Source organism: Aegilops tauschii, chromosome 1, assembly GCF_002575655.3.
Source record: "Aegilops tauschii subsp. strangulata cultivar AL8/78 chromosome 1, Aet v6.0, whole genome shotgun sequence".
Classification (NCBI taxonomy): Eukaryota; Viridiplantae; Streptophyta; class Magnoliopsida; order Poales; family Poaceae; genus Aegilops; species Aegilops tauschii.
In genome coordinates, this window is record NC_053035.3 from 214,592,024 (window position 1) to 214,663,260 (window position 71,237).

General features: G+C 44.1%; 4 protein-coding genes across 7 annotated transcripts; 1 reads left to right on the plus strand and 3 right to left on the minus strand.

Moving 5' to 3' along the window:
* Window positions 1-5,361: 5,361 nt before the first annotated feature.
* Window positions 5,362-25,438, minus strand: LOC120975016 (uncharacterized). The gene is made up of 3 exons (XM_073505826.1): window positions 24,903-25,438; window positions 19,914-23,195; window positions 5,362-5,468 (listed from the first exon to the last, which is right to left on the minus strand). Exons 2-3 carry the CDS (start codon window positions 22,075-22,077, stop codon window positions 5,362-5,364), a joined length of 2,271 nt encoding a protein of 756 aa, XP_073361927.1. The 5' UTR covers window positions 22,078-23,195; window positions 24,903-25,438.
* An 892-nt stretch (window positions 25,439-26,330) lies between these two features.
* Window positions 26,331-30,585, plus strand: LOC109759686 (cyanate hydratase). The gene is made up of 4 exons (XM_020318517.4): window positions 26,331-26,769; window positions 29,714-29,785; window positions 29,898-30,006; window positions 30,361-30,585. Exons 1-4 carry the CDS (start codon window positions 26,492-26,494, stop codon window positions 30,403-30,405), a joined length of 504 nt encoding a protein of 167 aa, XP_020174106.3. The 5' UTR covers window positions 26,331-26,491; the 3' UTR covers window positions 30,406-30,585.
* A 6,186-nt stretch (window positions 30,586-36,771) lies between these two features.
* On the minus strand, window positions 36,772-50,593 carry LOC109759696 (DExH-box ATP-dependent RNA helicase DExH1). 3 transcript variants are annotated; one of them, XM_040401800.3, is made up of 16 exons: window positions 50,214-50,593; window positions 49,530-49,675; window positions 49,152-49,255; window positions 48,870-49,073; window positions 48,674-48,769; window positions 46,361-46,636; window positions 44,525-44,728; window positions 44,295-44,447; window positions 43,951-44,043; window positions 41,179-41,393; window positions 40,431-40,590; window positions 40,068-40,341; window positions 39,781-39,973; window positions 38,205-38,391; window positions 37,685-38,053; window positions 36,772-37,377 (listed from the first exon to the last, which is right to left on the minus strand). In XM_040401800.3, exons 2-16 carry the CDS (start codon window positions 49,576-49,578, stop codon window positions 37,246-37,248), a joined length of 2,709 nt encoding a protein of 902 aa, XP_040257734.1. In that variant the 5' UTR covers window positions 49,579-49,675; window positions 50,214-50,593; the 3' UTR covers window positions 36,772-37,245. The 3 variants fall into 3 exon arrangements, with proteins under 3 accessions (XP_040257734.1, XP_020174123.1, XP_040257736.1); XM_020318534.4 differs by having other exon boundaries at window positions 49,152-49,251; window positions 50,214-50,539; XM_040401802.3 differs by lacking the exon at window positions 36,772-37,377 and having other exon boundaries at window positions 37,784-38,053; window positions 38,171-38,391; window positions 49,152-49,251; window positions 50,214-50,539.
* Window positions 50,594-54,089: 3,496 nt separating this feature from the next.
* Window positions 54,090-59,288, minus strand: LOC109759716 (protein NPGR2). 2 transcript variants are annotated; one of them, XM_020318557.4, is made up of 6 exons: window positions 58,960-59,288; window positions 58,045-58,334; window positions 57,037-57,286; window positions 55,654-56,867; window positions 54,963-55,113; window positions 54,090-54,585 (listed from the first exon to the last, which is right to left on the minus strand). In XM_020318557.4, exons 2-6 carry the CDS (start codon window positions 58,291-58,293, stop codon window positions 54,269-54,271), a joined length of 2,181 nt encoding a protein of 726 aa, XP_020174146.1. In that variant the 5' UTR covers window positions 58,294-58,334; window positions 58,960-59,288; the 3' UTR covers window positions 54,090-54,268. The 2 variants fall into 2 exon arrangements, with proteins under 2 accessions (XP_020174146.1, XP_045089832.1); XM_045233897.2 differs by lacking the exon at window positions 58,960-59,288 and adding an exon at window positions 58,555-58,906.
* Between the last annotated feature and the right edge of the window lie 11,949 nt (window positions 59,289-71,237).

Genomic DNA, 71,237 nt, shown 5'->3' on the forward strand with positions numbered 1-71,237 from the left:
GACGAAAGCAACTTTCTTCCAACGAGTGAAATTCATAGTTGGTAATGGTAATACTACTCGATTTTGGGAGGACACATAGCTAGGGGAGACGCCTTTGGCTTTGCAATATCCATCCCTATATAATTTTGTGCAACGTAAGGAGAATTATGTTGCCACAGTATTAAATCGATACCGCTTAATATCCAATTTAGGAGATCCCTAGTAGGGGAACGTTGGAATGTTTGGTTGCACCTCGTTCATAGGTTGATGGAGGTTCACCTATCTGATCAAGCGGATACAATTAGCTGGAAGTTAACCACGAATGGAATCTTCTCAGTGAAATCCATGTCTTCGACCTAATTGACTCCAGGCCATTGTCGAGGTCGTTGCATATTTGAAAGATTAAAGTTCCACTTCGTATTAAAATATTTTTGTGGTTTGTCCATAAAGAGGTTATTCTAACCAAGGATAACTTGACAAAAAGGAATTGGGTTGGTAACTCTAGGTGATGTATTTGTGATCAAAATGAAATGATTAAACACCTCTTTCTCGAATGTCCTCTTGCACAATTATTATGGCAATTAATTCATATAGCCTTTAACGTTCAAACCCCAAGGAGCATAAACACGTTATTTGGGACGTGGCTTAATGGAGTGGACATACACTTAACTAAACATATTTGGATAGGAGTATGTGCATTATTTTGGGCTATATGGAACACTAGAAATGATATGATTTTTAATAGGACACAATTCACCAATTTTTTGCAGGTTATCTAAAGAGCTACAGCTTGGATCCGTATGTGATCCTATCTCACTCATGCGGACTTCAGGGAGCCTTTGGTTATTGGGTGCAACCGTTGGGAGACTGTAGCATGGGCTATTTTTAGCCGATTTGGGTGGCGAGCTAATAATAGGCTAGGTGTGTAGGCATCGTAGCTTCTTTTTATATCGCCGGAATTGGCACTTTTTCGGTCTTTTATCGCTGGGTGTGGCACTTTCTAGATTTATTTACTTTCGACTACTACTCAGTTTATGAGCATCTTTGGACCTGATGACCTTGTTACGTTTTTATTTAATAATATGGCTGCATGCATCGATTGATGCACAGGCTGGGGTTTTTCTCCTTTTCAAAAAAATACATGCCCTAAATGCACTCGCCGCGAATTTTCTCCATCCCAAGATATTACTATAAATTATATTTTATTCTTTTTATTTTGAAGAAACACTTTGTAAACTTTGACTAAGTATGAAGTGGCGGTGGCCAAGTCCACGCTGAGACATGGACGATGGCCGTGTCGGTAGTCTAAGGTGGGAAGTCGTCTCACCAATCTGCTAGCATCTTTTTGGCCTGGAATGGAGGATTGAGAGATACAACTTTCGAACAACCATCATCAAGATGATGTGTGCAACACCGCTTCATGTTTAGGGTAAAAACTCTTGTCCTGTCTCTTATTGGCTGGGCTCAATAGCTACGAACTTGCGTTGCTGCTTTCTTGAAGGCGTTGTCTACTTGATGTTGTGATGATCTTCACTAGTTGGTCTCGGCAAATAGGATGAAAATCTCTGTCTTAGCAATATTCAGCTGGACGTGGTGACGCCAGCATAAGGAAGTGTATCTTTTTAAAGGCGTTGACGCGGAAGAAGTCGATTTAGTCAATGTTATTTCTTTCGTATCTTGTAACTGTTTGAATGTGATTGATATTTGTTATGTGCTCTACTAATAATTGATAAGAATGCTTATGTTATAATGCAGAGGCCGGGGCTTCGAACCTCATTTTCAAAAAAAAAGGAAAAAATGTTCATATGATATACTCCCTCTGTAAAAGAAATTTTAGTGATCTAAACGCTCTTATATTTCTTTACAGGGGAAGTACATATGATATGATATGTACATTTTCTTTATAACTTGATCAAGGTTAGATAAGTTTGCCTTTTGCAAAAATTGATGAACACTTATGTATGGTATAGATGGTGCGCATTAGCTTGTCTGATAGGCATATCATTATTACTAAAGAAATTGTGTATGCATCTCCCATTAATTCTATGGATTGAAGCCTGGTGGTTAGGCTGCATGACCGCAGGCCTAATCACTGAGCTAAGTCTCTCTTTGTATCATTATCACTAATTAAAAGGTTGACATGGATCACAAATTAAGAGGCTGACACCAGCGCAACTACCGCGCCTCCGTTTCTTTTGGCAGAGCATATGTGATTTAGCAAACAAGTCAATAATCAATAATTATTATTTAATATATTGCTTATAAGATATAAAATCACAGTCGAAAGTAATTTTGAATAGAAATTTAATACTAATATCATACTTATATTGTACCAATTAAATATTAGTAACATAATTATTATCAAAATCTTGTTTGAACATAATATATTTTTAAGACTTCTGGTCGTGGAGAGTATCATAAGATAGTATTATGCAGATAACGCTAGTTTATGATTTCAACTTGTCTTTCTTTGCGGGGTTATGATATCAACTCGTCAATCATAATATTGCAGGCTGGTATCATATATTGCCACTTTATTTTTTTCGTTTACAGAAGCTCAATACTATTTTTTAACAGAAACCAGAAATTGCTGGCTTTTTCGTTATGATAGATAGAAAGCGATATTTACAATTGGCCAGTCAAGTGGCAACAAGGATGAAATATCAGAGAAAATAGGGAAAAAACAGGGTCTATCAAGGGAAAATCTCTCAAGGGGGGTCCCTAAAGGGGGTCAACAGATACTTGGCTCTTGTTAATCTCTATGGCTCCATTGCCCGCCCGATGGCTTGAATAGTGGTAGTCGGGGCAGCAAACATTTTGTTGAACACCCTGTTGTTTCTCTCTAGCCAAATTTACCATGAGACAAGGATCAGCATGGATTTCACTCCCTTTTTGTCTTCATCCAAAGTTGTGGAGACTATAGCTAACAAGTAATCCTTCAAGGTATCTGCGCGAGTCTATGTTGCAGGGTCAAACGCCGCACAACCAGTCCAAGTAGCAGTCATCTGCCAAATCTTCCGAGCCTCAGGGCATTCCCAGAGGATGTGCAATGATGTCTCAAGGTTGCTGACGCATAATGGGCAAAAGTAACCGTTTGGCCATCCCCGACGCTGCAGCCGATGGGCACACCACACCCTATCTAACATGAGCAACCACACGAAGAATTTGCAACGGTGGAGGGGGGAGGGGGGGCAGGCTTGCCAGAGCATATTGGGGAAACGAGAGTCGATCCTACCAGCAAATTGAAGCTTGTATGCAGCTCAATACTTTTGTGCCTGAGAGTTTATTTGTAATAACTTTGCTCTTTTGATGCCATGATGTATCATAATATGATACTAAAACCGTCTCTCGTGTCATTAATTACAATACAAGACCATATTTCTACTTACTTCTAGTTGACTTACACTAAAAAACAACAATCTAACTGCTTTTAGTGGCATCTATTAATGGCCAACTGATCCACGTTCGGGATCGTCCAAAACATTTAACACTGAGTGAGCTCACGCTTAGTGTTCACACATCTAGAAACGATGTGGACGGTCAACGAATATCATGTACTAGTATTTTTTTTTATTCGTAAACACTGTACTTAATTAAATGGGAACATCATTGGTGCTAACCCAATTAATATCGCTTTGCTTTTAAGATCTAAATTTCTGATTTGATCTACACACCTACTTCGGATGTTTCCAACAATGATCTCGGCATGATTGACCACTATTTTATTTTACATTTTGCAAATGGAGAGAAAGATTTGCCTCATTTCATTGATTAAGAATAACTTTTAATATGTGCAATAGAAGCGCTCTTAGTGGTAATCCATAGCTGATCACGAACACATATGCTCTCGTGTGAATAGTAAAACCGAAAGCAATACTCCCATGGCGATTTGACATCGAAGCTTGGCCCCAAAATAAAATTTTACATATCGAAGATGAATAGGTTTTCTAAGGGCGTGCAAAATCTCATGGCGATTTAACATCGGACCAGCTTTGGATAGAAAAAAGGAAATCATTGCTGCAAAATAAATAAAAACTTTTTGTCCGCTGCTCCTTTGATGCTCGACCGCCACGGAATTTTTCACACCCTTAGAGAACTTGTTTAACTTTGATGCCAAAAAATGTTCAGATTTTTTTAATTTGCTATCTTATCATCTCTTTTGATTTTACTGTGCATCATAGGGAGCAGATGCTCCCACGTGAAGCTAGATAAAAAGAAATACTCTGGCGGCATGATTGAGCTCAAATGTTTTGCCATGCTTCAACTGGTAGCCTCTTCCTTTATCTTTGTTAAGATTGTTGTTATAGATTAAACATTCTGTTTTTGTCTAGTGTACGACAACCTGCGCTATAGGGCCATCGTACACACCCCCGCCTACTCGTCACTAACCAGATTGCTATGGGTACCCCCTATCAAAAATTGATTCTTGAACAACAACATTGGTGACAACCATGGAGAATCCTTGTTATGCGAAAAGTCATTAACCCATGAGGCTAGATGGCCCCGCCTAAAGCAAGTTCCGGTCAAAGCCAAAGGTAAGGCATGCCGACGTCGAAAGGTGAATGATCCTCGACTACACTCATAGACACAATGTAGCCAAAACCATTGGCTACGTCAAGTGCATGAGTGCAGTCAAACGGTTTGGCACGACTACAAGTCGACTTTCTAAAGTGGTTTGGAGTCACTCGAAATCGTTTGGAGCTACTCACACAGTTATAGTGTACAAGTATAGTCCTACGGTGTGCAGAAATTCAATTTGGTGCCCGGGCTCATCTACACCCAGTGAACAGTAAAAAAATAGAAAATTAAAAAAATCCTAATTCTCTAGGGTGCAAGATGCTCAAATGCGTGGTGTTCGTGCAAAATTTCAGCTTGTTTGCATATTCAAGGAGCTCGTGCAAAATTTGGTAAAATCAAGTATGAACAGTGTTATTTTCAAAAGTTTCTCAGACATGCAAATTTGTCTTTTTGGCCGTGAGCTTCTCAAACATCGAAACAAGCTGCAATTTTTGGTAAAATCAAGTATGAACAGTGTCTTTTTTATTTTTCTGCTCTTTGTTTTGACTTCTCATGCGGGTGTAGATGAGTCCGGATGCAGAATAGCTGGCTATATACTATGGGCCAGATTTAAAAATAAGTTTATCGAGGGGTCAATGAAGAGATTAATTTTCAGAAAGGCCATTTAGTAAAACGAATATTACCGAGATGATATGGTCGGTGCCTCATGCCTGACTCCATCATTTGGAAGCTCACCAAGGATGGTCACTATTCTACAGCAACGACTTATAGTGCGCAGTTTCTCGGTTTAGTCGACTCGGACTTGCCTCAAATTGTTTGGACAACTCCCCCCCCCCCCCCCCCAAATGCAAGTTTTTCGCTTGGCTAGTCATCAACAATAGAATCTGGACGGCAGACCGGCTTCAGAAGCGAGGGTGGCCTAATTGCAACATGTACCCCCTGTGCAAGCAAGTCCAGAATCGGCGGCTCATCTGCTTTTCAAATGCCGCTACACGGTTAGAGTATGGAACATGATTAAAGTGTGGCTTGGCCTTCATGACATTTACCCGCAGAACTGGGCCATGGTTGACACGGTGAAGAATTGGTGGAGCGCCAACGCTTCCAACACGACGCAATCTCGACGACCGCTTACCTGCCTTATGCTGCTTGTCTCATGGGAAATCTGGAAAGAGCGGAATGCTATGGTATTTCGTAATGTCGCAGTGCCTGTTGGGGTTTTAGTATCTAGAATCAAAGACGAGGCGACGCTATGGTGTCTGGCCGGTGCGAAACATTTGTGTAATATCAATGCCGCGAAAGTGGTACGTTGTATTTAGCCTTTGGCCAAGACCCCTAATACTCCTTCTTATTCAATGAAAATGGCAAATCTTTTACCTTGTTTAAAAAAAAGACATGGTCGGCGCCTGCACCTGACGGACAAGTACTAGGCACATGCATGCCTTGTGGTGACTAACGCATTGTTGTAACACACCACAAAAAAGTCATTTTTCAAAGAGAAAAAGAACAGCCGAGCATCGACAAAATTAAGCGCTACTGTTGGAGCAGCTGAACTGTGGGATAAGAAAAGATTGCTGGTGCAGGGACAAACAGAGGCTGATGAATAAATCAAAGACGACATCCCTAACTGCGAGCCGACCTATCAGTTATTCGGTCGAGTCGGGCAGGGAAGGGTCTCTGGTCTCTGCCTCCCTCTCTGGTGCCGCGGCGATCGATGTTTCCGCGAACGCGTACGTACGATCGACCACAGATGCATGCAGAAGCAGTTGGCGAGCCCGATCGACGCGAGCACGCAACGCAGCGACCACAGCCACAGGTGACAGGTGTTGCGTGGCGTGGCTCGCGATCCGGCAAGGACCGGCTGCTTTCTGATGACGACACTGTAGATCCACGAGGGGCCACCGGGCTAACGGCACGTAGCCGGCCGATCATTGCACGGCTGCCGGGACTTGATTTCTCAGCGCGCGCATTGAGTAGCCGGCCGGCCGGTGAGGACGACGTACGTCTCATCGTCTCCGATCTCGACCGGTATATACTTTACAGTGCTGTACCCGTTGTTCGGGGCTTCGAATTCACTATGGTCTTGAGTGAGTAGCTAGTTCTTCATTATGGTTGTAAATGCCTGTGTGAAGGTCTGCCGAATATTCTTTCACTGTCGGCTGTCGCTGTGCCTAAACTCAATAAGGTGGTCAGTAATGAAACGAGCTGATATCTAATATCTCTCCAACCGATGATCGATGTCTCGTCCTGGAGTTGACTGAAAGAACTTAAGAGTGTGAGTAAAATGCCCGATCGATGTATGGTATGCACGCACAAAATGTTAAACGAAAAATGCAAATCTCCAATAAGGGCTAATTACCCCCTTTTTTTTCTCTTGACTGCATGTATCGACAAGTCGAATAAAGCATGCCATATTTGAACGATTATGATTCATCCTTGGCCAGTGGGCGGCAAACAATATGAATTGTTACATGCTTTACCGCAGCGTTTCAAAAATCTTGCTTTAGCACCATTCGTACAAAAAAATCACTACAATAAGTTTTAAACAATTTATTATGCGGCCGAATGAGTGGATGACTATATTACTCAGAAGTAAAATAGCATTGAAAGAATAGAAAGACAAGTATTTTAAGAAAAAATGAAGAAAATAAAAATATGTATAAGTTTTAATTAGACTAGCAAAAGGGCATGTGCGTTGCAACGGGAGAAAAAGAACATGCTCTTCAATGGCCATAACCACATTTTGTTGCATCACCGAGATACACAATCACTCTCAATTTCGTGAAATCATGAACAATTTTTAAACTCGTGCACATATTTGAAATCATGAACATTTGTTAAATTCGTTACATTTTTACAATTTTTTGAACATTTTCTAAAATGAATTCATGAACAATTTTCATTCTTTGTAAACAATTTTCTAAAATGTTGAAAAAACTTAAAACTATTTTTCTTCAATCGGAAAACATTTCTAGAATCGACGAACATTTTTTTGGAAATTGGTGGAACCATTTTTGAAATTCACGAATATTTTTGAAATTTAAAAAACATTTTTTTTGGAAATTGGTGGAACCATTTTTGAAATTCATGAATATTTTTTTTAATTTAACAAACATTTTTTAAATGCATGATCATTTTCTGAATCAACGAACATTTTATGAATGAATAAACTATTTTGTAAGTCACGAATAGTTTTTGAATTTCTAGGATACTTTTCCATTCATGAACATATTTTGAATTAGCAAAATTTTGTTCAATTTCATTAACATTTCCTAATAGTTAATACATGAACTTTTTTTTAAATCATGAACTTTTTTTATTTCCCGAACATTTGTTTTCAAAATCACAATTTTTTTAATAAGCAAACATTTTTTTTACAAAATCGCTAATAGTTTTTGAATCCACAAACATTTGATGATTCATTAAACATTTTTTTCAAAATTCTTATTTTTTTAATTTTAGAAACTTTTTTAAAGTACCAAATTAATAAAGTAAAAAAAGAAAAAGAAAAAACGAAATTTATGAAGCAGGCCGCCCGGACATGGGGCTGCCCAAACGGGCGTGCTGCATCTTCTTGTAGTGCACAGAGCGCAGTATAGGAGGGCCCGAACGCATGGGCCGGCCAATGCAAGGATTCCCTTGTGTGAAACGTTTTTTTATTTATAGATGGCATTGGTAGGTAATATTTTGCAACTTTGAGAGCAATTTCGATGACGTACCGCATAAGCAATCGCCCGTTTATTATTACTACGGGAAAAAAATCAGCCCCCCCCCCAGTCCAAAGGTTCAAGGCCACATCATGCTCCATCACTCACATACATTTCAGGAAGCATCGGTGTTATCGACATGAAATAAAAAGTGCATGCATGAAGTAGATTGGAAATGATATCTTGAAAAGCAAGTGGATGGCTAACAACATATGTGAGAATTGCTAAAGGCCCCAAAAACTTGTTTAAACAAAACTGTCATGCAAGCTATACATCTAAATAAACGGGACTTAATATACTTATACTAATCTAGGGGATAAAATGAAGGTATCCTTTCAGTATTGTTTCCAAGCAAAATGCCTTCATAGCTTTACACCAGATTGGTTGAGCTACCTCAAGAAGTCTAAAAAAATTGACACGACCAGAAGACTAACAGTGATAATATGAATGAAGCAGCACAAAGTTTGTGGAGGAGCAATTCCACCTTGCTGCTACAATGTGTACAGCACAAGTGTTGAAGGAACAGCTTCAACGTGCTACGCTAGATATCGCTCTAGAGGCGAATGTAAGTTGATAGAGCAGCAAGAGTTCAATCCAGAACTCTTAGGGCACAAGATCTACTCCAAGATCTTAGATAAGAACAACAAGTTCTATTATAGGTATGGGTACATAGTCTGCCTCCAAAGTAGAGGCGAGGACCTCTATTTATAGGGCTTTGGAAAGCCTTCACATACTTCTACTTATAGCTGGAATACTCTAGAAAACATTATGTAAGTTTCACCATTCTACTCATAGCTACTCACAACTAGAAGACTCTAGAAAACAGTAGATAGGATAGAAAAGAAAAGCAAAGAAATACTACACTAGAGTGGAAGCATCTAGAAGTAGCCAAACAGATCTGGCATGTGTTTTCTTTCTTCTCATCTAGTGTTCCTCATCATTCTCCCCTGGTTGTTTGGAACTCGCCCTCGAGTTATCTTCATAGAGCGCTTCTTCTGGATGGTAGAGAGTCAAGTCCGCAACATTGAAAGTGTTGGAGATACCCATGTCACTTGGAAGATCTATCACATAAGCATTATCATTTATCTTCCTCATAATAGAGAAGGGCCCATACCTTCGCTGCCTAAGTTTCCCTTTAACACCTAAAGGCAGCCTCTCTTTTCGGAGGTAGACCATCACCTTATCACCGACTTGGAATGATTTTGGCCTCTTTTTGCAATCAACAAGTTGTTTATATTTCTAATTTTGTGCTTCCAAAGCGCCGCGAATCTCTTCAAATAACTCGGTGTAATTATCAGCAAAGGACAATGTTGATTTTGAGTTTCCCCTTGATGGCAGCTTCACCAGGTCCACCACATGTGTTGGAACTTTAGTGTAGACAATGGAAAAAGGGCTCCTTCTTGTGGATCTATGCTTGGAGTTATTGTAGGAGAACTCTGCAAGAGATAAAGCCAAATCCCATTGCCCCTTTCTTTCTCCACAAATGCAGCGGATCAGATTGCCCAAAAACTTGTTCACCACTTCCGTTTGTCCATCTGTTTGTGGATGAGCAGTGCTAGAAAATTTCAAGTCAGTGTTGAATTGCTTCCACAAAGTGAGTCAAAATGCAGTAAGAAACTTGCTATCACGGTCTAAGACAATGGACCTTGGAACTCCATGAAGTCTGACCACTTCTCGAAAGAATAGGTTTGCCACATGATGAGCATCCGTTGTCTTGCGGCATTGGATGAAATGAGCCATCTTAGAGAATCTATCCATGACCACAAATACAGCATCACTTCCTCGTCTTGTTCTTGGCAAGCCCAAGACGAAGTCCATAGAAATGTCCTCCCATGGAGCAACAGGAACAGGCAAAGGCATGTATAACCCTGTGTTCTGGACTTGGCCTTTGCAGGTCTGACATACGGGGCACCGTTGAACGAACTTTCCAGCATCTCTCTTTAGTTGTGGCCAAAAATAGCAAGCTTCCAGGTTAGCGATAGTCTTGTCCCGTCCAACATGGCCACTAAGATCACTTGAATGGAGCTCTCTAACCAGCTTGTCACGTAGAGAACTTCTTGGAATGCACAAACGATCATTTTTTAAGAGATATCCATCTTGCATCAAATAGTCATCACCTAATGGTTGGCCCCTTGCGTGCTTTACCCAAACATGGCCAAAGTCTTCGTCACCCTCATACAACTCCTTTATTTGACCCATGCCCGGAAGTTCAACTTCAAAAGAAGTCAAGAGGCATGCACGACGACTCAAAGCATCGGCCACTCTGTTAGTTATTCCAGATTTATGCATGATGAGATAGTTAAACCTCTCAAAATATACTGCCCATCTTGCTAGCATGCGGTCAACATGTTTTTGATTTCTAAAATGCTTCAAGGATTGATGGTTGCTATAAACAATGAACTCTTTAGGCAGCAAATAGACTTCCCAAGTTTTCAATGCTCTGAAAACGGCGTATAATTCTTGTTGATAGGTACTCCATTTATGTCTAGCTTCACTTAACTTCTCACTAAAGAAAGCAATGGGCTTCCTTTCTTGAGATAGGGCAGCTCCAATGCCTACTCCACTTGCATCACACTCCAACTCAAAAGTCTTGTTGAAATCAGGTAGTACCAAGACAGGAGCTTGTGATAGCTTTTGTTTAATCTCATTGAAGCTAGCTTCAGCTGCTTCTGCCCATTGGAACTTTCCTTTCTTCAAACACTCGGTAATTGGTGCCATGATAGTGCTGAAATTCTTAACAAATCGCCTATAAAAAGTTGCAAGGCCATGAAAGCTTCTTACCTCAGAAATGGTCTTAGGAGTTGGCCATTCTCGGATTGCTTCAACCTTAGAATCATCAACACGAATGCCGTCACATGTTATGACGAATCCTAGGAAAAGAAGTTGTGTTTGCAGGAAAACACATTTCTTCAAGTTGACGTAGAGCTCATTTTCCCTTAGTACTTCTAGCACCTTCCTGTTGGAAATATGCCCTAGAGGCAATAATAAATGGTTATTATTATATTTCTTTGTTCATGATAATTGTCTATTGTTCATGCTATAATTGTGTTATCCGGAAATCGTAATACATGTGTGAATACATAGACCACAACGTGTCCCTAGTAAGCCTTTAGTTGACTAGCTCGTTGATCAACAGATAGTCATGGTTTCCTGACTATGGACATTGGATGTCATTGATAACGGGATCACATCATTAGGAGAATGATGTGATGGACAAGACCCAATCCTAAGCATAGCTCAAAGATCGTGTAGTTCGTTTGCTAGAGCTTTTTCAATGTCAAGTATCTTTTCCTTAGACCATGAGATCGTGCAACTCCCGGATACCGTAGGAGTGCTTTGGGTGTGCCAAACGTCACAACGTAACTGGATGACTATAAAGGTACACTACGGGTATCTCCGAAAGTGTCTGTTGGGTTGGCACGGATCGAGACTGGGATTTGTCACTCCGTGTGACGGAGAGGTATCTCTGGGCCCACTCGGTAATGCATCATCATAATGAGCTCAATGTGACTAAGGAGTTAGTCACGGGATCATGCATTGCGGTACGAGTAAAGAGACTTGCCGGTAACGAGATTGAACAAGGTATTGGGATACCGACGATCGAATCTCGGGCAAGTAACATACCGATTGACAAAGGGAATTGTATACGGGATTGATTGAATCCTCGACATCGTGGTTCATCCGATGAGATCATCGTGGAACATGTGGGTACCAACATGGGTATCCAGATCCCGCTGTTGGTTATTGACCAGAGAGGCGTCTCGGTCATGTCTGCATGTCTCCCGAACCCGTAGGGTCTACACACTTAAGGTTCGGTGACGCTAGGGTTGTAGAGATATGAGTATGCGGAAACCCGAAAGTTGTTCGGAGTCCCGGATGAGATCCCGGACGTCACAAGGAGTTCCGGAATGGTACGGAGGTGAAGAATTATATATAGGAAGTCCAGTTTTGGCCACCGGGAAAGTTTCGGGGGTTATCGGTATTGTACCGGGACCACCGGAAGGGTCCCGGGGGTCCACCGGGTGGGGCCACCTATCCCGGAGGGCCCCATGGGCTGAAGTGGGAAGGGAACCAGCCCTTAGTGGGCTGGGGCGCCCCCCATGGGCCTCCCCCCTGCGCCTAGGGTTGGAAACCCTAGGGTGGGGGGGCGCCCCACTTGACTTGGGGGGGGGGACTCCCCCCCCCCTCGGCCGCCGCCCCCCCATAGATGGGTTGTTGGCCGGCGCCCCCCCTCCCAGGGGGCCTATATAAAGGGGGGAGGGAGGGCAGCAATACCACAGCCTTTGGCGCCTCCCTCCTCCCCTGCAACACCTCTCTCTCTCGCAGAAGCTTGGCGAAGCCCTGCCGAGATCCCGCTACATCCACCACCACGCCGTCGTGCTGCTGGATCTCCATCAACCTCTCCTTCCCCCTTGCTGGATCAAGAAGGAGGAGAGGTCGCTGCTCCGTACGTGTGTTGAACGCGGAGGTGCCGTCCGTTCGGCACTCGGTCATCGGTGATTTCGATCACGGCGAGTACGACTCCATCAACCTCGTTCATTGGAACGCTTCCGCTCGCGATCTACAAGGGTATGTAGATGCACTCCTTTCCCCTCGTTGCTAGTATACTCCATAGATGGATCTTGGTGATGCGTAGGAAATTTTAAAATTCTGCTACGATCCCCAACAGTGGCATCATGAGCCAGGCCTATGCGTAGTTACTATGCACGAGTAGAACACAAAGCAGTTGTGGGCGTAGATGTTGCCAATTCTTCTTGCCGCTACTAGTCTTATCTTGTTTCGGCGGTATTGTGGGATGAAGCGGCCCGGACCGACCTTACACGTACGCTTACGTGAGACAGGTTCCACCGACTGACATGCACTAGTTGCATAAGGTGGCTAGCGGGTGTCTGTCTCTCCCACTTTAGTCGGAACGGATTCGATGAAAAGGGTCCTTATGAAGGGTAAATAGAAATTGGCATATCACGTTGTGGTTTTACGTAGGTAAGAAACGTTCTTGCTAGAAACCTATACAAGCCACGTAAAAACTTGCAACAACAATTAGAGGACGTCTAACTTGTTTTTGCAGCATGTGCTATGTGATGTGACATGGCCAGAAGATGTGATGAATGATATATGTGATGTATGAGATTGATCATATTCTTGCAATAGGAATCACGACTTGCATGTCGATGAGTATGACAACCGGCAGGAGCCATAGGAGTTGTCTTTATTATTTTGTATGACCTGCGTGTCATTGAATAGCGCCATGTAAATTACTTTACTTTGTTGCTAAACGAGTTAGCCATAGAAGTAGAAGTAATCGTTGGCGTGACAACTTCATGAGGACACAATGATGGAGATCATGATGATGGAGATCATGGTGTCATGCCGGTGACGAAGATGATCATGGTGCCCCGAAGATGGAGATCAAAGGAGCAAAATGATATTGGCCATATCATGTCACTATTTGATTGCATGTGATGTTTATCATGTTTTGCATCTTATTTGCTTAGAACGACGGTAGTAAGTAAGATGATCCCTTATAATAATTTCAAGAAAGTGTTCTCCCTAACTGTGCACCGTTGCGAAGGTTCGTTGTTTCGAAGCACCACGTGATGATCGGGTGTGATAGATTCTAACGTTCGCATACAACGGGTGTTGACGAGCCTAGCATGTACAGACTTGGCCTCGGAACACGAAGGACCGAAAGGTCGAGCATGAGTCGTATAGAAGATACGATCAACATGGAGATGTTCACCGATCTTGACTAGTCCGTCTCACGTGATGATCGGACACGGCCTAGTTAACTCGGATCATGTTGCACTTAGATGACTAGAGGGATGTCTATCTGAGTGGGAGTTCATTGAGTAATTTGATTAGATGAACTTAATTATCATGAACTTAGTCTAAAATCTTTACAATATGTCTTGTAGATCAAATGGCCCACGTTGTCCTCAACTTCAACGCGTTCCTAGAGAAAACCAAGCTGAAAGATGATGGCAGCAACTATACGGACTTGGTCCGGAACCTGAGGATCATCCTCATAGCTGCCAAGAAAGATTATGTTCTAGAAGCACCGCTAGGTGAAGCACCAATCCCAGAGAACCAAGACGTTATGAACGCTTGGCAATCACGTCCTGATGATTACTCCCTCGTTCAGTGCGGCATGCTTTACAGCTTAGAACCGGGGCTCCAAAAGCGTTTTGAGAAACATGGAGCATATGAGATGTTCGAGGAGCTGAAAATGGTTTTCCAAGCTCATGCCCGGGTCGAGAGATATGATGTCTCCGACAAGTTCTTCAGCTGTAAAATGGAGGAGAATAGTTCTGTTAGTGAGCACATACTCAGAATGTCTGGGTTGCACAACCACTTGACTCAGCTGGGAGTTAATCTCCCGGATGACGGGGTCATTGACAGAATCCTCCAGTCGCTTCCACCAAGCTACAAGAGCTTTGTGATGAACTTCAATATGCAGGGGATGGAAAAGACCATTCTTGAGGTATATTCAATGCTGAAATCAGCGGAGGTGGAGATCAGAAAAGAACATCAAGTGTTGATGGTGAATAAAACCACTAAGTTCAAGAAGGGCAAGGGTAAGAAGAACTTCAAGAAGGACGGCAAGGGAGTTGCCGCGCCCGGTAAGCCAGTTACTGGGAAGAAGTCGAAGAATGGACCCAAGCCTGAGACAGAGTGCTTTTATTGCAAGGGAAGTGGTCACTGGAAGCGGAACTGCCCCAAATACTTAGCGGACAAGAAGGCCGGCAACACCAAAGGTATATGTGATATACATGTAATTGATGTGTACCTTACCAGTACTCGTAGTAGCTCCTGGGTATTTGATACCGGTGCGGTTGCTCATATTTGTAACTCAAAACAGGAACTACGGAATAAACGGAGACTGGCGAAGGACGAGGTGACGATGCGCGTCGGGAATGGTTCCAAGGTCGATGTGATTGCCGTCGGCACGCTACCTCTGCATCTACCTACGGGATTAGTTTTAAACCTTAATAATTGTTATTTAGTGCTAGCTTTGAGCATGAACATTGTATCTGGATCTCGTTTAATTCGAGATGGCTACTCATTTAAATCCGAGAATAATGGTTGTTCTATTTATTTGAGAGATATGTTTTATGGTCACGCCCCGCTGGTCAATGGTTTATTCTTGATGAATCTCGAACGTGATGTTACACATGTTCATAGTGTGAATACCAAAAGATGTAAAGTTGATAACGATAGTCCCACATACTTGTGGCACTGCCGCCTTGGTCACATTGGTGTCAAGCGCATGAAGAAGCTCCATGCAGATGGACTTTTGGAGTCTCTTGATTACGAATCATTTGACACATGCGAACCATGCCTCATGGGTAAGATGACCAAGACTCCGTTCTCCGGAACAATGGAGCGAGCAACCAACTTATTGGAAATCATACATACCGATGTGTGCGGTCCAATGAGTGTTGAGGCTCGCGGAGGATATCGTTATGTTCTCACTCTCACTGATGACTTAAGTAGATATGGGTATGTCTACCTAATGAAACACAAGTCTGAAACCTTTGAAAAGTTCAAGGAATTTCAGAGTGAGGTCGAGAATCAACGTGACAGGAAAATAAAATTCTTACGATCAGATCGTGGTGGAGAATATTTAAGTCACGAGTTTGGTGCACACTTAAGGAAATGTGGAATAGTTTCACAACTCACGCCGCCTGGAACACCTCAGAGAAACGGTGTGTCCGAACGTCGTAATCGCACTCTATTGGATATGGTGCGATCTATGATGTCTCTTACCGATTTACCGCTCTCATTTTGGGGCTATGCTTTAGAGACTGCCGCATTCACTTTAAATAGGGCTCCGTCGAAATCCGTTGAGACGACACCGTATGAATTATGGTTTGGGAAGAAACCTAAGCTGTCGTTTCTAAAAGTTTGGGGATGCGATGCTTATGTCAAGAAACTTCAACCTGAAAAGCTCGAACCCAAGTCAGAAAAATGCGTCTTCATGGGATACCCTAAGGAAACCATTGGGTATACTTTCTACCTCAGATCTGAAGGCAAGATCTTTGTTGCCAAGAACGGGTCCTTTCTGGAGAAAGAGTTTCTCTCGAAAGAATTGAGTGGGAGGAAAGTGGAACTTGATGAGGTGATAGTCACCCCTTCCGAACCGAAAAGTAGCGCAGCGCGGGAAGATGTTCCTGTGGTGCCTACACCGACTGGGGAGGAAGTTAATGATGATGATCATGAAGCTTCGGATCAAGTTACTGCTGAACTTCGTAGGTCCACAAGGACACGTTCCGCACCAGAGTGGTACGGCAACCCTGTCCTGAAAATCATGTTGTTAGACAACGGTGAACCTTCGAACTATGAAGAAGCGATGGCGGGCCCGGATTCCGACAAATGGCTAGAAGCCATGAAATCCGAGATAGGATCCATGTATGAAAACGAAGTATGGACTTGACTGACTTGCCCGATGATCGGCGAGCCATAGAAAATAAATGAATCTTTAAGAAGAAGACAGACGCGGATGGTAATGTGACCATCTATAAGGCTCGACTTGTCGCTAAGGGTTATCGACAAGTTCAAGGGGTTGACTACGATGAGATTTTCTCACCCGTAGCGAAGCTGAAGTCCGTCCGAATCATGTTAGCAATTGCCGCATACTATGATTATGAGATATGGCAGATGGACGTCAAAAGGGCATTCCTTAATGGCTTCCTTAAGGAAGAATTGTATATGATGCAGCCGGAAGGTTTTGTCGATCCTAAGAATGCTGACAAAGTATGCAAGCTCCAGCGCTCAATCTATGGGCTGGTGCATGAGATGATCAAAGCGTTTGGTTTACACAGACTTATGGAGAAGCCTGTGTTTACAAGAAAGTGAGTGGGAGCTCTGTAGCATTTCTCATATTATATGTGGATGACATACTATTGATGGGAAATGATATAGAATTCTTGGAAAGTATAAAGGCCTATTTGAATAAGTGTTTTTCAATGAAGGACCTTGGAGAAGCTGCTTATATACTAGGAATCAAGATCTATAGAGATAGATCAAGACGCCTCATTGGTCTTTCACAGAGTACGTACCTTGACAAGATGTTGAAGAAGTTCAATATGGATCAGTCCAAAAAGGGGTTCTTGCCTGTATTGCAAGGTGTGCAATTGAGCACGGCTCAATGCCCGACCACGGCAGAAGATAGAGAAAAGATGAGTGTCATCCCCTATGCCTCGGCCATAGGGTCTATTATGTATGCCATGCTGTGTACCAGACCTGATGTAAACCTTACCGTAAGTTTGGTAGGAAGGTACCAAAGTAATCCCGGCATGGAACACTGGACAGCGGTCAAGAATATCCTGAAGTACCTGAAGAGGACTAAGGATATGTTTCTCGTTTATGGAGGTGACGAAGAGCTCGTCGTAAAGGGTTACGTCGACGCTAGCTTCGACACAGATCTGGATGACTCGAAGTCACAAACCGGATACATGTATATTTTGAATGAAGGAGCAGTAAGCTGGTGCAGTTGCAAGCAAAGCGTCGTGGCGGGATCTACATGTGAAGCGGAGTACATGGCGGCCTCGGAGGCAGCACAGGAAGCAGTCTGGATAAAGGAGTTCATTACCGACCTAGGGGTGATTCCCAATACGTCGGGCCCGATGACTCTCTTCTGTGACAACACTAGAGCTATTGCCCTTGCCAAGGAGCCCAGGTTTCACAGGAAGACCAGGCATATCAAGCGTCGCTTCAACTCCATTCGTGAAAGTGTTCAAAATGAAGACATAGATATTTGTAAAGTACATACGGACCTGAATGTAGCAGATCCGTTGACTAAACCTCTCCCTAGAGCAAAACATGATCAACGCGAGGACGCTATGGGTGTTCGATTCATCACAATGTAACTAGATTATTGACTCTAGTGCAAGTGGGAGACTGTTGGAAATATGCCCTAGAGGCAATAATAAATGGTTATTATTATATTTCTTTGTTCATGATAATTGTCTATTTTTCATGCTATAATTGTGTTATCCGGAAATCGTAATACATGTGTGAATACATAGACCACAACGTGTCCCTAGTAAGCCTCTAGTTGACTAGCTCATTGATCAACAGATAGTCATGGTTTCCTGACTATGGACATTGGATGTCATTGATAACGGGATCACATCATTAGGAGAATGATGTGATGGACAAGACCCAATCCTAAGCATAGCTCAAAGATCGTGTAGTTCGTTTGCTAGAGCTTTTTCAATGTCAAGTATCTTTTCCTTAGACCATGAGATCGTGCAACTCCTGGATACCGTAGGAGTGCTTTGGGTGTGCCAAACGTCACAACGTAACTGGATGACTATAAAGGTACACTACGGGTATCTCCGAAAGTGTCTGTTGGGTTGGCACGGATCAAGACTGGGATTTGTCACTCTGTGTGACGGAGAGGTATCTCTGGGCCCACTCGGTAATGCATCATCATAATGAGCTCAATGTGACTAAGGAGTTAGTCACGGGATCATGCATTGCGGTACGAGTAAAGAGACTTGCCGGTAACGAGATTGAACAAGGTATTGGGATACCGACGATCGAATCTCGGGCAAGTAACATACCGATTGACAAAGGGAATTGTATACGGGATTGATTGAATCCTCGACATCACCGTGGAACATGTGGGAACCAACATGGGTATCCAGATCCCATTGTTGGTTATTGACCGGAGAGGCGTCTCGGTCATGTCTGCATGTCTCCCGAACTCGTAGGGTCTACACACTTAAGGTTCGGTGACGCTAGGGTTGTAGAGATATGAGTATGCGGAAACCCGAAAGTTGTTCGGAGTCCCGGATGAGATCCCGGACGTCACGAGGAGTTCCGGAATGGTCCGGAGGTGAAGAATTATATATAGGAAGTCCAGTTTTGGCCACCGGAAAAGTTTCGGGGGTTATCGGTATTGTACCGGGACCACCGGAAGGGTCCCGGGGGTCCACCGGGTGGGGCCACCTATCCCGGAGGGCCCCATGGGCTGAAGTGGGAAGGGAACCAGCCCTTAGTGGGCTGGGGCGCCCCCCATGGGCCTCCCCCCTGCGCCTAGGGTTGGAAACCCTAGGGTGGGGGGGCGCCCCACTTGACTTGGGGGGGAAGTTTCCCCCCTGCCGCCGCCCCCCCATAGATGGGTTGTTGGCCGGCGCCCCCCCTCCCAGGGGGCCTATATAAAGGGGGGGAGGGAGGGCAGCAATACCACAGCCTTTGGCGCCTCCCTCCTCCCCTGCAACACCTCTCCCTCTCGCAGAAGCTTGGCGAAGCCCTGCCGAGATCCCGCTACATCCACCACCACGCCGTCGTGCTGCTGGATCTCCATCAACCTCTCCTTCTCCCTTGCTGGATCAAGAAGGAGGAGACGTCGCTGCTCCGTACGTGTGTTGAACGCGGAGGTGTCGTCCGTTCGGCACTCGGTCATCGGTGATTTGGATCACGGCGAGTACGACTCCATCAACCTCGTTCATTGGAACGCTTCCGCTCGCGATCTACAAGGGTATGTAGATGCACTCCTTTCCCCTCGTTGCTAGTATACTCCATAGATGGATCTTGGTGATGCGTAGGAAATTTTAAAATTCTGCTACGATCCCCAACACTTCCGAATGTGATCAAAGTGTTCATCCTCATCCTTGCTATAGATCAAGATGTCATCAAAATAGACCACAACAAAGTGGGATAAGAAGGGTCTAAGGACTTGATTCATTAAGTGCATAAAGGTACTTGATGCATTTGAGAGTCCAAATGGCATGGCTAGCCATTCAAACAACCCTTCCTTTGTCTTGAAGGCGGTCTTCCATTCATCCCCGGGTCTTATACGGATTTGATGATATCCACTTCTTAAATCTAGCTTTGTGAACACTCTTGCTCCACTAAGCTGATCCAACATATCATCCAGACGGGGAATAGGGAATCTATACCTTACGGTGATCTTGTTAACGGCTCTACTGTCCGTACACATGCGCCAAGATCCATCTTTCTTTGGCGCGAGTAGAGCTGGTACAGCACATGGGCTAATACTTTCTCGAATGTGCCCCTTTTGCAACAATTCCTCCACTTTCTCCTTCAATATACCATGCTTCTTTGGGCTCATTCGATAGTGTGGAAGATTAGGAAGACTTGCTCCCGAAATTAAGTCAATTCTATGTTGAATTCCTCTCATCGGTGGCAAGCCATGTGGCTCCCCAAGTATGTTCTGAAATTCTGCCAATAAACCACGTACCTTTGCTGGAATTTCAACAGTCAGGTGCTCTTCTCCCTTTACAACAAGTGCAGCACACAAATCTGTCTCCTTCAAGTCTTCCATAAACTCATGAGAGGTATGGGAGATAGTTAACATAGTTTTCCCCTCCTCCTTAGAGGTATTACCTTCGGGTTTGTTTGGTAAGATAATGATCCTTCTCTTGTTCCAAATGAAAGAGTAAGAATTTTCCTTGCCCTTGTGTGTAGTATCCACATCAAATTGCCAAGGCCTCCCAAGAAGAACATGGCTGGCATCCATGTCAACCACATCACACAACACATTTGAGCGATAATGCTTACCCAAAGAAAGTGGCAGGTTGCATTGTTTGGTAATCCTCATATTCACTCCTTTCTTGATCCATCCAATAGTGTAGGGATTTGGATGATCATGGGTTTCAAGCTTTAAATGGTCCACCAACTTCTGGGAGATAAGATTCTCGCAGCTGCAACTATCAATCACTAGTTTGCATACCTTGCCATTCACCGTGCATTTGCTCTTAAATATTTTCTTCCGTTGTGTGTCATCGAGTTGTGGTGTGGAACATAGGACACGCTGGATCACACATACCACCTCTTCACCTTCTTCTTGACAAACCTCTTGTCCGTCTACATCTTCAGATTCGTATTCTTCCTCATCGCTTTCACTATCATGGATAGTCGTGTTAACAAATTTCCTTAGTGGGCAGCCGCTGGATATGTGTCCCTCTTTACCACATTTATAGCACTTTGGACCTTCATCTGGCTTACCCTTGCCTCTAGTTTGCTTCGGGATGGGCTGTTTTGTCTTTAGTGGAGTGGTTTTTTCTTCCACTCTATTAGGTTGGCTCCTAGATGAGCCTTCGGTATGAGGATATGGAGGATATGGAGCCTTAGTTGTCTTTCTCATCCTCACAAACCTCTCGGCCTTTAAGGCTAGAGCTTGTGCTTGATCAACGGACCAGATTTGTTGCATCATCAATCGATCTTGAATAGCATCATTGAGACCATTGACGTACCTTGCAACTTGTTGCTCTTCAGTTTCAGCAAGGTTGCACCTCACTTGTAGCCTTAGAAACTCCTCCGTGTAATCTGAAACAGTCCTATTTCCTTGAGCACAATTTTGAAATTGGATAAATAGGATCTGGTCATAATCAGCAGGCAAAAATCTCCCTTTCAAAAGGCCTTTCATTTGTCGCCAAGTTCTAACACGAGGTTCTCCTCTCAGCCTGCGCTCCTCTTGAACGTGATGCCGCCATGCACCGGCTCCTCCTTTCAGTTTGTATGCGACCAAAGGAACTCTACGATCTTCCGGAACCTCCATGACCTCAAAGAAAGTCTCCACTTCATATAACCAATCCAGGCACCCTTCAATGTTAACATTTCCATTAAAACTTGGGATCTCAGCTTTCACCTTGTATGTATCTCTTGCATATGTAGGGTTGGGTGCTCTCCGATATGCGTAGAGATTTGGCTCTTCAAGGGCATCATCATATTCTTCACCTTCAGAAGCCTCAACATAAATTGGCCTTCTTGAAGCACGTTGAACAACATGTTGTCGTGGCGGTCTTGCTCCAAGATTACCTCTCCTTCTTCCTTGATGAACATCTTCCTCTTCTTTAGATGAATCTCCTTCATTGGTAGCAGGGGGGACACCCTTTCTTATCATCTCAACCAGCTGGTCAAATCTCCTATTAAGATCTTTACGCAGCTCTTTGATTTATTATTCAGCAGCATCCATCCTCTTCTCCAACTGCTCCATTGCTTGCTGCAACTTACTCTCGAAGAGGACAGCAAGAACTAGTATGGGTCAACAAGGCTCTGATACCACCTGAAGCAGCACAAAGTTTGTGGAGGAGCAACTCCACCTTGCTGCTACAATGTGTACAGAACAAGTGTTGAAGGAACATCTTCAACGTGCTGCGCTAGATATCGCTCTAGAGGCGAATGTAGGTTGATAGGGCAGTAAGAGTTCAATCCAGAACTCCTAGGGCACAAGATCTACTCCAAGATCTTAGATAAGAACAACAAGTTCTATTATAGGTAGGGGTACATAGTCTGCCTCCAAAGTAGAGGCGAGGACCTCTATTTATAGGGCTTTGGAAAGCCTTCACATACTTCTACTTATAGCTGGAATACTCTATACTCTAGAAAACATTATGTAAGTTTCACCATTCTACTCATAGCTACTCACAACTAGAAGACTCTAGAAAACAGTAGATATGATAAAAAAGAAAAGGAAAGAAATACTACACTAGAGTGGAAGCATCTAGAAGTAGCCAAACAGATTTGGCATGTGTTTTCTTTCTTCTCATCTAGTGTTCCTCATCAATGAACCACCGAGCTAAGCTTACATGTCAGATCGCTCATCCTGTTGAAGGCAAATTAAGGAGTTAATTGCATTTTGGATTCAAATACATTATACAGATACGTAAGATGCATCGCTATTATGTGGATAAATAAGTTAAATGAATACATGTTAGAATTGCAAGATGATGATGTTGTTCATACCAAATAGTATCCCATCGCTACTCATGTCTATGAGTTATGGATCATACAGGAAGATACAATATCTTGGTAGTTCGTGCAATGCATAATGGTAAGTTCAGGTACTCCCCATCAAGTCAAGTTGGTCATACAGGAGTATGATTCTTTCTTGGTGATTGTATCCACCCAAGCTTGTTCGTGCAATATCTTGGATCACACAGGAGTATGATTCTTTCTTGGTGATTGTATCCCATCAAGTCAAGTTGGTCCTTGCTGCAGCTAGCTGCACCAAGTGTTGCTCTATTACAGGTACACATACAGTAGAAGGATTTAGATTCTCGACTTTATTGGCTAAAACCAAGAAGGAATAATAAATAATAATATTTGATCAAAGCTGTTGCAACTTCTCTAGCAAAAACCTTGATAAATCAGTATTCATGCACCTTGCCAATTAGCACAAATAGAGATGCAAATTATCCCAGAGAGTTAGAAGACCCAAAAAAGTTAACCCACACATGGTGCACTCATACATAAGAGAAGACCCAAGCAGAGCAATTCAAGTTATTAAAATACTAATAGTTATTGTATCTAGACGGTCGGTCTTACGTAAAAACGTTTAAATGATATACAGTAATTTGCAAGGAGTATATACATACTATTTTTTTCAAGTGGGATATATACAACTATTCTCAGAGTATATACCTATGATACTGGCAATAATGATCAGTGTGTACTCATTATCAGAAATGAGTATATGGTGTGTTTTCTTTTGAAATGATAGTATACTACTTTTCACAAGGGGTATAGAAGAGAGGGCTATCTTCCATATGATATTTCAGTATCGATCAACAGTATATGATGAGGAGAAAGTATACACCAAAAAACTGAATTTAGGGAAACCTGTGCGGAAAAGCATGCATGCATCCAGTGAGAAGAAGTAAAAGTGATAAAAAGTAGTATATACCTGAACAAAAGTAGTATATACGTATTATGAAGAAGTAAGATGAATGAATTAGAAATACTCGTGACAATTAAATTGATAGACGCGAACAGGTATATAGTGGTATATTTAGCTTTCGTTTCTCTGTCACAACAACTGTTATTTCTAGATACAAAATTAGCTACCTTTATCACCTTCGATTGCACCTTCCAAAATAGTCAATTAATGCCATCATCATGATATTAGTTTATCTTTTCTCATATTTTTCTCTCAGACAGCAGCTGTTCTTCCTAGATAAAAATTGAGCTAGCTTTATCTCCTTTGATCGCTACTTGTCATTATTGTCTTTCCTGAAGATCATCTTGTAATGAGTACATGTGGTATTTCAGGCACTGACTTGTTCAGAGCTTAAAGAGCATATACTAAAGAACATATGAAATTAATTAGTCTTTGATGTCAGATGCAAATGATGACACTGTAGCAGGTCAGACAAAGTTCGGCGAACGGTCGAGTATGAGTAGACGGATTATCGGCGAAAGTCGTCGGTGTACAGCCAAGCGATGTCGGAAACTTAAGGCACAATGATAAGCCAAAAAACTTCATATATCCCAGACAGTAAGAACACACAAAATTATTCAACCTTGCATTAGAATCCAAAGGGTTCAGTGATGTGTAGCTCTCTATCTCTCTGTTCGTCTCCTACTTCTTTTTTCTCACTCTTTCTAGACCAGTAAGCATTGGAACCCTATCTCTCCCTCTCTGCTCTCTCTCGCTCTTTCTAGTAGCAGCGGCCAGCAGCAGCTCAATCAAGCCCTGTATCTAAATTGCAGCAATAAACGCCTCTCTCTGCTTAGCTGATTTTAGTCAACTCAATGACTAAACCATGCTTTCATCCGCTACCCTCAATCAGATGAAATACCAGGTAATGCAGAGCACAAGATCTCTAAGCTTTGGGCTTCAGATCGACTCAATAACATGGAGAATGAGTGATTTCTGCAGCTGAAGAACATGGCAAATGAGGACCAGATCCAGGGGAAGTAGGAAAAGAGGGGAGATGAATGGATTACCTGGTGGTCAATTCCTCATTCGTACTCGCCGGAGTGGCTGCACCACCCGTGGCCTGGCTGCCGTCACTAGCCGGCCGGCAGCGTTGCTGCCTTCCTCTTCTCGTTCGTCTGGACGAACAACACCAGCAGGATGAAGAAGGAAATACGACGAGTCTGAATATTTAAGGACTCCGCGCCGTCGCGCTGGATCCGCGCCTCTCCCGCGCCCGTCCGCCGTCGCCACGCTCCGGCGAGCTCCCGCCTAGGTCGCGCACCGCGCCTCCTTTCTCCCTCCCTCACCTCCCTGTTTCCTTTCTTCCCAGAGTCGCGGATGCCATGGATCCGCCCGGCAGCCGTGCTCCGGCCTTGTCTTCACCGGCGACCCACGCCTCGCCGCCGGCCTCTGGATCCGCCTCCCCAGCCTCTGCCGCGCACGGATCCGGCCACCGCCGCCGTTTTGCATCGAGCAGGAGCGCCGCCCCCGGCCGCGCGAGCCATCGCGTTTACCCGATTAGTAAACCAAGCGTATGGACCGCGGGTTGAATAGACCAAATTACAGGGTCGTTTTTTAAAACAATGAACCGTTTTCCCAGACTACTTAAACAGGGACTGCGAGTTGAATATTAAGAAAAGGAGGGGCTTCTTTGCAAAAAAACCACGACGGGAGTAGGTACAGATTATATCTGGCCATGGGCCGGGCCTGAAAAAGCCCACGGCAGAAAACTGAGGCCCAGGCCCTCCCAGGCCCACTTTTCAAGCCCAAGCCCGACCCATCTGGTAAAAAGCCCTGAAAAGCCCTTAGGGCTCAGGGCCGTGGGCCGGGCCTCTTCCTTAAAATGCCAATATGCCAAGCCCAAGCCCGTCCAGGCCCTGCTGATGGGCTCAAAACTCAGGCCCAAGCCCGGCCCATGGGCAAGCCCATCGGGCCTAGGCCCTGGATTTTAGGGCCGGGCCTGGGTGGGCCGACAGGGCCGGGCCTGAGATGGCCAGGACTAGTACAGATTAGGTAGAGATTTTTTACATCTGTATTTTGTTGAGGTGATTTTTTCACATCAATTAAAAATATAGATATGTATAAGTTTTTTTTTGTGAATAGATAGTATAAGTTGAAATGAACATTTCACACCCACAGGGCCAAGCCCACGACTCTCTCAAAAAAAAGGCTAACCCCACAACTAGCCAGACTGAACTCAACTGGTCCGTCTAAGAGTCTGGATCAGGATATTCAACCAGGTCATAAAGACAGGCCTAATTAGTACTCCCTTCGTTCTAAAATAGATGACTCAACTTTATACTAACTTAAAGTTGGGTCATTTTTTTAAACGGATGGAGTAGTACTACGTAAACACATGGCCGAAGAGACATCTTGTTCCGCGAGCTCCGTGCAAAAACTTTCCTCCTCATCAATCAAATAAATTACAGTAGGATTATCTCAAAAATATTACAGTAGGAAAAGAAAAACTTTCCCCGTCGTTTCGCCGCCAATTACAGCCACACTCACCCACCACGAGGTGTACAGTCAGAGATTCGTCCCGTGCCTCACCTTCCCACCCCCACGATTTCGTCGAGCACCTCGCGGGCAGAGCAGGCAAACGGCGGACGGACAAATCATGGAGGAGAGCGGCGCGAGCGCGGCGGCCGTAGTCCCTCGGCTGTTGGCGGCGAAGGAGGAGTCCGGGAAAAGCTTCTCGGACATCGCGGCCGAGACGGGGCTCACCAACGTCTACGTCGCGCAGCTGCTGCGCCGCCAGGCGCAGCTCAAGCCCGACATGGCGCCCGCGTTCCGGGCGGCCGTCCCGGCGCTCACCGACGAGCTCGTGGAGCTCATGATGCGGCCGCCTTTCCGGTCCTACCACCCGGACATCGTCCACGAGCCCGCCATATACAGGTGCCTACCTCGTGCCGACCGCCCAGTCTTGTCCCACTCCCAATGCCTTGTAGTTTTATCCCCGAATTCCATCTCGAACTCGGTGTAGAGGGCGCGCGATTACTGCCAGCTACTTCTTTTTTCACGGTAATACGTCTCATTCATATCATAAAGAATAAAGTACAAGTCACGTAAAGACCGACATGATAAAACTGAAAATATAGCAGAACATCTCTAGCTTGACACCAACGCCCGTCACCTGCCTCCGGCACCACCACAGTAGCCACCGAAGAAAAGAATGATGAATCACCTTCTCACCCGAGCTCGACGCGGCTCCATCGCTGATATGCAGCTTTGCGGACCTCCAAAGTGGCTCACCAAAAGTGAAGCCCTTACCGTTGAACGAATCAGGCCGGGGCACCCCGGACACGTCATCAAACTCCAGATCTAGCACCCCACCACGACTAAAACGCCGAAGGAGGAAACCATATCTGCCATCCACGAACCACGAGCCCAGCACATGCTCCGTCTTCCAGATGTCGTTGATGCAGACCACAATCTGCATCCGCTCCTGGACTACCTTCCAAGCTCCGCGCCGACGCTGGAGCAAACGTCGTCGCCACGGCGGAGCCCGAGGACACAGGTCCACCACGAGGATGCCGTCACCGCCACGCCATCTTTGCTTGAACAGACTGGTTTCCAAATCCATCCCCAACCATAGAACCGATGGCCTCGTCAGGGAAGAATCCGAAGAATCTTTATTCAGCGTTGTCATCGTCGCTGCCGAAACAAAGACGATGAACAACCTAAAAACCTAGACTGCGAGAAAGTAAAAACGATCCACATGCATGGATCCGGCGACCCCCTCACCACTGACGACTAAGGTCGCCGGCGCAGGGGAGCCGCCGGAGAGTGGCGCTTGGAAGATCGGCCTTCCCTGACGGCGGCTAGGGTTCCAGCCGCCAGGGACAAGAGGAAAACGATCTGTTACTGCCAACTACTTCAAACACTAACTATAGCGCATGATGTTGTAAAGCAAAGTGGTACCTTAAATGTCAGTGAGAAAATGGAAGAATATTGGCTCTTCTGCTGAATCTGAATGAAGACATGACGAGGGAGGGAAAGTTGCTAAAATTCTGCAATGTTTAACAAACAGCAACCTTCTACCATCCAGCTCTTTGGTATCTTTTTAGAAAAGGAGGACGACCCCGGCCTCTGCGTCTGGACGATGCATGCAGCCATTTTATTAATTATTGACACAAGACCTTACAAAGTCATACAACAATAAGACTAAAGCCACCAACTAAGCAACACCTGTCGCTATCCCTATCCAGTTGATGAAGGGGCACTGAAAGTCTGGGCCTAATACCAAACAGCCCTCGCAGCCAAACCTAACATCTTAGACTTGAGGTCCCAACCAGGACGCCTGCCGGGTATGGGCACCCACCAGTCCGGCGTGCTCCTCAACCAGGACGCCTGCCGGGTATGAGGCCGCCGCAGCCACCTGCCATCAATCCATCTTCAGAGCTGTACTGCTGCATCAACCTTGCCCGGTCTAGCTGCCGCCGACGCCACCACGACGCCAGGCAGCGTCATCCTCCTGCGCGAGTCCATCTCCTCTCATCAGGCGCCGAGTCTCCACTGCGCCACGCCGCCGAGATCCGCCGTCATCAATGGACCAGATGAATCACCCTCCTCCTCTTGTCCCCTCCAACCAGCACTTGCTCCAAAACGATGCCCCCAGGAGGGAGAACGATACCGAAGGCACCGTCATCGTCCGATCCGGTAGACCCAGATCTAGGGTTTCCCCCGGAACTTCCCGATCAGGTTGACGTGACCTGCAACGACGATGCCTCCAGAAGGGAACGACGTCTGAGACGCCCCATCGTCCGCCAAGACCGCAGTCAGGCGCGATTTTCACCGGAAGCCACGTCTTCCCGACCTCGCGGCTGTCTGGAACCGAGCGGAACCTCGCCACGAAGACGTATGTCGCCGTCGGTACTCCGGCAGAGATCCGGCATCTCCTCACCGGTCCCTCCACGCGCCGCCGGTCAGCGGAAGGCCTCCCCGCGACGGATCCAAACGGGGCGTTGGATCCGCAGTGACCGCCGTCACCATCACGACCAGAACAGCCCAACCCGCCGGATGGGGCGCTGCCACCGCCGCCGTCCAATCAGGGCCGCCGCTCCGCCGGCTATGGTGCTCCGGCCCCTGCCGCACAGCCTGGAGTCGCCGTCCTAGCCGCTGCCGTTGGATCGCACGAGAGGAGCCGCCCCTGCCGCCTCAGATGGGATCCGCCGCATCCACCCGCCCAGATGCCTTCGGCACCGGGCCCGCCGCCACCGCGGCCCACGCCGGCGGCAGCAGCGGCTAGAAGGTGCTGGCGGCGCTAGGGTTTCGGGGCCCCTGGCGCCGCCCAGGGGGAGGCGACGCGAGGGGGAGGGGGAGGAGCTGAGGGGCCCTGGAGCCCCCTTAGGGGGAGGAGCTCTTTGGTATTTGTGTCAACTCTAATCTTCCATTCTTTGTATAAACTCAAATGGGATGTTCTGTACCCAAGTTCTTACTCAAGAGTAGAAGAATAAATTTTACCATAGCCTGTTGATAGTTTTGAGTCTTGATACTGATGCCTCTGTCTTTCCTTGGAATCTCTAGCTTCTGTACTTTGCCTGTTGCACTTGATAATCCACTTTGTTCTCAACAGTCTGGCACAGTTGTACCATGCTGTTTTTGTCCAGAGTAGGTGTATCACTGTTTTTTTTATTGCTAATCACATCGGTTTAGCTTCTTTTGTTCCAATTTATCCGGATGGCACATTATTTCCTGGTTGCACATGTTTCATTGATGCTTCCCCTGCGCACAAATGTTTCACTTAATTATTGAAGTGAAGGTACATTTCACTGAAATTCATGCTACAATATGGTAGAATTGCGTTGTTTCTAACTTTGTTATATTATAATGTACACAGATTGAATGAAGCTGTTATGCATTTTGGAGAGAGCATCAAGGAGATCATCAATGAGGATTTTGGTGATGGAATGTAAGAAACCGACCTATAGTAATATGGAGATTGCAAAATTGACCTGTCTGTCTTATTACTTTCAATAATCTTTCCATGTCTTATTGCTTTATTTAAATGCTTTCAATTGCAGCATGTCGGCTATAGACTTCTACTGTTCAGTTGACAAGATTCAAGGGGCTGATGGAAAAGATCGTGTGGTGGTCACATTTGATGGGAAGTATCTGCCTTACACCGAGCAGGTCTGTTATTTTTTTGGAGGTTTCTTTTGTTCTGATAAGCCAATGATGCTTAGTTTGCATTCATGGGTATACTGAAGCAAGTGCCTTCTGTACGGAAAATTTTGGAACATGATGATGTGTTAGCTGCATTCATGTGTTCCTGCCAGTGATCCATTAGTAAATATGACTACCAGTGGATATTAGTAGATAGTTTTTTTTAAATAGGATATTAGTAGATAGTTATTGAGTGTGGAGGCAGTTAAAAACTAATTATGATAATCGTTTTATGTTTTAAATCATGATTTATCACACTACTTGCTCATTTGAATTTAGCAAGCAGTTCTAAGCATACAATTTATTTTTCCACATATGCAGAGATCTGAACATATGATGTCAAGATTGAACCGGAATGCATCTTGAGATGGCTGGTGTTACGAAGAGGATGTATGTTCATGGTGTAACACATTGTGTATTGCCTGATTCTACTTTGGACTTGGAAAAAAAATGAATAATGGCTTTTCTGGCATGAATGACCGACAAATAAACGAACTGTCTACATGTACGCAGAATAATTTGTTAAAAATGCGGTTTGTATCATCATCTTCGTTCTGCTTAGTGAATTATATTTTTCATGAATTTAGCATGCGGTTTGATGTGCTGAAATAAAAATGTTTTCCCTATGAAATGTTATTTGGTGGAATATTCATCGTGTGCCCTTTGACCCCCGACATGAAAATATTAGCTGTGCTTGGACCATGCCGTTGAGATGACAAGTGTTAAGTCATGGCTTTTCGGAATTGGTTTGGGGAGGTAGAAGATGATGTTAGATTGTTGGGAACAAATTTCAGATGAAAGATCGCCATCCATGCTGCTGTTAGAAACAGTCCCGACTGGGACGTGGAGTTTCTACACCCATGAGCATGTGTGAACAGTAAGATCAAAAAATCAACAAAGGTTCAAAAAAATCTGAAATTTATTCGTGGCATACTTTCACAAATGCTTGTTGTGCATGCAAAATTTCATCACAAAATCACATTGGTGGAAGGCGTGGTAAAAAAAACAAAATCGATGCTTTTTTTTTGCGAATGGAAAGGATTGTATTAATCAGGGTAGGTCATTACAATCCTGCTGGCATAAGCTGCCGATCTCATCAGGTCCGTTCCGCAACCAAACAGCAGTACGAGGGATCGAAAGTCCCATTTGAGCTAACAAATGACTAACTTTATTTCTACTCCTACTCACATGTGAAATCACATGCTCTGGGCCTACAGAAAGAAGCCTCTTTATTTCGCCAACTAGAGCTGCTACAGGTGATCTATTCTGGTCCGTCTCCATGATCATGTTGGCTGCAGTGGTGCTATCAGTTTCCAGTATGAATGGTTCATTGTTGCTCCACTCCAGTGCTAGGGCGATTCCCTCCCTACATGCTTCTACCTCCGCCTCAAGTGGGCTAGCGCAGGAAGTAATGAACCTGCATGATGAATAGATGATTGCCCTGGTATGGTCGCGAAGGATCATGCCAGCACCTCCAGTACTGTCCGACTCCCTCCAAGCTCCATCAACATTCAGTTTAATCCATCCAGTGGGAGGCTTTGTCCAACGCTCCGGCGGCCGTGGGCAGGAAGCCAACGTGCTTCTCACCATGGATTGTCGGCGGTGTAGTCCTTGAGTTACCACCATTTTCCCCTTAGCCAGATCGCTATGGGGGTGTTGCGCAATGCACATGAGGCTGTCAATGTAACTGCATAAGAATCTGCGAGAAGCTTCAATAGTTGGCGCCGGCTTGTGATGGGTAATCTCGTTGCGGACATTGCCATGTACGCCAAAAGGTCATGAGTATTGGCAGCCGCTGCTCTTCCAAGCACTCGTTCAGAAGAAGCAAGGCCCATTCCGAACCAGTGTTTGCAATATTCTCAAGTTGTGGCATGCTGAATGAGGCGGCCATCTCTTCCCACAACATACGAGCAAGCGGACATCTGCACATGGCATGGCATGTATCCTCGGATTCCATGCCACATAAGACACAAATATTAGTGACCTCCATTGTTGCAAGGGAATTTGTGATTAGACGCCATGCAAAGACACGTACCTTGGGAGGGGCAGGGCACCCCCATACTGCCTTCCAGACGGCACGGATGTCGTCCGGTGCCCTGCTAGTGGCGCACATAGTAGTGCTGGACATGTTGTCGGTGGCGAGGCGATACGCGCTTCTGACAGAGAAAATACCCCGCGGGTCTGGTGCCAAGCCAAGACATCCTCAAGCCGCCGCGGAGAAGCCTTGATCTTGAGGATGCATGCGGCATCAATTGCATGGAAGTGCTGGTGGACAAGCTCCGGTATCCACCGCCCGTAGTCATCCAGCAACTCGCTAGCTCGATGAAGACGACAAATGCCCCGCGCCGTGATGGGCCTGTATGATGGCGGTCGAGGCAGCCATGGGTCGCGCCAGATACGAATCTGCTCACCATTGCCGACACGCCAAAGAAGACCTTTTTTCAACAGCTCCAAGCCATGTTGGATTGCATGCCATGTGGGTGATGTGTTGCCTGCAAAAACAGTGTCCACTAGGGACCCATTAGGATAATACCTCGCTTTCAACACCATGGCACAAAGTGAGTCCGGCTTCGTGAGTAGGCGCCACGCTTGGCGAGCTAGCAAGGCTTGGTTGAAGATGCGAAAATCACGGAAGCCAAGCCCTCCTCTTCCTTTTGGTTCAATAATTTTGTCCCATGCCCTCCAATGTGTCTTTCTCTTACCATTCTTAGAACCCCACCAAAAGTTTCGCACTAGCCTTGTTAGGTCATCACACACCGATGCCGGTAACTTAAACACTCCCATGATATATGTGGGAATAGCCTGTGCCACAGATTTTATCATTGCTTCAATACCTGCTTGGGACAGGGAGTCTCCCCATGCCATGATCCTTTTAGTTAGACTAGCCTGTAGCATTTGGAATTTTCCTTTGTGCATACTACCATCTGGGGTCGGTAAGCCGAGGTACTTCCCCTCAAATTCCGAGTTTACTACCTGAAGCTCCTGCTTGATAGCTTGTTGCACCTCCACCGGGCAAGCCTCACCAAACTGAATAGAACATTTCTGTGGGTTAATAAGTTGTCCTATAGCTTGCTCATAACTATTAATAATACCATGGATGTATTGGGCCTGCTCCAGGTTAGCTTTGAAGAACAATAATGTGTCATCCGCAAATAGAAGATGTGAAATACCGGGTGCTCTCGGGCATACCTTCAAAGCTTGTAAGTTATGATTTTCTATTCCTTGCCTCAGTAAAGCACTTAGCCCATCGGCGACAAAGAGAAATAGAAACGGTGATAGGGGGTCTCCTTGCCGAAGCCCACGCGACGGTGCAAACGAATCTAAGGTGACTCCATTAAATTTCACAGAGTATCTCACCAAGGTCACACATGTCATAATCCACTGAACCCACTGGTGAGCGAAGCCTAGCTTTATCATTGTTTGCTCCAAGAAGACCCAATCCACTCGATCATAAGCCTTTGATAAATCCAACTTATAAGCACATAAGCTGTTTTCTTGCTTTTCTCGTGTTGCATGAAATGGAGGCACTCAAACGCCAAGAGGGCATTATCCGTGATCATCCGTCCTGGTACAAAGGCACTTTGTTGCGGAGAAATGATTTCATCCAAAATGGGTCTCAACCTATTCACCAGGCATTTTGCAACAATTTTGTAAATGACGTTACAGAGGCTTATGGGCCTGAAATCAGAGACTCGGGTTGGATCATTTACTTTCGGAATAAGAACAATTATTGTATCATTTATCCCCTCTGGCATTACTCCTGTATGAAAAAAATTCTTTGACTGCACATATGACTTCCTCCTTTAAAACCAACCAGTTTTGCTGAAAGAAACGGGCTGGGAATCCATCACTACCGGGAGCCTTAAGCGGTCCGATCTGGAAGAGGCTATCTGAAATTTCCTTCTCAGTGAAGTCAGCACAAAGACTTATCTTTGGTTGTACTAGCTGTACAAGGGGAGCCTGAACGAGTGCATTGTCACAAGTAAAAAGGTTCTGGAAATACGCATCTACCAGACCGCCCATCTTTTCCTTTTTCTCAACTCTAGCGCCTGAATCATCAATAAGGAATTTGACTTTATTTTTCCTCGCTCTCCACATTGCCCGTTGATGAAAAAACTTTGTATTGCGATCTCCTTCCCGCAGCCAGTCAATACGTGATCGTTGCAACCACATGAGTTCTTCCTTGTACATGAGATCATTCATATGGTCTTGTACTGCCTGTATTTCATTGCGATCGGCATTCATACGCAGCAACTCCTCCAGCCTTGTTCTAGACTTCTCAAGTTCACGCACCACACATCCAAACCTAGATTTGCTCCATACATGTAGCTCGGCCATCAGCTCACGTAAGCCTCTGCGTATATCACCCAGGTGTATCTTTGATCCCGCGTTAGCCCATGCATTCTTAACCCTCTCAGGCAGGATATTATCGGTCTCCCACATAATCTCGTATCGTCTCTGGTTCAGTTTTTCCTCCTTTATACACTGTAACACCACTGGACAGTGGTCCGAGCAAGGGCGGACATGGTGCACGACCTGTGCCTCCGAGAAGATGTCCCGCCAACAGTTATCCGCCACTGCCCGGTCAAGGCGGACTTTAACATTCCGACGTCCAGCTTGCTTATTGTCATAGGTAAAAGGCACACCCGAAAAGCCCAAGTCTGACAACTCACCTATCTCCAAGGTGTCTCTGAAGGCCAACATCTGTCTTTCTCCACGTTGTGTTGCTGAGAGATGTTCGAAAGACCACATGGCTTCATTGAAGTCACCAATCACACACCACGGTAATGCAGACCTTGTTTTCAAGCCTTGTAATTTCTCCCACATCAAATGGCGGTTTTCCACCCTTGGTTCACCATACACACAAGTTAAGTGCCAAAGTGGATCATTATCAGACACACGAACATATGCATCAATATATCTATCATTTATTTCTTGAACATCGACAAAGATTTGATCACTCCAGAAGAGGGCTAGGCCCCCACTCAGACCATTGCTATCACATCCAGCAAAACCCCTCAGACCCAGTCTACCTCTTAAACGACGCACTTTTTCAGCTTTAACTCTAGTTTCACATAAAAAGACCAAATGTGCTCTGGCGGTCCTCGCAAGTCCCACCAACTCATGAACTGTCGGTTTGTTGGCCGCACCCCGACAGTTCCAACTCAGGCAATTCCTTGCTCCTGACGGGGCGCCACATTCGGCCCCGTCAGTTCACCGGCAGCCCCTAGGCCGGTTGCTTCCTGCTTAATAGACTGGTCCTCTGTCCCGGCGGACGTGCCATCTGCAACCACCTTGCCCCTCTTCTGAACACCACCTGCCATAACAACCTCCTCAAAGATAACAATTGCCTCGTCTTGCTCGTTCTGGTTCACGCGTTGCTCCTTTTCTAGCACTGTATGCTTGTTCTGAAACAAGACAGCAGCGTTCATCTCCGTGTCTTGGCTGTTCAAGGAGACAACCTTGTCTATCGGGTACCTTGATTGCTGCAGATCGGCAATGCACTCTTTGATCAGTGCTCCTCTCACTGGTACATCAACATAAGGCACAAGGGCCTTTGACACAACCAGCCTCTGTTTGGTGTCGACGACCGCAAATACACCATGGATCACGGCTGCCGTTTTCCACGGGTTCCCCATTAACCGGCTTCGGGCGGGCAGCATCCACAAGGGGAGCCCCATGATCGCCCCACCGGCTTCCGGGTTCGCCGCAGAAGCACACGGCTGGATTTCCTCCGGCTGCACCAAAATCGATGCTTTTAAAATGTTACTTACAAAAGCATTTTGAAGCTTCAAGTTTGTTTGTTTTTGGCACGACTTTCACCAATGTGATTTCGCGATGAATTTTTGCGTGCACGACAAACATTTGTGAAAGTATGTCACAAAAAAATTCAGAATTTTTCCTATTTTTCTTTTTTTTTATTTTACTGTTCACCCCAGAAGCATTTGCTCCTGGTGTAGAAAGGCACTTTCGTCCTGATTGAGCCTTTTTTCTTTCAAAGAAGGATTGGGACGTACCTACAGGATTGGCTCTCAAGTGCATCTCCTCCCCGTGGGTGAACAGTAGATTCAAAAAAAATTAGAAAAAACTGAGTGTTTTTTGCATGGAAGATGTTCTAGTGCGTGACCCCAGAAGCATTTGCTCCTGGTGTAGAAAGGCACTTTCGTCCTGATTGAGCCTTTTTTCTTTCAAAGAAGGATTGGGACGTACCTACAGGATTGGCTCTCAAGTGCATCTCCTCCCCGTGGGTGAACAGTAGATTCAAAAAAAATTAGAAAAAAACTGAGTGTTTTTTGCATGGAAGATGTTCTAGTGCGTAACCTCGTGTCAAATTTCATCATGATTGGACACCTGAGTAGCTCTAAGAAACCCACGAGAAAGTTTATTGTTTACGCACTGTGCAGACCAATTTTGACTTTTTTGCCACGAGTTCCTCATATGTCGTAACATGGTGAAATTTCGCCCAAACATCATGCACTTGAACATCTTCCATACAACAAAAACAGATTTTTTTTATAAATTTTCTAGTATTTTTGTGTTTACTGTTCATCAGGAGCAGATGAATATTCAGCATATTAACAAAGCTGCACTTAAGTACCAAAGCTGGAGAGAGGTAAGAGAAAGCGAGGCCACTAATATTTACATCAGACGTGTAGCTTGTCCCTAATATTTTCATCAAGAAGACACGATTGTATTTTCTAATATTAATGTTATGTGCTGCTGACTTCTAACTACTTGGAAAAAGGATGCTTCATTAATCAGAAAATACCCTTTTGCTCTTGGGTGTAGGAGCACCTTATATAGGAAAAATTAGTAATTCCAAAAAGTCAAAAAGTTCTAAATCTTTTGTGGAAACAAACTTGACCTTCTATTGTACTCGTATAAAAACTTTTACCAAGAAAAAATTCCCATCAACTTCAGGGCAAAAACAAACAAATTTTCAAGGACAAAAACCGTGAATAGTAACCTGTATATAATGTTGGTTTTTTTTTGGCCCAAAATACCACAAAAGTCATTCCTTGGCGGACCTTTTTTTTTTTGACATTTTTTGGAATTACTAAAATAATCCATATCAGGTGCGCCTAAGCCTGAGAGCCAAAGGTGCTTGTCCAAGCAGAAGGTACTAAAGAATACAGATATTACAAAATCTTAGGACGGGTTTCATTTAGTTGGGGAATTGCCTTCTGCAACGTGTATATGTAGCATCTAGTGGTAAATGTTTTGACTGTGCAACAGTTCTATGGCCGCAGCCACAACCCCTTTCCCTTCCGAAAAGATGTCAAGTGCAGGTTCCTCAATCTTCCTCTGAAGGAGTTTGTCCAATTCACCTCTTAATCTCTGTCAAGTAAAAAGAACATCTCTCGTTAGGGTAAACTGAAAATTTTAGCTGAAAAATAAGCTATTTTATTCACTGAAATGAACTTGATTGCAATATAGCAGTAAAACCAGATATCAGTCATTCCAACTACTATGATAATCACAGCCAAGCAGCAAGTACAGACACAAAATTACCATTAAAAGAAGCACCGGAACTAAAGTTTCATGTCACCTCTGTTGCTGAACGAACACTTGGATTTACTTAACACTATATTTATAAAAGAGAAAAGGTTCAAGAAGCAAGCTATTGTTGAGAAGTTGGTCATACCTGGATCAACTCTATGATACGCTTTGGTGCAGAGAAATGAAGATACCCCGCAAGCATCTCGATGCCTTCTCCGGTGTTACTTGGACTTAAGGAACCACCAAAAAGTAGAAGAGCATAATCTGATATGTTTGTGGAGTCCCTCACATAAATGCTAGCAGTTTTCACCTTCTCGCTGTAAACCAGATAAGGCAATGGGAATTGCTGCACTCCTGCATTGACTGATGATGGGTGAATGTCCACCTTTCCGACATCTTTGGTGTAGAATGCTGTCCTCTTGCCCCGTCTTTTGCACTGTATGACATTTGGGTAAAGCCCAGCACATAAAACAGCGGAAACCATCTCCAGATCCTTGCCATAATGGTTATATGCCTGAAATTTTAGCACGGAAGTAATCGTAATGGAAACTGAAGCTCTTCAGTTGGAAAGTAGATAAAATGGTGCACTGGAATGAAAAAACATAGATAACTACATAGGTCGTAGAATTACTTATGGAATGCAAGAGAGATCTAGGGTTACAAACCTTCACTCCTCTTGTCTTGCTAACAAATCCAATATCAGAAAGTAGATCAAAAAATTGATTTCGCATGTCATCCATCATCTTCAGGGTCATAGGAGACAGAAAATTTTCCCAACAGAAAGAACGCTCCCTTCCACTGCGTTTTGCTTCCTTCCATGCTTCAAATGCCTTAAGAAGGGCAATGTGATCACTGGCAAAAGAGGTCACAGGAAACTATCAGTGTGCCTTAAACAACTTCAGCGTAAAACTTTTTGCAGGCGATGCTATCATTGGCAAGTGATACTATGCACTCCCTATCCTGGTTCTATCATTCCATATCCTGTGGCTCCTCCTGGGTCAAGCTTTCTAGCATGTAGCAACCAGTAACTAACACTCGCCCTGTTTCACCATATGTCCTGGACTAAGGCCCTTTCCAATACTCACCCCGTTTCACCATATGTCCTGGACTAGGCTCCTTTCCAATATACATGTCCATTGAGGAAATCAAGAGTGTAGTTATTGCATTTTTTGCATTTGTGCCTGTTAGAGTTATATTTATGATGCCCTTTGCCTTTCTGTATTTTGGCCTTTGGCCTCCCACCTGTACTTGTATATATGATGGCTTTGGCCTCCAGATAATACTAAGTTGCATATTCCTAACATAGTATTAGAACTTTAGGGCTTTTTTTAGCACGCGCAACTCGTGCTCTCTTGATCCAATCTCTCATGCCGCCATCCTGCTTCCAGCCGGTTGCTGTCCGACCCCCATGATCTCTTCCGCCGGATCCCGTTGCCCTCGTGCGGAAGTCTACTGGAGCGTCGCTGGGCCGCGCGCGTGCTGCTGGAGGAGCGCAGCAGCCAAGGATCCGCCCGTGTGGCTAGCAGCCAAAGATCCGCCCGTGTGCTGCTGGTGCTTTGTTAGGCACGGCGCATGGTCTCCGCCCGCGTGGTCAACACCACTGCATCAATCGGCCGCCTGCTGCTCCCGGTTTTTCCTGTCGCCGGATCTGCCACCGGCTGAATTGGTCCGACAGTTACGCGTCCCCTCCGCCGCACGTCAGCCGACTGGCCGCGGCCTCGCGACTTCCACGCCGGCTGCCGCCTCCTCCCGGAGCGCGGCCCGGACTTCTCCACCACTGCCGTCTCCTCCCAGCCCGCGGCTCCGCGACTTCTCCGCCGGCCACGCCTCCTCCCGGCCCGTGGCCCTGCGAATTCAACGGGGATTTGGCCACTGGCTTCCCAGGCTGTCGTCGCCGGTCGCCGGCCCCGTCCGCCCCTTCGGCCCCGCCCTCTCTGCTTCCTAACAGTACCCCTATTTAATTGCTTTGCAAACTGCTTATTTAAGGTTATCATCTATTAAAATATCCTTAGATTTTGTGATTGCTTGGTTTGTGTGCATGGTAGGCTGGGGACAGATATAGTGAAACAGGGGGAATGCTACGTAGGCACCATAAATAAAGCAGCACTTGATGGTACTGAAGAAATAACAGGCAAAACAACATCAAACTAAAACCATAATTTCTGTAATATTGGTTGTCAAAAAACACTTCTACATGCTTCCTCACGAAATATCAATGTGATATAAGCTTATAACAATTACCTGCAGGAGTCACCAGCAAATGATCTTTTGACAGCATCTGCTTCTTCTTTTCTATCTATTGGGAGCACAAATGGATTACGATAAGCAAGAGCAGCAGCGATTGTTAATGCAGGATCCAGGCACTGGAAGACGGATCCAATGAGCAGCATCTTTCCAATGTTTGGATCCAGTGGTAGTGTACATAGATGTCGTCCTGCATAAATCAAAGTTGGGCAAAAGTAAATAAAAACACGTACAGTAAAATTTAAGAAGTGGTACAATTGAAGGGTGGCAGTAAAACTTTGTACCTAAATAAGTGAGCTCCTCCAAATCATCCAGCGCTCCAATGGTTTTCAGAAGCTCAATCGCATTCTTAACAGAAAGCGGATCTGGGGGTTGCAGTGACTTGGCTAAGAAAGAAGCGACTGCTCCAAGCTGTAAGCTTTTGATAGTAAGGCACAGTTCTTGCAGTGGAGTCCTAAGAATTTCAGGCAGCTGAAACTGAGGCATGGCATCATGAATGACTTTCGGGTACAACCTATAGCAAACACCTGGCTGAACACGGCCTGCACGGCCTCGCCTCTGTGTAAATTAGGAAAGTCATCAGCAACAACTGTTATTGGATATTCAGTTTTGCCAGAAAAGTGGGTAACATGGTCCATGGTACATACCTGATGAGCAGAGGCTTTTGATATCCACGATGGTAGAAGGCACGCTAGCTTATTCAAGGCATCATAACTTGTCTCCTTCGCTTTACCACAATCAATTACATACACAACATCATCTATTGTAATACTGCTTTCTGCAATATTTGTTGCCAGAACAATTTTTCTGCAAATTACATATGTAGTAGATATAAACAGTTAATGGCATTAACCATTAGGATTTAGGACAACTTGCTCAAATGAACTTAGAACTTGTTGCACGAGTACATAACAAATAACAAATTGCATTAATTAATAAAGAAAATAAAATATCAATTTAACAGCACACAATAATAATAATAATAATAATACCTACATCAAATGTGAGTGTAAGAGAGAAAATAGCTTAAGTGGCAGCAGATAGTTTAAAAGGAAACTGAGAGGGAAAATGTGGAAGTTGCTATGGCATATGTAAAATCATCACCAAAATTTTGTACTTACAGTAGTTCCTTCCCAGCCATAATTTTACCTATGAGCTTGCTAACACATACTTTTACCATTAAATACACTGCCACCGATAACAAGAAGGCAAGGAAACCGAGCATGTTTCCATTAACTTATAATAGTGGAGGTGTGACACTGAGAAAGTGAGAAGATATGCAAGTAGGAAGACAGAGGTATGTCTGCAACACACTATCCATATGTAAAAGCAAAATCATATCCATAGCACATAATCCAGATCAAATGTTTCTATATATACACCGTGACTAATTACCTCATATTAGCTGGTGCTCTGTCAAAAATTTCACGCTGATTAACAGTTGGCATAGAGCCATGCAGTGGGAGAACTAGGAACTTATTGGAATTGCCAAGCAGATTATTCCCTTTAATCTTGTCCAAAAGTTTTGAAATTTCGTCCCAACCAGTAAGGAATACAAGGATTGCACCTTCTCCTTCATGACGACAGATATACTCAATCGTACCTTCCACCTAAAAATGCCAACATAAAGTAATAAATATTAGCAGCATAGATAGGTTACGAAATGGTATTAGGATGTCATGAAATGCAGGTTATTTTTCAGAGAGATATCAAGTGCATCACACAACTAGGCGACATCATAAATCACTTTTGGTTTGTGGTACCAAATTCACATGAAAAAAAATCTGGGAGAAAATTGTCTAGATGTGTTTCCTGATTTACTATAAGTCCATAACTATGTATATAATATTAAGTTCGCATTCAATCTATGTTGATAGTTACAAAAGGAAAGAGTAAATGTTACAATGGATAACAAGCTTCTTGTTTTGGTCTCTTCTAATTTATTTTGAGTGAAGTTAAAGTTACAAAAAGGATGAAAGGACGCAAGGCGATGGGCCCTGATTGTATCCCCATTGAGGTGTGGAAAGGCCTCGGTGACATAGCGATAGTATGGCTAACCAAGCTTTTCAACCTCATTTTTCGGGCAAACAAGATGCCAGAAGAATGGAGACGGAGTATATTAGTACCAATCTTCAAGAACAAGGGGGGTGTTCAGAGTTGTACTAATTACCGTCGAATTAAGCTGATGAGCCATACGATGAAGCTATGGGAGAGTCATTGAGCACCACTTAAGAGGAATGACAAGCGTGACCAAAAATCAGTTTGGTTTCATGCCTGGGAAGTCAACCATGGAAGCCATTTTCTTGGTACGACAACTTATGGAGAGATACAAGGAGCAAAAGAAGGACTTGCATATGGTGTTCATTGACTTGGAGAAGGCCTATAATAAGATACCGCGGAATGTCATGTGGTGGGCCTTGGAGAAACACAAAGTCCCAGCAAAGTACATTACCCTCATCAAGGACATGTACGAAAATGTTGTGACAAGTGCATAGTTAAAAAAGCCGCGCCTAAGCGAGCGCTTAAGCGCGCCTAGGCTCTAGGCGTTGGCAAAACGCATTGCGCATAACTACGCTTAATCTGCGCATAGTTGCGCATAAGCATACGCACAATTTACGCCTAGCGCTTTTTTGAACTATGGACAAGTGTTCGAACAAGTGATGTCGACACTGATGACTTCCCGATTAAGATAGGACTGCATCAGGGGTCTTTGAGCCCTTATCTTTTTGCCTTGGTGATGGATGAGGTCACAAGGGATATACAAGGAGATAGCCCATGGTGTATGCTATTTGCGGATGATGTGGTGCTAGTTGACGATAGTCGGACGGGGGTAAATAGGAAGTTAGAGTTATGGAGACAAACCTTGGAATCAAAAGGGTTTAGGCTTAGTAGAACTAAAACCAAGTACATGATGTGCGGTTTCAGTACTACTAGGTGTGAGGAGGAGGAGGTTAGCCTTGATGGGCAGGTGGTGCCTCAAAAGGACACCTTTCGATATTTGGGGTCAATGCTGCAGGAGGATGGGGGTATTGATGAAGATGTGAACCATCGAACCAAAGCGGGATGGATGAAGTGGCGCCAAGCTTCTGGCATTCTCTATGACAAGAGAGTGCCACAAAAGCTAAAAAGCAAGTTCTAAAGGATGGCGGTTCGACAAGCAATGTTGTATGGCGCTGAGTGTTGGCCGACTAAAAGGCGACATGTTCAACAGTTATGTGTGGGGGAGATGTGTATGTTGAGATGGATGTGTGGCCACACGAGGAAGGATCGAGTCCGGAATGATGATATACGAGATAGAGTTGGGGTAGCACCAATTGAAGAGAAGCTTGTCCAACATCGTCTGAGATGGTTTGGGCATATTCAGCGCAGGCCTCCAGAAGCTCCAGTGCATAGCGGACGGCTAAAGCGTGCGGAGAATGTCAAGAGAGGTCGGGGTAGGCCGAATTTGACATGGGAGGAGTCCGTTAAGAGAGACCTGAAGGATTGGAGTATCACCAAAGATCTAGCTATGAACAGGGGTGCGTGGAAGCTTGCTATCCATGTGCCAGAGCCATGAGTTGGACGCGAGCCCTTATGGGTTTTACCTCTAGCCTACTCCAACTTGTTTGGGACTAAAGGCTTTGTTGTTGTTGTTGTTGTTGTTGTTGTTGTTGTTGTTGTTGTTGAAGTTAAAGTTACAAAGGGTGAAGAAAATTCTTAAAGCACTTCTCACTAGTTTCCACCATGTTTGCAGACAGAGAAGTTCCAATATTTGCATCATACATATCAGCACATAACTACACGCATTTGCATCTAACAGTAGATATTATATTATTCCATGTGTTTCCTTATGCCCTTTCCCTTCTTGATCAATTTCAATACCAGGGAAGTTAATCCAATACATCTGTTAATACAAGAATAAGCCCTTCCGGTTCCTATACCAAAGAAGTTGGTCCTAGACCATTAGATCTGCTAATACCTAATGGAACAATTAACAACAGGCAATTAGCTGGTCATTTTTAGAAACATCACTGATATACCTCCACTTAATTGCAATCACTCGTACATATATGGAACTGGATCTCCTCCACTAACTATCCCAATATCTAAGGACTTAAAGGTTCCATCTACTAATGCAATCAAATAAATGCACATGAAAATAACCAGTTCAGATCTGAGAATACATACAAGGCTCAAATCCAGTTCAGTGACAGACCAAGCTTCAAGGGACTGCCTTGTTGTAATGCTATAGTTTCCGTACTCCTTATTAATGTCGACATCCTGGAAAAAAAAAGTGAGCAAGCAAAACTGTTGACCCTCCTAGTTTTAAAGGATGGGGAATCAAGCATGTCTGACTTTTTGCAATATGTTCTCCACACTTCAGTTTAGTGTTAACAAATTAGTTATCTGCATTAGCAACAGTAGAGCTAAATCATCCAAATATTTGCCATCTCGGAACTTTTGATCCCCTGACATCAACACTGAATTACGAAACTACAATGGGCAAGATTAGAAAAGTAACTCAAGTTTACCTGGAAAACATCAGCCAATGGATCATTCTTAACTGAAGCAAGTCTCTTTTTTCTTGAATTTCCTTGAAAATTATCACGTTCAGACTTGATTTTGTATTGGGTCTTTTCCAAAATATCTTCCAGAAATAACTCGGCAACAGGAAAAGTGAAACCCTGCTCAAAACACCTCGATGTAAGTATAATGCACAAAAATCACTTCAACGGGCACTGTTTACAAAAGGTTACAGTACCGGAATATGCATAATTGGGGCATCTCCAAAGTATTTGGAAAATAGTTCAGCATTTATTGTTGCACTCATCAATACAAGACGAAGGTCAGGACGCCTTGGCAGAAGGTCGCGTAAAATGATGATGAGAAAATCTTCATTCATGCCACGTTCATGAATTTCGTCAACTAGTAAATGACTTACACCAACTAAGTCTGGCTCCTGAACCTGCGACATATAGTGTTTGCATTGAGTGTAAGTGCAATAACACCAAAATGACTGAACATTTGGAAATAAACAAGCAATTCAATTTGATTTGCCAAATCTCAAGATGCAATATAGTCTATAGCAAATTAAGACCCCTGCAGTAAATATCTTTGCATAATTAAGGTCACACGTGTACATGTTAACAGTAGCTACAGTTGTGATATGATTGGATCATTGGAGTGCTAGAAATCACACAATATTTGACTAGTTTTGGATATATCTTCTGTAAAGGAACAGGATCATGTGCATGGGTGATGAAATAATTTGCACAACAAAACCTCAATTCTTTCACATCTCAAAAAAAAAAATATTGTGTTCTGCTTGTGTCAAAATCGAGAAGTGTCCATTGCCAGTGTAATCTACTTTAGTCGAGAAGTATTCAATTTCCAATACTCAGTTTCACAATATCTTTCATCACACCACCACCCACTGTGCACCCAGATCAAGGAAACACTAAATCCAAGATAAAGTTAATAAAAAATGGCATACACTAGAATCAGAATGTCGTGCTGCAACCACTAAACATCTTCCAAAGCATTAAAGTAGGGATAGATAGTAGAGACCATGAATTACACTCTTGGTTTCCCCAATGTTCAGATATTTTGAAACAGAGACTCGCCAGAGTAGTTTCAAAAATCGGACCGCTGAAGCTACCGGTTCGCAGGTCTAACCGCCGGCACAGACAGTTTGATAAAGGCAAAAGGAAATATTATAGCTCATTGATTTTCAAGTTTATAGAAAATTTGACTCCGTGAGCTACTCTGTTCTTGGTCTCGGGGAAGTCTGCGTTTCTATTGAGGGGATCAAGAGCGTGGTTCTTGCAATATTTGCACTTTTGACCCTATTTAATTGCTTCCAGAATTGCTGATTGGTTGTAGTGTGTTAGTTAAATCTTGTACTAAGTTCTTGTAGATTTAGAGCATCCTTGGGATGTGCACATGGTGGGCTGAGGACAGATATAGCAAAACAGAGGGAGCGGGTAATGGAAGTTATACTGGCTAACTTAGTCAAAGCAATGCAGGCAAGCTGGTGATGGGCCTCCAAAGTCCAAACACGCGTGGGCAGGTGGGGCAAGGGTCTTGCATTTGATTCCTGTGTGTGACAACTCGTTAACCAGTAGTTGTATTACTGTTTTTATGGGTAAAACGGTCTTTTAAGAGGACTGAACCGGTTAAGGTGCCACTCAGTTTTTTTCTGGTCAGATCGCTGGTCCGGTACAGCTTTTAAAACTAGGCTGCCAAGGCTAGTGACGGTTATAGCGAAACAGAGAGAGTGCTGAACATGCAAGTGCACAACAAATTCAGATCATAATTGCCATAGGCTTTGTAATGTTGCATATATAATGAAGCTTAAATTCCTTGGGAGTATCTTAATAAACCTGGAGAAAGATTATACAGCTACAACCAAATGCATAAATCAAGCTACGATCAAACCAGAAGTTCTAAGATATGCAGAAAGCGATAATGGACAACAAACAAAGAACAAGGCGATATATACAATTCACAGTAAAAAAAATCGACAAAACAAACAATGCAAAAATGACGTGATGCGGTAAGTCACTCGTGCATATGCAAATCTATCTGTCAGTCATACCAGTTTTCTAAGCAAAACTCCTGTCGTGCAGAAGAGCAGTCGTGTTTGTGTGGAACGTTTTGATTCAAGGCGAATCTGGTATCCAACAGTCTCACCAAGCTCTTCACCTCTCTCAGATCCTACACGTGCTGCAACCGATATGGCAGATATACGGCGGGGTTGAGTACATATTATGCTGCAATCAGCACCACGAAGGTTATCTATCTCCTCTTCTAGTATGAACTGCGGAAGCTGTGTTGTTTTACCACAACCTGTCTCACCAGATATGACCAAAACCTGAAACAGTAAATTCAGTAAGAAAATAAATTAAATGGACGTACTAATAAGATCAACTATAGAGCCCGACTCTATGGGCAGTATTAAGAATATAGTAATGCATATCACCAGGTAGCAAAGATGAACAAAACAAACGACAGTGCGACCTTAACTCTGCCAGCATTAAGTACAAAATATCTAAACCTGTGACACTGACTTGACCATGAGATTCAAGTTAATTTAACTGCACCAAATCATTCAAAAAACTAGCAACGAATTTTACTCGTTACTAAGGATATAAAGCAGAGTGTCAGGAAAACACAATTTCAGTATATGGATGTAACGTGCTAGAATTGGTAACATCCCTAGTGACAAGGTTCAGGGTATAGCTCTGAGGAAAGAGGGCTGATTGGCCAAGGTGATGGGGATGAGAGGGAGAGTAGGTTCGGGAGAAGATAAGATCTTTGCTGGTTTATTCACGTTCACTGGATAATCCATATGGTGTACATGGTGTACCTTTTATAGAGAAGACTGGACTTGATGCCTAGGAACAGAATCCTGATTATCCTAATAAACCATAGCTTTTATCTTCCTAACTAAATGGATCTCTTTCCTAGCTAAATCCTTACTAACTGCATAACTAATGGGCTAACGGCTGACTGCACGCCTCTGACAAGCTGCATACACGCATTTATGTGACCCAGTTTGGAGGCCTGCTTGCTGCTGTTCATTGTGTTGACCTGCATAGGAGTTGTGTGGTCTGCCCCTTTGGTCAAAGTACGCTCAAGCCCAACAAGGAAATCCCATGAGCCTTAGGGTTTGGATGAAGGGACGCAAGGAATGGTTCATCACTTGCTGCCAGCATAAAGAGCTGTGATACTGCTGCTACCCTATGGAGGAGTGTCGCTGGAAACAGAAGCATCGTCACTGGCTTGGGCAGAGCAGCCGTTGCTTTGAGGAGAAACATCTCGCTCTCATGGCTGCATTCCAGCTGTTGCTGCTAGGAAGGGTACCACCGCCACTGCTGGCTGTGTGGCCACCGCAAGAGAACTCCGCCACCACTGCTGTTGTGTGCATCACTGCCATCGAGATTGATTGCATGGCTGCCTCTAGAAGGCACTCCATCACTGTTGCTGGAGTTTGCCCTGCCACTGCTGCAAGTTGCACTACTGCTGCTTCTTGTAGTTGCAGGCTTTGCTGCTGCCCATAGACGCGGGAGTGAACTATGTTGTCCTCCAGATGGCCAGAAATTTCAGCGATACATCTGTCTGGAGTGGCTTGTGGAGGCCAACCACGAGCAGATCCACCTAATGCCACTCGGAGAGCCCTCAGCACCTGCATATGGAAGTGAGAAATTGCTCAATGTACTCATCCACCGCACAGGTCTGCTGCATAATCTTGATGGTGCCAAGCAGTTGGGACAGCGCATTTGCTTCCCCTTGTGCTCCTCCCGCATTCGCCTTGCCTGCCCTTCCTTGAGGTCGAAACAGCTTTGCCCAACGTATTTGTCAGCTTGGATTGGTTTTCACCTCGAGTGTTGGTGGATAGGGTCACGGGAGGTCGGAGAGCTTGCTGTTGACAATGCCCTCCAGGTCTCCACATCTTCCTGGGACAGACGATCCAAATGCCTTGCACGTGATGCTAGAATTGGTACCCTTGCTAAGACTAGTCAATGTGAAACGGTTGAGGGTAAAGCTCTGAGAAGCGAGGGTTGGTCGGCCATGGTGTCGGGGATGAAAAGGGGAGAAGGTTGACGGCGGGAACCTTTGCTGGTTTATTCTAATTTATTGGATAATCCATATGAGGTATACAGTGTCCCTTTTATAGGGAAGACTAAACTTGATGCAAAATCCTCCTAGCAAACCATATCTTTACCTTCCTAACTAAACCGATCTCTTCCAGTCTTCCCTAACAAAATGGATATCCTTACAAACTACGTAGCCAATTGTATTTATATCACTAGTGGGCTAAGGGCTGAGAATCTTTGACAATGTATGTGAATATATTCATCTAAATAGATCAAACTTGGAAACATCTTATAGTTCTTATACTTCGTACCTGATTAGCTGCTACTGCTTTCAAAAACTCCTCTCTCGCTTTGAATGCTGGTAATTTTTCCCTGAAAGACTGCATTGATCTAGCACTTGGCATCATCTGAAACAAAATGTAGATGATGCAACTTCAGAATTTAGGGTTGCTCAATGTTTGATATTGATGGGGTTTGAGCCAGTCACTAGAAAATCACTGGTGATACCTTTTTTGATCTCTGCATATCCCTAAGCTGAAAACTTAGCTTCTGTTTATCAACATATGTTGTTGATTCAGCTACTGCCGTGGATGTGCTGGGCAAAGATTGCCTCATTGAGACAGTGGATGTGCTAGCAGAAGCATTGTTATTTGACTGTGCCCTGGATAAAAGGTTTTCCACTCGTCTCTCTGTCTCATTGGACATCTTAATCTGTCCATAGTTCAAGCACAATGTCAGTAAAAAAACACATATATTGATGTTCACTGTCACAAAGACACTGCATAACACCTCGTTTTGTGATGATCCATGCCTCTCATCAAGATCTGCTCGGTAATCAGGCAGTGGCACTTTGCTAAAAACAAGTGTCTTCCCTTTGTTGTATGCATTGCTATCTTCCCCAGGTTAAAACACAAAATAGAGAAACTATAATTCATCAGATTTCAAGTGTGATCTAAAGGTATAGCACAAAAGGCATAAAATGATCAACGTGAGAAAGTCAGATAGTCCTTCATGTACAGGAGACATAACAATTAGAGTTAGTTGTAAATTACTTAATTTTGGTACCATCGATGAGCTGATGACAGGAAGAATGCTGCATCTATCAATGGAAGCTAAGCATGATGGTGATGAGAGAAATAAGGCACAGAATAGGTGTGCCATCCTTACAAGTAAAGGCCGTGTCTCTGAGCAATATGTGCAAGTGTATTCTGTCCATCACGTCCGAAATTCTTCTTGACTACTAACTCCTGCTGAGATCCTTCTCTTAATTGCCCAATCGTATTCCACCACTCATGCTCATCAACCTTTTCCACCTGACCATTAGGCATTCACAAGAGTGCAGATCTTAAAAAATCAACTTAGACAAGTGCGGAAATTCTGTATGTAGTATATAACTTTAAGAAATAGGGCAATTCAGTAAAGTCTCATGGGCCTAGACCTTGTGTGACCATACCATTGGGATGGAAATTAAGTAATTAACATAGTTGAAACAGTTACTAACAACACATTTGTACAGAACAATCATCAGAGGAGATGTGATGTATGTAGTCTAACTCGTGATTGTTCAAACTTCCTGAAAAGTAACACATAGGACAGCTAACTACATGTGGTACCATTGCAGTATGTAGACTTTCACTCGATTGTCATGGCAGCAAATTAGCGATGACCCTGTGGACCAATTTACGGACCTAGATGGACGTTAGCTACATGATTCCAAGCTTTCGTACAAAACAAGAACACATTCCGAATCATAAGATACGCATGACAGCATCGAGCCACCACACGAAATACAAACGAAACAAACAGAACATCATCCAGCCACGACGATACGCATGGGAGTAGAGCCCTCACCTCTGAGGCCATCTGCCGCAGCCGCTCGGCGCGCCACTGCGGATCCCACCATCTCTGCTCACCACGGCCCCCGCCGCCGCCGCCACGGCCTCCTCTGCCTCCGCCGCCGCGCCCGCGCCCGCGACCACGCTGGGAGTTGGTGCCGCCGCCGCGCCCGCCGCGATACATGTTGGGAGTAGCTGCTGCGGTTGTGAGCGCCCTTAGGTTTCTGCGGGTGGTGGTGGCCGGGAAGGGGAAGCCGCTGCGGAACAGGAGACTGCCGCGGCAACCGGAAGAGTGGAGGAGCATCTGGGCCGGGGAGTGCACCTGCGCCTTCACCTAATCCTATTTCGCGCCTTAAGCGCCAAATAGAGGCCATTTGGTACGGGGGCCACACACCCCTCTCCCAAGTGGGCTGCCGGCCCTTTATCTCTCCCACCAGTTTTCTGTTCTGGGTTTTCAACTTTTCATCCGGGTTTTTTGTTTTGTCGTTTTTCATATATTTTTTTATTTTTTCATTTTTTTTCTGTTTTTACTTTTCAATTTCAATTTCAATTTCAAGTTCACAAAGTTTTTTCAAATTTGTGAACTTTCTTGAAAATCATGACATTGTTTTAAATCACAAACTTTTGTCAAAGTTGTGAACTTTTTCAAATCCGTGAACAGTTTTCAAATTCATAAAAAAATCATGAACATTATTTTTTCAAAATAAATGAAGTTTTTAAAATTCATAAAAATATCAGATGCGTGAACTTTTTTCAAATCCATGAACTTTTTTTCATACCCGTGGCCTTTTTTTAAGTCAATGGGTCAATGGACAGTTGTCGCCGGGTCAACATCTTTTTTTGTAGGGGCGGGGGGGGGGGGGGGGGGGGGGCTAAAACAGTTCAACAGATGACCGAAAGGGGCTACTGGAAGGATCTCGCTCGAACTAATGAGTCGGACCAGCTGAGGGGCATGTGGATGCCAGTTGAGCTAGCGAGTGCACTAAGCGATGACTAGGAACTCTCGGCGTCATCGGAGTTTGAAATAGGAGTGTTTAGTTCGGCCGATGGGCCTGGGCCTGGGGCTCATATTCCTAGGTCACCTATAATCCAGAGGAATTTGAGGGTTTGCTATTCTGCTCTGGACAATTCGAAAAAAATTGAGGATGGGCAATTCGGAATTTTGTTTTCCACAAATCAGTTATTTTCATTGTCTTGTTTGGAATGTAGGGCATGGTGGAACGTATACTGCATGCTTAAAAATTATGCAGGGGTATATAATTTACTATATGAAGAACGTTATGTTTTTAGTATTTGCACCAAACGTCTTTAGTCACCTAGCCTAATTGTATGTATGCAGGTAGGCGTGCAAGGTGTTCGACGTTTTCTCCACAAGGTACAAATGGATAGTGGCAATGAGTACTTTTTCAACAACTTCATTTGCGATTCGGATGATTCATCGTCCCACGACGAGGAGATTGTGGTTGCTACTTTGGTCGTCCATGACCACATTAGTAGGCAGCGACCGATGTTTAGGGGCTCGATCCCGGGGCATACTTCGGCGTTGAATCGCAATAGAGAGAGCGGCCATTGCCTACCCTGGCAGGACTACTTCCAGTCCGCTGACCCACCCTTCTAACACAACCTATTCCGGCGCCGCTTCCGGATAGCTAGACATGTGTTCAATCATATCCGGGAGGGGGTGGTGGCATACGACAAGTATTTTGAATGCAAGGAGGATGCCTTGGGAAAGGTTGGCTTCTCCTCTTATCAGAAATGCACTGCAGCTATTCGGATGCTTGCATACGGAATACCCGGTGATTTATTTATGAGCATGTCCGCATGAGCGACTCCACGTGCCTAGAAGGCTGTGGTGGCAATATTTTGGCCCGAAGTACGTGAGAGAACCAACTGTTGCGGATACAACCCGTTTGTTGGCGATCAACGCCAATAGGGGCTTTCCGAGGATGCTTGCTAGCATAGATTGTATGCACTGGGACTGGAAGAATTGTCCTTCTGCTTGGCAGGGGCAGTATAGGGGACATGTGAAAGCTTGCACTGTCATACTTGAGGTCGTGGCTTCATAAGATCTCTGGATCTGTCACTCTTTCTTCGTCATGGCCGGCTCTCACAATGACATCAACGTGCTTTAGCACTCTTAGGTGTTCGCAAGGCTTGCGGAAGGCAACTGCCCGGAGGTCAATGTTGAGATCAATGACCGCCACTACAACAAAGGATACTACCTAGCTGATGGTATCTATCCTCAGTGGACTACTCTTGTCAAGACAATCTCCAACCCGATAGGAGAGAAGAGGCGAAGATTTTCCCAAGCACAAAAGAGTGCTAGAAAGGATGTGGAGCGTGTTTTCGGTGTTCTTCAATCTCGATGGGGCATCGTTTGGTATCCTGCTAGAATTTGGAGCATCAAGAAGTTGTGGGAGGTGATGACGGCTTGTGTGATCATGCACAACATGAACATAGTGGATGAGCGTGAGGATGAAATCTTCGATCAGGGGTTTCAATTTCAAGGAGAAAATGTTGTGCCTGAGCAGCTACAAGATGATTTGTTTGAGCATATGTGACTCACCTTGGCAACCAATAGATGTATCGGCTATTTATTCTTTCAAATGTATTTGTAACAATTTAATATTTTTTTGGGTTGTAAACTATGAGATTTTACTTGGTTGTGAAAATATAATGTTTGTATTTAGTTGAATTATGTGAACTTTGGGCGATGTTTTTGATATGTACGCAAAAAGAACAAGTATTTGTGACAATTTAAATTTTATTTGGTTTTGTAAACTATGAGATTTTATTTGGTTGTGAAACTATGATACTTGTATTTGGTTGGCTTATGTGAACTTTGGGCAATGTGTTTATATGTACGCATAAAAAGAGCAAAAATATAGCGGCACACCAGCCGCGGATAAAGTTGCATCGGCGCGTTCAACGCACTGTCAACCCAAACGTGGACGGGGGCGGATAAAAAAGGGGTAAAATCCGTGTCCGTTTGCGTCGGCAAGTTGGGGTTGCCCTTAGATCTACGCATAAATAACTCGGAATGCATGTTCTAAGTTAGTTGTCTGGTGGAGGTCACTAAACAGAAAATAAAAGGAAGAAGACCGAAATTCTGTCATTTGAACTGACGAGAGACTGGACTAAGATTTAGTAACCTACCGAATAAATAAGCCTTCGGATTTTATGGTTAAATGAATTGACGCGGAGCAGGTTAAGGGTTTTAAAATCAGTGTTCCTATTAAGTGATCAACATTTCATTACGCATTTCAAATCACGAAGGATAATCTTCTAAAAGTTCAGTGCAAAAACCTTTGATCTGAAAGACATAATGATCACATAACATGGGGGAAATCTGGAAATGTGAACTTAGTATAAAGTCACAAGGGAATCTTTCCGTTCATCATTGCTGAACTGCCTGAACAGACTGGATGCCAGCAAATGTCCACCAGTCTTGAGCAAAACCACCGACCAGAATACCATCTCAATTAGTGCATGACAAGAGACTGCTACCTAAGCCTCTGCATGAACAACCACTTTGTTTGCTTGCCACCAGTATCCATCACAATCCTGCCACACAACATTAAGACATGCTGGTGCTATACAGCAAATTTCAGAACCTTGGTAATGCAACAGCAACTTAGACTCTTGGAAATTTTATGTGTTGCCTGGAATATTATACTGTACTTGACAACAAAAACAGCACTATAATACGAAGGCCTCCAGGAACATCTTGCATCTTGTATGATTTTAAACATATGAAGAGAAAAATCCATTACCTAAAACTTGAGACAGTTTGCTTCTCAAGATATATTGACATTATAATGTTACTGACTAACATATTAGGTCACAAAAGCTCATAGTAAATTGGGAAGAACGGCATTGTTCTTCCTGTATAGAAAACAAATTTCAACTATATATTGAACTGTTAAAGAAAAAGGAAACATTGCCCGGTGCTATTATCTCTCAATCATGTAGGTCATTTCTGGAACTTTGTAATCTACTTCATCAGTGTAAGTGAAACAAATTTGAAAGAATATACTAGCTTACAATTTCTATAGCCCCTGTACATATATGTCATCTGAAAGGTTCTACAGGTGCTGTTTCCTCAAGAAATGCAGCAGCTTGGAAACATTCAGCAGCCTCAGCTGCTGACCTGCCACCTTCCTCTTTGTAGAGTAGGCCAAGATTAAACCATGCCATATGATTTGTTCTATCAAGCTGCAGTGCATCAGTCAGGAAGCACCGTACAGAAGGCAATGGCCTGTCCCCAAGTTGTCGTAGAATAGTAGCAGTCGATATCAAACTTGGAACATGTTTACTATCAAAGTCTAATGCTCGAAAATAAGCCCCCAAAGCTTCTTTTGGAAGATCTTTCGCTTCGCATAGTTTTCCTGGAAATAAAATTGCAGTAAGTAATATGAAGGAACTATCTTTCTTATAGTGCAAAAACCTGAAGATTTTTTTGCAAATACTTGCTAAAGAAACTGAAAGAAATGCATTCTAAATTACAATGACCCCATCTATACATGGTTAGATTGATAAATGAAAACTGTGCCTAGAGAATGACATGTACGTATATTTTCAAAGGTGAAACAAACAAACTCGAAATTTATCGACATTTTGTAATAATAAATGAGTAAACCCCAACTGGAGCTTTGATGATCAATTAAGTAGACATGTTAATGTTTTCTTACTTCCAACTCCTAAATTTTTTTTACAGAAGATAATATTTCGACAGTATAGTTGCGTAAAAAAGGACAAGATTAACCTGTAGCATGCCAAGCGAAGGCAGAATAACAATTAGTTGCTCTTATCTTTGATACACAAACTTCTGCATCCCTCCACTGTGACATGCCTAGGTACAAGAGAGCTAGATCATACCAGGTCTCTGTTTCCAGGCTTTTATCATCTTCGCCACCCTGTAGAAATCATGTTAAAATGTCATACATAGTGACCTTCTAAATGCTACTCTGTTATGGACATAAGCCGCATAACCACAAATATAAAAGGATGAAGAGGTCACTTTGGTGGACCTTACTAAACTCTTGACCCAACAACTAGTCCTATGCATGTATGCAGCAGTCAACATAAAAAGAACACTTGGAATTGAAGGCATAATTACTGGCAGCAATCACCCTATGGCTCTAGTTGGTTAGCCTGTCGCTCATGTTGGTTCAAACTTTTCCTGTTCTCACAAAGGAGAACGAAACAACTATCACATCAGCAGAACTATGCCCTGAGCCGAATCTTGAAATCATAATTAATGTATATGAAATGTTCATGTCTTATTGTCTTCAGATCATTACACAATGCACCCTACTACTTGGCAGACAAGGCTACCAAAACTTTTTGTGTAATTGTTCTAATAGCAACATGGAAACTTTAATTTTGTGTAATAATCTAAATGCTATGAACAAGAACTTGTGATTCCTCAATTAGATTTGGAAACAGGAGAGCACCTTTGCCAGTGAGATCCCAGCTCCAAAACTTTTTGTTCTAAGTTGAATTAAAGCAAGAAGTTGGGTATATGTCCCAACCGCATCCCTCAATTGCCCCTGTGCAGCCTGAATTCTGGCTTTGGTTCGCAACAAATCTCCTTGATTCCATTTCCCAGTCTGATCAAGAGCAGCATCAACAACGGTTTCAGCATCAGTAAACAGTTTTTGTGCACTCAGTATTCGAGCTAAAAGAAGCCAACTCCTCAACTCTGATCCAGCCTCTAACTTCACCAGTTTTTTTGCATAAAATACTGCTGCGTCTAACTTCCTTTGCTCAGCATTTTCAAGGCTCAGATTGTACATTATCCTACAATCTTGCCCATGCATGTTTTTTTCGGCACTGCCAAGTACTTCGAGTGCTTCACACTGCCAAGAAGCTCGCTCGGTATCAGATATAGCATATCTAGCTTGATTAGAAAGGGAAACACCAAGCAAAAGATCTGCAACACCCGCCAATTGTTTGCATCCTCCTTGTATATTAGTTATAGCCCTCCGTGCATAGGCAGCGCCTTCAGCATGAGCACCCTTCTCAACACAAACTTTTGAAGCTAGGAGAAGTTCTTTGAGGTTGTCAGAATCCTGTCCAAACTTCAGTATCCTTTTGAGTAGATTCAGGGCAGTAGAATCATCTTTTTCTGCCAGGTAACACAATGCAACATTGTATGACCATTCTCTTTTGTCTAGCAGACCAGGTAACAGTTCTTCAAATTGTACAGCCAGTGGTTTTAGTTGCCCTGACATGGACAGCGCAAAAGTAAGGTGATGCATCACAGTGGGATCCCGCTCAACCCTCCTCAGATTAAACTTCCTCAATAGAATCATTAAAAGGAGTGTAGCCTCTTCCATATTGTTGCGTGGTACAAATGAACCATCCAACTGAGAATGGAGATTTGGAGGGCGGGCTTCACAGCCACTGTACAGAAGAAAAACAGCAAATTCCTTTTGTATTTTAGCTATGGTCTCTCCATCAAGATTCCAATTATTGAGAAGAGACCTCCTATAGTCAGAAATGGCTTCAAGCGAAAACCCTGCTAATTTCCATAACTCAGGGAGAAACTCTACGGCCTTGCATATTATTTCGTTCAATTTACAACCTTTTCCAAAGCCTGCTGGTAAGCCTTCAGGTACTGCTGCTTCCACAATATCCAATATCATTCTGCACTCTTGTGCAGCATCTGCAATATCAAATTGAATTGAAGTTATGCTTACAGTAAACACATGCATGACAGCGGAAATGCTAGATAAGAATCTTTTTTAACACCAAATAACTAAAATGCCAAGCAATTGTGCACGCATGTGTGAGTGTGCATGCCTAATCATGTGTGTGACAGAGAGATAGGGTACCTTTGAACTTTCCGAGATCATGAAGTGCTCTTGCTTTGAGATATATGGCCTCCATAAGTAGGCTCACAGCATGCAAGGGCATTGGTGGAGCATCCCATTGTGAACGAGTCTTCCGGCGATGTGCTTTTCTAGCAATTGAGATTTTCATCTTAGGAACTAACGAAGATATGTCTATCCCATCGAACACACGAAGTGCTGCTTCTACATGTCCTCGTTGGTACTCTAGCCTTCCTAGCAATGCCCTTGCTTCCTGTAAAATGCAAATGCCAAAATAAAATATACATTTATGATCATGTATTGAATGTGGGTTAGTCAAGAATGCAATCAGTAAATCCACCGACGGTAGAGTTAAGATACTGTAAAAAAAGGTACTCAAGCATATGATTAAATCAAAGGAACAAAGTTCATGGTAAAAAATGATCAATATTTTTCTGAAAGGACAAAAATAATGTACTCCTACAAAGCTTCTCAACTAAATTGCTTGGGTAGTATATATTGCAAATAGAATAGTAAAAATTCAAACTAGAAATCAGTTTTTGTTCGGCAAATTGCATGCAAGAAAAGGATAAAGCAGATGGTTTCCTAAAACAGCAAGGAGCTAGTGAGCCAATTTTGGTAGGAGATAAAATATGAATATTTCCATTCGTTTAACTTCGCGGAAACAGGTAGCTTGGCACATGTTAAAATTTTACAACTAAATTCATAAGGAAGCATAAATGGAAAATAGGAACCACGATTAACTTAACTACGAAGCAAACTAGCTGTTAATAAAATTACTTCACAGGGAATTTATGTACAACTAAATTCGTAAGGATGCATAAAAGGAAAATAGCAGCCGCGGTTAACTAAACTATCAAGCAAACTAGATGTTAATAAAATTACATCACAGGGAACCACAAGACAGATGGGAAGCATGTTCAAAGACTTTACATTCCGCAAGCAATGCAATTACTCAAAGCATACTCTTATCAAAACAACAGCATTAGTTCCACAAAAGGAAACACCGACCTCATAGTTAAGGCACACGCCCTCCCGCAGTGACAACTCAGCTTCCTCGATGTTGCCATTATCAAGGTATTGCTCAACCTCTCCATTCCTGGAAGAGTACCCACTTGCTGAGAAATCTTTGGTAAACGTAGAGTCCGATGACCGGATGGTGTCATCTGCCCCTTTCAGCTGCTCTCCAGAGCAAAGGCACTCCATTGCCATCCGCCGGACAAAATTCCTTAATCTCCCCCTTTCTTTCCTACCCTCCATCCTGCTGTATCATATGTCGCCCCATCTCTCCACACAATTACCTAACATTCAATAGCATGTCCAAAATTACTAAACATTGCGCGAAAAGATAAAACCAAAATAATCACATTGTAATACAGCCTTGTCATGCTACCATAACAACCAATTTAGCAACGGAAGCACATCTCGGCGATACTCCACTACAGCATGTACTCGGTGGTTTACACGAAACTGAACTGGGGGATAAGAAGTTTCTTAAAAGAGAAAAAAAAATCAACTTACCCATGAGGAACGAGACAAGATTCGGCCGCCGCCGACAGCAGATCGAGATATCTGTGCAAACTCCAGCCCCGTGTTCCGAAGAACTAGCCCTAAATACGGATCCCACGGGCCGAAAATCCCTCCTTTATTCCAAGAACTCGACGAGAGTTCCCCCCAGGAAAGAATACGGCCACCGACGGAGCCCTATCTACCGCCTACCAAGACCTAGCGAATTCCCCAACTGAGTGCAAGATTCGGAGCTCGCAACCTCCTCCCGTCAGGTCTAGAAAAACCGGGCGGTGAGAAAGCGAAAGAGTGAATCAAGATACATCGCAAAGAATAAAGCAAAAAGGTGTAAAAAGACCAATCGACCGGGGCCAAGCACCGAATAGTTGAGTTTTAATTTAAAAAAGAGAACCGGCTCACCTTTCCTCCTGCCCAAACCCAAAGGGAACCTAGCTCGCCGCCGACTCCGTCAAAGAACTCGACCAGCCGCCGAAACGACCAGTGTCGCGCTCGGCGACTTGGGCGAGCCGGGGGTTCGAACGGATCACCGGAGCGCCGAGTAAGCGACGGTTTTGCGCCGGCGGATCGATGAACGAGCCGAGCTCCGACTTAGAAAATGGACGAAGGCTCCGGAATCCAGGAAACGGGAATCTACCCTTGTTCGAACACTGAGACGTGGGTGGGGTAGTTGGGAAGAATGCTCATAGTCGTACTGACTCTGTGACTCGTGTTTTTTTCCCGATGACCTTGGGTGTGACTCGTGCAGACCTGGCCAAATGGGCCGGCACGGCCCGGCTGCCCCATTAAACGTGCCTGACACGGTTCGGCCCATGGCTGCCCGTTTATAAACGGACCGAAGTCCAGGACGTCACGTGTGGTTGACTCATCCTATGATCTGATTTGTATCCCATTTTATGTGGACTATGAACAATAAAGCTTTGCTTCATCCTAAAAAAAAGTTAAACCAGAAGGGAGCGTGAAAATCTCCTCTGGACGGATGTATAAAAATGAACGTTGATGCTGGTGTGGGAAGACATGGAGACAGGGGCTCCTATGTCGTGGTCTATGTGGCTAGTCCGGAGTATATGGGGGCGCGTCTTCACCCATGATGCATGACATGATACAACCGAAGATCCTAGAAGCTATTGTTGTAAGAGAAATTCTTTATTTGGCGCATGATCTACGCTTGAATCACATACATATTGCTAAAAATTGGTTAACAATCTAAAGAGCTCCTTCTTGGGTAGATGCAGTCCAACTATCCAAGACATAGAAGAGATGATGACCAAATTTGATGAAGTTCATATTATGCATGGGAAGAGAGAACATATATCGGAGGCTCGTGATTTAGCAAAAAAAATATGTTACCTTAGATTCGGGGCGCCATTTGTGGCTTTCAAATCCCCTAGATTTTATGTACTTGCCACTATCAATTTTCACTGAATAAAGCTTGGTAACATCTCTAAAAAAGTTAAATGTGCCGCCCGTGGCTCATATATCCCTGATGGGTTGCGCCCTTTTGGGTCAATATAGAATGTTTGGAGACTTTTGGGTTGTTTTTGGGCCTATATATAAAAAACAATTCTGAAACCCAGCCTGGCCAAGGCATGTCCCCAAACATGTCGTGTGTCGGGCATGGCATGTTTAGCCGCGTCTCGGGGATAGGCCCATGATGGGTCGAGCATGTGTGCTAACGGGCTGGCACCCTAGGTACGGCCTAGGTGGTTAGGTTCCTCGTTCTTGTAGAGTGTGGACCGTGTGATCGAAGTTAATCTAAAACACATGTTTTACATCTGAGTCCTTGATTGTTTCACTTTTTCTCGTATATGTGATGAACCGACGACACAATTTAGGCCAGTTGATTCTTGTAATTCATTTCAAACTAAGCCATTTTTTATGTACTCACAATTGATTTCTTTTACGACATTTTCAATGTATGGACCACATTATTTCTTGTCGATTGCAGGGCAGGATCCCTACCTTGCAATATAAGAAGAAAATGCCTTGCTTCTAGGGAAAATACGATGTTAAATACAACAAATATAGTTATCTTGTGGAAGTTGAACACTATAAACCATTTGCACGGTAGTGGGTATTTCTCTTCATGATTATGACAAGTTCCATAAGGATGCTTATCATTATTATTTATAGCATAAGAACCATCATAATCATCTTAGTGGCAACTTTAAACTCATCATAATCAATTTAAACATTCTCCAAAATAGTGGAATCAACACTACTTAAAGTCATGACCTCTTTGAATCCACTTTCATCATTGTAATCATCATATCTAGAGGCATATTCTCATCATAGTACATTTCGTCTCAAAAGTAGAGGGGCTAAAAGGATCATATTCATCAAACTCCAACAACCCCAAGTTTAAAGTTTTGCATACCATTAGCATGTTTGATATTCATAAAGTACATACTAATAACATTGCAATCATGATTAATTTTCAAAGAACTCACATCAATCATCTTTTAAAGTTCTTCCTTGAATACATCAAGTCCATGTTCAGATTTCATATTTTCAAGATAAACTTTACAATGATAACCAAGTGCACTCATCTTCATTTATTTGTTGTTTTATTTCATAAGATAAACTAGTAAATAAGAAACTAAAATATTCAATTGTAAGATCTAAAGAATATACCTTTAAACACTCACCTCCCCGATAACGGTACTAGAAATAGCTTTATGTCTTCTACACGCTCTATCCTTAAAGACTTTAGTAGGCCTCCAAGCATAGAGAACTGTAGGACATCAAAAAAATTCCCTCAAATGGATTATCTAAGGTTTATCAATCCGCGAGAGGTGTAGGTTGAAAGTAGTCCCTTTCAAACAACACTACAACAAAATACAAGTAGTTTCTTGTGTCTCCAGCACACCTGATACAATTGTTAATCATATAGGTGCACTAGTTCGGTGTAGAGATTGTTATTTTGGGTGATATTGATAGTTCGGATTAATTTTTTGTATTTTCGTAATAAATAAGCGCAGCAAGGTAAAAAAATAGTAAAAGTGAGTAAAACGATGTCTCATTGCTTGGAAACAAGGCGTGGGGTTCATACTTTCACTAGTGTCAACTCTCAACATCATTAACACAGTTAAAACACATAATATGCCCTCAAAAGTGCGGTAAAGAATCACTCCAAAATTTCTCTTTTTATCCGATCAAAGTAGGATGAGATCGCGTAGGTGCACTAACAGCAAACCACCTCAAAGTCGTCCAATCTTAATATGTTGAACCACCCCAATGTCACCACAAGGATCCCCCCCCAGAAATTACACTACGACAACACCATATGATCTTCATCATTCTAATTTATTATGCATAGAGTTATCCCAATGTTACTACATGTCTCCGCAATATGCATCATGTAATCTCAATGATTCCCAAAATATTCAATCCAACATACAAAAACTTCATAGACGAGCCAGATTCAATTCACTACAAAGAGAATAGAGGGGGTTACATCACAAGATTCAACTCCATTAACAAAGCTAATCATGATCAAAATCATCATCAGAAATGAACATGAGAGAGAGAGAGAGAGATCACATAGCTACTAGTACATACCTTAGCCTCGTGTAACACCCCTGTATTATGAGCTATAGTAACCCTCTATGATTAAGCTAATCATTTTGCTAAACAGTTCTTGATAATCTTTGTCATATCTCATTTCAAATTCCACTTTGAATTCAAATTCAAATTATAAGTGAAATATAGAAATTCACAAACATGAAAACTAAAATGTTCATTGTGTGGCAAATAATACATAACTAATTATGGTGGTGAACCAACATTTTTATAAAGGGTTTAAATGCCCTAAACTAATTACAATAGTAACTAAAACAATTATTTAAATACTTTTTAATTTATAAAAATTCTAAACTAATTTATTTAAATGCTAACCTAATTGTGGTAGTGGCCTAATTTATTATACTAATTTAGGTGCAAGTATTATATTTTATAAAACTATTATGGTTTTAAAAAGAAATGAAAATATAAAAAACAAAAAGGAAAATAAAGAAAAAGCAAAAGCAAAAGAGAAAGAAAAGCCCCCTACCCCCATAGGCCTCGGCCCACCCGAGCCGGACACGTATCTCCCCCAGTCGCCTCCCTCCCCTGTTCCTCCGACCCGACGCGCGCCTGAGCCGGGGTCGTCCCAGACCACCTCGCCATCGACGACGAAGGGATAAGGGCGCCCCAGCCTCCTCGGTTCCTTCCCTTGCTCTCACCCACTCCCACTTCCCCCCTCTCCCCCACGCCTCCTCTCTCTCTCCCCCTCCCCTAGATCTGCTCCTCACCCGACGCGCTCGTCGCAGTCGCCGCACCACCACCGCGGCCACCGTGCCCTCCTCACCGCCTCGAAGTGTCCACGAGGACCGTTGTCGTCCTCTGCATCCACTGCAGCGATGAACACAAGCCGGGGACCGCCTACAACGCCGCCTCGCACCGTCTTCTCTCTCGGCCTCGACGCACTCCGGCGACGGTTCCGGCGCCAGCGAGCCTCCCCTAAGCCGCCTTTTCCACGCCTACAGGCTCCCGGTGAGCCGCTCATCCCTCTCCCCTTTTCCCCTACCCTTGTCGTGCACCATAGCCGCCCCGCCACGTTGCCGAGCTCCACCGCCCACCATGGCCGTCGCCTGCGTGCCATGCGAGCCTCCAAGCGCCCGCGCCTGCCACGAACGCGCTCCAGAGCACCCACGGCGCCGTCCCGAGCCGCCTTGGACCCCCCTAGACCACCCCACTATTTTTCGAACGAGACCCGAATGCCACCACCGCTCCCTGTCGCCACTCCGGTCGACGCCGGCCGTCCCAGGCCGCGGGACTGCCGCCGTTGGACGCAACTCACCTCCCTCGTTCGAAAAAGCCCGCCCACGCTAGTTTTGGCCCTCTGTGGCCGTTTTCCGACGACGGCCGTGTCGCGCCGCTGCGTTTTGGGCTCGCCGGAGCTCTCTCCGGCGCCCCGCCGACGTGGCCCTGCCGGGGCCACCCCGGGGTCACTGCTTGGTGGGCCCCAAGGGCCCGGCCGACCGTTGACCCCGGTCAACAGGCTGACTGGGCAGCGCCCAGTCACTGCCAGTGCCCCCCTAATTATATAATTAAAATAATTAATTGAATTAGTTAAACTAATTACACACTAGCATGTGGGCCTAGTAGGTTAATTAGTTAATTTAGTTTAGTTTAAAACTTTATTAACCCCCATTGTCAATGACAAGTGGGACCCAACCGTCAGGTTTGACCTGGACTGGCTGGGTTGACTGCTGACATCATGATGACATCATGTTGATGCAATAATTTCATTTTTGATTTATAAATTCAAAAAATGATTAAAACTTTGAAAATTAATATAAAATAGTCTGTAAATCACATGAAAAAAGTTTATATATGAAAGTTGCTCAGAAAAATGTAACGAATCTGACCCAACCGTCCCCTCTCTTTCATCAGTCTGGAAAATGCCAAACTCCGGGAAAGCATTCCCAAATGTTTTCCCTCTTCATCTGTATCGTGTAGCACTACGTTAGGTCACCCCTAGCACTGCATTTTTTCCATGTCATGCATAGTGATACATCTGTTTGCTTTATATTTATTGTTTCTTCCCCCTCTTCTCTCCGGTAGACACCGAGACTGACGATGCTCCTGACGTCGACTACACCCCTGACGACCAGACCTTTTCAGCGGAGCTTCCAGGCAAGCAAACCCCCTTGATCATTCCGATATCGTCCATTTCCCTTCTCTCTTATGCTTGCATTCTCCTTTTGTATGATCCTATTCTGATACATAGCCTGCTTTACCTGCTTTTGTACCTTATCTGCTTATCATAAATGCTTAGTATAGGTTGGTTAGTGATCCATCAGTGGCCCCCTCACCTTGTCCCTGTTGTCCGCTTTATCATCGATGACTCGATCAACGTGATCGATGTCCAGGGCCCGACACAGCACATCACACCCCTTAGTTGTACGACACTTCAGGTTTACTATTGAGTGACGAGGCTGATACCTCGTATAGCACTTCTGATGAGAACTCTGTAGTGTAGTTAATCGGTCGTGGTCTACGGTATCCGAGTTGAGACCCACCTACAGAAATTGATCCATCAACGGCTTTTTCTATACTGGCAGGAAGTCTCCAACTCTTCGATATGCGCTAGCTAGGTAATCCCTTTACTTAATCTGATATGGGATCTCTTGTACGAGAGGCATTCACTTCTCTGATCTTTAATAAGCGAAGCAACGAGCCTAGTAGGGGAAATACCTTCCTCAGGAATGTCATCAAAGCTGACCACTACCATTTTAGTAAGGGATTTATCCTCATATTGTTGGAGAAACCATTCTTTGCTAACATGGCTCAGCCTAGCAATGGCTGGGAATTTCTTGTCCCAGAATGCAAAAAAAATGTCCACCACTTTGTTGCTTGCAGCACGTTTTCTAATGAAGTCAAGCCCCTTCTGGATGTCCGCTGCTTGGTTCAAAAAAAGCTTATGAGTTGAGTTCATCCTCAGCTACGGATTGGGGGCAGCATTCTCAGATTACTTGACTTGCTGCTAGCTTAGAGGAGAGAAAAAAAATCCCGCTTTCATTTACCTTTAAGTCTGAGAGAAGGCTTTTTCTTTCTATTAAAAGATCACAAATCAGAGGGGTGACCAGTCCTCTTTCAATCCTTCATCTTCTTATGAGTAGCCGCCACAGGGGGTCCTCAGTCTGAATCCTCCACTAGCATTGGACCAACAGTCAGTCTAGCTCTCGCTCTTATCCAATTTCCTTATCCTTTCAGGGCAAGGTTCCCGTCTCTTAGAAAGAGCCGCTAAACAATCGGACCAGACAGGTGCAGGTAGCTCGACTGCGTTACCCGTGATTGAAACACAAGCTGGAGACGTATCGGCCTATATCCCCACCAATGTGATCTCCATTACAGATGGACAAATCTGTTTGGAAACAGAGCTCTTTTATCGCGGAATTAGACCAGCTATTAACGTTGGCTTATCCGTCAGTCGCGCCGGGTCTGCCGCTCAGTTGAAAGCTATGAAACAAGTCTGCGGTAGTTCAAAACTGGAATTGGCACAATATCGCGAAGTGGCCGCCTTCGCTCAATTTGGGTCAGACCTTGATGCTGCGACTCAGGCATTACTCAATAGAGGTGCAAGGCTTACAGAAGTGCCCAAACAACCACAATATGAACCACTTCCAATTGAAAAACAAATTGTTGTGATTTATGCTGCTGTCAACGGCTTCTGTGATCGAATGCCACTAGACAGAATTTCTCAATATGAAAAAGCCATTCTAAGTACTATTAATCCTGAATTACAAAAATCCTTCTTAGAAAAAGGTGGCTTAACTAACGAAAGAAAGATGGAACCAGATACTTCTTTAAAAGAAAGCACTTTGCCTTACCTGTGAATTAATAAAAAAGGTTGCCCCTTACTCGCAGATGTAGGAAGAAGGCTTTTCTCCGAACTCAACGGCTCCCACGATTCAGAGCGATAGCGAATTCATACGAGGACTACGAAGCGAATAATTGCATTCCTTCCAGGAGGTCGAGCGCATGCTTTCCTCGGTTTCGAATCAAGGGACAAAGATAGATCCTCGGTAACGGCAAAGGGGATAGCCTTGCTTTTGAACATTCATGTGCATATATTTTCATTAGATGTGCAACCGACTACCAGTAGGCCAGTCCACGGTGCCCTAATCTGATTCCATTGCTCTTTCTCTTATCCTTGGTCCCGTTAGATGGTTCTCGAACCAAATGCAGCCAAAGCCAAGTTTCAAGAAAACCGAGAGACTTCAGCAAGTCTACACTTCCCCTGATTCTCCACGATGACCCGCATTCATTGATTGAGAGAATAAGCTGAAGATAGATCCATTGTGATATTGGTTTGGAAGAGAAGCCGTGGAGACAGCTCATTGTTCCTATGTCCGGAATTGTTAGCTTTACGTTAGCGGACTTACAGGTCGGGCCTGGGCTCCACGCTCTTTCTTTCTGTGCGGGACGATGCCTCGTCGGCTTTCCCTAGCTCCCCTCCTTCGTCGCTTCTGGCTAAGCATCTTTCGGCGGAGGAAAGGAGGCGACTAGTCGCTTCTGGCGAAGCAGCGAGTTCATGAGCTGCCAGGGGGGGGGACCTACTATCTACTTAACCGCTAGGCAAAGAGGGAGGAGCCAGGAAGCGGGCGTTTAGTGAGGAAGAGAAGATCAAGTTGGTGAGCCGTGTGATGGGAAACCTTCCCGCACGGTTCGGAGAGCACTGAAGACGAATGAGAGGTTCACCACCACATCATTGCAAGGGGAGCTCGCTCGATTCGTAGATTGGCCTGACTCGTAATTCACTTTTGACTCTGTGTTCGATAGCCTGACCGTAGTGATGTTAATTGTGGTTACATTCATAAGTAGCTTGGTCCATCTTTTCTTTCTCTCATGCAAAACCGTGCATGAGACTTTCATCTCGCACGGCTCCTAAGTGATAAAAGAAAGAAGAACTCGTCTTCTCTCTTTTTTGATTACCTTCCTCGCGTATGTATAAGACCGAATCCATTCTTTTTCGAAATCGATTTCGAAAAAGAACTACTAATCCTTAACTTTTCGAGGAATCCCACCCGAATCTCTTGGTGGCCTTTCCCTCGGCTTCCATCACAGAAGATGTCAGCAATAGCAATCCTTCAGTCAATAGAATCAGTAACTATACTACTTAAATAGTGAAATACCAACCAACACATAAAGCAATAACCAGATAGATAGAATGATAACAGGTAATACGAAGATATCAACACAGCCGGAGTCACGAGGCTCGATAATGACCAATGGGTTAGGATCTGAGGAAGCTTAGTTTGGATGTCTCTTCCTGAAAGCTTCGCGGGGACCTTTACCACTTTACGACGACGGGAAGTTAGACCTAATCCAACAAACAATACAAGGATGAATTACGAATTATGAAAGGATAGATTTCACATATACTTGTCCTTGTATTGTGTCAGTATGAGAATATCCTTCCTAAATTATTTATCCAAACCTATTGATCATTAACTTAGATTTTCCCAAGATTTTGGTTGCTATTCCGAATTACTCTATTATTCCGAAGCCAATGAAAAGTAAGTAGAACCTACAAAAATGGGGTTTTCTATTGATGAGTGAATAGCGAGTTTTCGTATCACTAAAGTACAGGTACAACCGATCACAGGTTCCATAGGGAGTTTGACTTCCTTTCCAATTTCATATTTCTCAACAACAACTTCTCTCATCCCCACGGATCTATTCAAAATTCTGGAATCGTCCCATGTTTCTATTTCGACGGGGCCACAGAAGATGAAGGAGAGTGCCGAGAAGATCCCACTTATTCTAGATTAAAAGCAGTTCAGGACCAGGTACGCCGACCACGATATTTGGAGTTTGCAGTAGGTGATCATGCTTGACTTCGGCTTGAACCTACAAAGGGTGTGATGCAGCTCGCCTAAAGAGGAACTACAATTCTTCTTTACTTCGATCAAGAAACTAGATTCTCAATAGAGTTGCTTACTAAGAAAAGAAAGATGCCCCACCTTTAGTGATTAGATGGATCACTAGCCCTTACTCTCAGGCATCTTACCTTCCTCGAGGCCGATCTCGGAAGGCGCTAATGGCAATCCCTTTTCCTAAAATGAAATATGAGGGAAAGGCCATGGAATTCATGTATTCTTAAAACCAACCTGCGCTCTCTTTTCTGAGAGATTCTTTCCAAACTTGTCAAGTAGATGAGGGTGATTCCTCCTTCACCACTACCCGATAATGACTCTGTCGTGCAACCCATCAAGAGTGAACCATCGAGGGTGATTCCTCCTTAGTTCACCTTGACGGTTACATCAAGTGGAACCCATCGAGGGTGATTCCTCGGATTCCCTTTGGTGTTATGGACACACGGTTACTTTGACTTTACCACAGAAACATGCTGACATCGGGTCGGCCCCAAGGGGTACCCGTGAGTGATGTGAAGTCGGGTTGACCTGGAGGGTACCCGCGAGATAACTATGCGGCACGGCGGGGCATTCTTAGCCCTTGCCGTAAGTCAGTGAGGCGGGGCGACGTGACCACATATCATGGATCATTGATCGTTACCGCGTGCTCCCAAGACACTAATGGTTTGGATGTGTGATCCGAGTAGGCCTCTGGCCTTTTCGCACTGACCACCACGTGGGAATAAGCATGGGCACTCTGCGCCATACGTTTCTTCCAAAATCTCGCTGACGTCGGTGACCGAGCGGCGCGCGCCGGGTTGGACTGGTTATGCCTGCGCTTGTATAAGGGGCTAGGTCTGCTCACCAGCCGCGTATGCAACATGCAGGAGTGCAAAGGGCGATGGGCCCAAGACCCCTGCGCGCTTAGGACGTAGACCGGCGTGCTGGCCTCTCTGTTGAGCCTAGGTAGGACTACGACGTGTTGATCGGCCGAGGCCGATCATGATCTGATGGTGAGTCCAGCCGGAGTTGATCGAGCGTGTTGGGTAAGTTTGTGCACCCCTGCAGGGAAGTTAATCTATTCGAATAGCCATGTCCACGGTAACGGACGCTCGGAGTTGTATCCCGATCGATACAACTAGAACTGGATGCCGAGGCATGAAATGGATATGTGGTTCAGGGATTGATTTCTCGTAGGGAGTCGAGGAAGAATCTCTAGGCGTGGTTACTACAACAAACTACTACTTTATAATATGCTAATCTGCACTCTTCTAGTGCTGCAAGATGCTTCAAGATGCTAGTCTTCGATAGGCTAGGCTTTCCCTTCTCTTCTAGCATTTCTGCAGTCTAGTCCAAAGATATAACCCCATTCCTTTGATACCGATGCATAATTAGCATAGTTCTGATGTAAGTCTTGTGAGTACTTTGGATGAGTACTCACGGTTGCTTTGAAGTTATATCAATTGCCCAACAGTAATTTGTTTACCCACCGTTTGCTATTTTTCTTAAGAGAAGTGCTACCTCTTGAGCACTGCGTTTGTTTTCCCTTGAAGAGGAAAGGGTGATGCAGCAAAGTAGCGTAAGTATTTCCCTTAGTTTTTGAGAACCAAGGTATCAATCCAGTAGGAGGCTACACACAAGTCGCCTCGTACCTACACAAACAAATAAGAACCTTGCAACCAACGCGATAAAGGGGTTGTCAATCCCTTCACGGCCACTTGCAAAAGTGAGATCTGATAGAGATAATAAGATAAATATTTTTGGTATTTTTATGATAAAGATTGAAAGTAAAGATTGCAAAGTAAAAATAGATTGGAAACTTATATGATGGAGAATAGACCCGAGGGCCATAGGTTTCACTAGTGGCTTCTCTCAAGATAGCATAAGTATTACGGTGGGTGAACAAATTACCGTCGAGCAATTGATAGAAAAGTGCATAATTATGAGAATATCTAGGCATGATCATGTATATAGGCATCACGTCCGCGACAAGTAGACCGAAACGATTCTGCATCTACTACTATTACTCCACACATCGACCGCTATCCAGCATGCATCTAGAGTATTAAGTTCATAAGAACAGAGTAACGCATTAGGCAAGATGACATGATGTAGAGGGATAAACTCAAGCAATATGATATAAACCCCATCTTTTTATCCTCGATGGCAACAATACAATACGTGTCGTTTCCCCTTCTGTCACTGGGATCGAGCACCGCATGATTGAACCCAAAGCTAAGCACTTCTCCCATTGCAAGAAAGATCAATCTAATAGGCCAAACCAAACTGATAATTCGAAGAGACTTGCAAAGATAACCAATCATACATAAAAGAATTCAGAGGAGATTCAAATATTGTTCATAGATAATCTTGATCATAAACCCACAATTCACCGGATCTCGACAAACACACCGCAAAAAGAGTTACATCGAATAGAGATCTCCAAGAAGATCGAGGAGAACTTTGTATTGAGATCCAAAGAGAGAGAAGAAGCCATCTAGCTAATAACTTGGACCCGAAGGTCTGTGGTAGACTACTCACGCATCATCGGAGAGGCTATGGTGTTGATGTAGAGGCCCTCCGTGATTGATGCCCCCTCCGGCGGAGCGCCGGAAAAGGCCCCAAGATGGGATCTCACGGGTACAGAAGGTTGCGGCGGTGGAAATAGGGTTTCGTGGTGCTCCTGGATGTTTTTGGGGTATATGGATATATATAGGAGGAAGAAGTAGGTCGGTGGAGCTGTGAGGGGCCCACGAGGGTGCAGGCGCGCCTAGGGGGGTAGGCGCGCCTCCCTGCCTCGTGGCCTCCTTGCTTCTTTCTTGACGTCCACTCCAAGTCCCCTGGATCACGTTTGTTCCAAAAATAACTCTCCCGAAGGTTTCATTCCGTTTGGACTCCGTTTGATATTCCTTTTCTGCGAAACACTGAAATAGGAAAAAAAATAGCAATTTGCACTGGGCCTTCGGTTAATAGGTTAGTCCCAAAAATAATATAAAAGTGCTTAGTAAAGCCCATTAAACATCCAAAACAGATAATATAATAGCATGGAACAATCAAAAATTATAGATACGTTGGAGACGTATCAAGCATCCCCAAGCTTAATTCCTACTTGTCCTCGAGTAGGTAAATGATAAAAACATAATTTTTGATGTGGAATGCTACCTAGCATAATTCTCAATGTAATTTTCTTTATTGTGGCATGAATGTTCAGATCCATAAGATTCAAGATAAAATTTTAATATCGACATGAAAATAATAATACTTCAAGCATACTAA

Excerpts from the sequence above, each read along its gene's own strand:
- LOC120975016 (XM_073505826.1), bottom strand. The coding sequence starts at position 22,077 with ATGATAAGAAAGGGTGTCCCCCCTGCTACCAATGAAGGAGATTCATCT. Across the intron at positions 5,469-19,913 it reads TGGACTCTCAAATGCATCAA|ATGAGCCGCCGATTCTGGAC; the intron begins GTACCTTTATGC and ends TTTGAAAAGCAG.
- LOC109759686 (XM_020318517.4), top strand. The coding sequence starts at position 26,492 with ATGGAGGAGAGCGGCGCGAGCGCGGCGGCCGTAGTCCCTCGGCTGTTG. Across the intron at positions 26,770-29,713 it reads CACGAGCCCGCCATATACAG|ATTGAATGAAGCTGTTATGC; the intron begins GTGCCTACCTCG and ends TAATGTACACAG. Across the intron at positions 30,007-30,360 it reads ATCTGCCTTACACCGAGCAG|AGATCTGAACATATGATGTC; the intron begins GTCTGTTATTTT and ends CCACATATGCAG.
- LOC109759696 (XM_020318534.4), bottom strand. The coding sequence starts at position 50,501 with ATGCTCCTCCACTCTTCCGGTTGCCGCGGCAGTCTCCTGTTCCGCAGC. Across the intron at positions 44,729-46,360 it reads GAGTTTTGCTTAGAAAACTG|GTTCAGGAGCCAGACTTAGT; the intron begins GTATGACTGACA and ends TATATGTCGCAG. Across the intron at positions 38,054-38,204 it reads GCAAGACAAGAGGAGTGAAG|GCATATAACCATTATGGCAA; the intron begins GTTTGTAACCCT and ends CTAAAATTTCAG.
- LOC109759716 (XM_020318557.4), bottom strand. The coding sequence starts at position 58,293 with ATGGAGGGTAGGAAAGAAAGGGGGAGATTAAGGAATTTTGTCCGGCGG. Across the intron at positions 55,114-55,653 it reads CTGGGATCTCACTGGCAAAG|GGTGGCGAAGATGATAAAAG; the intron begins GTGCTCTCCTGT and ends TGATTTCTACAG. Across the intron at positions 54,586-54,962 it reads CTTCGCTTGGCATGCTACAG|GAAAACTATGCGAAGCGAAA; the intron begins GTTAATCTTGTC and ends TTTTATTTCCAG.